Source organism: Micropterus salmoides, unplaced genomic scaffold (genome assembly GCF_014851395.1).
Source record: "Micropterus salmoides isolate LMB-PRFRI ecotype aquatic unplaced genomic scaffold, ASM1485139v1 Ms_hic_scaffold_6, whole genome shotgun sequence".
NCBI classification, from domain to species: Eukaryota; Metazoa; Chordata; class Actinopteri; order Centrarchiformes; family Centrarchidae; genus Micropterus; species Micropterus salmoides.
Window position 1 is genome coordinate 37,937,126 of NW_024044348.1, and position 70,986 is coordinate 38,008,111.

At 41.5% G+C, this 70,986-nt stretch overlaps 6 protein-coding genes across 9 annotated transcripts; 3 read left to right on the plus strand and 3 right to left on the minus strand.

Moving 5' to 3' along the window:
- Positions 1-438: 438 nt before the first annotated feature.
- spg21 (SPG21 abhydrolase domain containing, maspardin) lies at positions 439-12,381 on the minus strand. Its single transcript, XM_038702076.1, has 9 exons — positions 12,056-12,381; positions 11,760-11,822; positions 5,246-5,407; positions 4,940-5,020; positions 3,745-3,890; positions 3,546-3,654; positions 1,991-2,098; positions 1,764-1,904; positions 439-1,334 (listed from the first exon to the last, which is right to left on the minus strand). The coding sequence occupies exons 2-9, from the start codon at positions 11,820-11,822 to the stop codon at positions 1,215-1,217; spliced, it is 930 nt and encodes a 309-aa protein (XP_038558004.1). The 5' UTR covers positions 12,056-12,381; the 3' UTR covers positions 439-1,214.
- A 4,052-nt stretch (positions 12,382-16,433) lies between these two features.
- On the plus strand, positions 16,434-22,078 carry pdcd7 (programmed cell death 7). The gene is made up of 5 exons (XM_038702066.1): positions 16,434-17,602; positions 20,408-20,546; positions 21,073-21,303; positions 21,395-21,482; positions 21,600-22,078. Exons 1-5 carry the CDS (start codon positions 16,568-16,570, stop codon positions 21,742-21,744), a joined length of 1,638 nt encoding a protein of 545 aa, XP_038557994.1. The 5' UTR covers positions 16,434-16,567; the 3' UTR covers positions 21,745-22,078.
- Positions 22,079-28,182: 6,104 nt separating this feature from the next.
- ubap1lb (ubiquitin associated protein 1-like b) lies at positions 28,183-35,031 on the plus strand. Its single transcript, XM_038702070.1, has 4 exons — positions 28,183-28,964; positions 31,026-31,232; positions 34,287-34,388; positions 34,533-35,031. The coding sequence occupies exons 1-4, from the start codon at positions 28,368-28,370 to the stop codon at positions 34,665-34,667; spliced, it is 1,041 nt and encodes a 346-aa protein (XP_038557998.1). The 5' UTR covers positions 28,183-28,367; the 3' UTR covers positions 34,668-35,031.
- An 89-nt stretch (positions 35,032-35,120) lies between these two features.
- Positions 35,121-36,795, minus strand: kbtbd13 (kelch repeat and BTB (POZ) domain containing 13). Its single transcript, XM_038702081.1, has one exon. It carries the CDS (start codon positions 36,793-36,795, stop codon positions 35,332-35,334), a length of 1,464 nt encoding a protein of 487 aa, XP_038558009.1. The 3' UTR covers positions 35,121-35,331.
- A 684-nt stretch (positions 36,796-37,479) lies between these two features.
- Positions 37,480-44,227, plus strand: rasl12 (RAS-like, family 12). The gene is made up of 5 exons (XM_038702083.1): positions 37,480-38,062; positions 38,646-38,702; positions 39,294-39,367; positions 40,557-40,747; positions 42,320-44,227. The coding sequence occupies exons 1-5, from the start codon at positions 37,942-37,944 to the stop codon at positions 42,651-42,653; spliced, it is 777 nt and encodes a 258-aa protein (XP_038558011.1). The 5' UTR covers positions 37,480-37,941; the 3' UTR covers positions 42,654-44,227.
- An 8,206-nt stretch (positions 44,228-52,433) lies between these two features.
- si:cabz01068815.1 (solute carrier family 51 subunit beta) lies at positions 52,434-57,105 on the minus strand. 4 transcript variants are annotated; one of them, XM_038702071.1, is made up of 7 exons: positions 56,893-57,105; positions 55,553-55,691; positions 55,182-55,223; positions 54,717-55,100; positions 54,484-54,606; positions 53,181-53,271; positions 52,434-53,067 (listed from the first exon to the last, which is right to left on the minus strand). In XM_038702071.1, the coding sequence occupies exons 2-7, from the start codon at positions 55,581-55,583 to the stop codon at positions 52,746-52,748; spliced, it is 993 nt and encodes a 330-aa protein (XP_038557999.1). In that variant the 5' UTR covers positions 55,584-55,691; positions 56,893-57,105; the 3' UTR covers positions 52,434-52,745. The 4 variants fall into 4 exon arrangements, with proteins under 4 accessions (XP_038557999.1, XP_038558001.1, XP_038558003.1 ...); XM_038702073.1 differs by lacking the exon at positions 55,553-55,691 and having other exon boundaries at positions 56,893-57,099; XM_038702075.1 differs by lacking the exon at positions 56,893-57,105 and having other exon boundaries at positions 55,531-55,673.
- Between the last annotated feature and the right edge of the window lie 13,881 nt (positions 57,106-70,986).

Consider the following 70,986-nt stretch of genomic DNA (forward strand, 5'->3'; position numbering starts at 1 on the left):
ACAATACCTCAAACAAAACATGCTTAAATAAAAGTAAAATTACAGATTATAAAAACTACTCAATTTCAGTATTGTGAGTAATTGTAAGTTGTTACTTTCCACGTCTGCTAAACAGTGAGCTAAAAGATGCTAGAACAGCAGAGTCAGGTGATAATTCTGTCATTATGAACACCCTCTTTCACATTACATGGCGTTTCATCCATCGGCCATATGGAAATTTGATACTGATTGAGCAGCTGAACATGACTTTATAGTCCAGCGAGCGCTGAAACAGGAGCTCCGATGGGCTTGCAGATAGAACTGGTTATATGGTAATGAAAGAAATGAAGGACACAAACGTTTCAAAACAGCACATTCTGACATGACATAAGTAGATTTCAATTTTCAACTGGTTTTCTGCTTGAAAGGCATCAAAACATGAAGAGAAAATGTCTCTTATAAAAAGGCACAGCACATCATTATCATTTATTGTTCAACTTAAGCGTTGAGATGCACAGAAAGAAAAGTGGTCGGTTGTAAGTTCAAGAGCATTTGGAGCTATGGACGAACTCTGACGCTGCACTGCCATGTTAGCAGCTCCACACTACAAAACATCCAGTGCTACTTTTTTCTACTTTTGATCTTGTTTGTAAAAACACAATTTGTGATTTAGCAGGTGAAGCTTTGGCAGTTTAAAAGATGGAATCAAAAAGACTTAAAACACACCGCTCACAGTGAAACCATGGTGACTTCCTGCAGAGACACATTTCAAACAAGTGGAAATAACTGCACAACACGTGAAATTCTATATAATTAAGTGTATTCCAAAGCAAATGGAACAAAATGGAAATTCATTTCATTGGATTACACACACTTTCAGATATACGTCTGTCCATAACCAGTGTGTTAACAGTAAACCTGTTAACTACAGGCTGTGTTAACCACAAAATATTTTACACATTAACACATGAGGCCAAACAGTTCAGGAAGTTTATGAGTGCAACTACTGTCAAATTTATTTTACATAAGGCAAGTTTTGAAGTGAAGCAAGTATGCGAGTAGCATTTATGTGCGGCTCATTATCAAAATATTGCTTCATCTGTCGAATAAAAATATCCTTCGCTGACATGCTGATGGGCTGGCTGTTGAGCTCCATAGAAAATTGTCCCATGAAATGAAAGCGTTCAGGAGAAGAGTGAGAGAAACTGAAACATCCTTCAGGTAAACAGGTCGTCTCATTGGTCGTCATCAGAGTCTTGGTTCGGGTGATTCTCCTGCACCTCCAGCTCCTCAGCGCTCACCATGGCCGGACTGATGGCAGCGTATCTCGTCCCGTGGAACTGACGCAGGTGAATCTGTGCACAAACAACAAGCAGCAAGACAAATCAATTCAAACCACGCATCACATCAGATCCTAAACATTACGGACACTTCAGCCACAAGAGCGATTTCTGTTACCTTACTGTGCACTCAGAGTGAAGGAACATGTGACTCGACTGCAAACTAATTAAGGAACGAGTCACCTCCACTGACAGTGGAGCTTTATGGCACAGAGGAAGAAGAGATATCAAATTTCGATACACATACAGTACTCGTTATAAAGACTCTCTTGGTTTTGGTCTGCACATGAAGAAAAGCATCACTATTATTATTAAGTATCAATATCACCAACCAAACTGGCAGCCCTTGGATTCTAAAACTCATTGACTAAAATCCCCAAGCTGGAGCATCAGCCTGTCTCCCTCTGCAGGCTGCAGGACAAATTTGTCAGTAAATGAGCGTACCTGTATGTAGAGGTTGACTTCGGCACTCCTGCACAGGTACGGGAAGTTTCCTCCTGTTTTCAGATGAGCTCGTCTTGCGTTAGGATACAGCTTGTACATCTCCTCCTTCGCCTCCAGTGACAGAGCGCTCTGATCAAACACCTCCACACCATTCACAGAGAAAACATGCGAGTCAGTTCGCTGTAGCAGACTCATACATGAATGGGAAGAGATGGTTTAACACTTACATCTATAATGGTCACAGCAACATCTTTTATTTTGTGTGGCTCCACGTAGGAGTTCTGACAGTTGAGTGTTAGCCGCGATGCTAACTCACTTTGGTTAAGACTCTCCAACTGCAGCACACACACAACACATGGAGGGCAGGTATTCAAACACAAAAGGCATCAAGACATAACTTATTTGTACTTATAGAAACAATTGCTAAAAGGAATATTTTTTTGGAAACACTTATTTTCTTTATTTCCAAGAGTGAGATGAGGGGATGAATTTTAGCCTCATGTCTGCTGTTTCAGGGTGATTCTCATGTTTGTTGTGAGGAGAGAGGAAACCACACGTTTCTAGATAAAGTGTCAGTTTCCGATGACAGCGGCATGGCCAGGTAACAGAGCACAGTCCAAAGCGCAGCAGAGTGTTACAATAAAAACCTCACTGCTCACTCTGCACTGACAGAAGACTACAGAAAGACTGTAGAGGGACAGACTGCTGGTGAACAATTATGTGTGAATAACCAGGTCACTTATGTTGCCTACAAATGTCAGAATATAATCCACTCTGGGATCAGTGCAGTACATTCCCTCTGTTGTAGCGAGAACATCACACTCACATGCAACACTGATTCATATCTTTTAGCATTAGTAATGGTAATATTTTGCTTCAGGTCTTTACCACAAAAAGGTATGTCTTTACACTGTAGAGACCATAGACTCTATAAAAATGTGAACGTTGTCATCTTGATATCACCCATCGGTTCGTGGACTGCTGTTTCGAAGCTTTGAGTTTGGCAGTTTGGTCACTGCCATGTTGATTTTTTGCAACTGGGCACCGGATGCGACCATATTTGAATGAGACGATGGCGCTAGCGAGCTTGGTTAGCTAGGTGCATCTGTAATTCACATTAACTGTGATGTGGGCTAGCGAAAAATAAGGCTTAAAAAAAATTTACTTACCGGGAAAAAATTAACAGCCGACTACAAATAAGCTTTTTAAACAGTGCTGGTTAATTGTACACGGTGCAGAGGATACGAGCTTTATCGTCTATAGTTCATTAGAAACGGTGCATTTGAGATGTCCACGGCTGACTTTCGCTGACTTGACTTGTCAAACGTGCCGTCAAGTTGGACACAGTCTACCTTCCACAGAGTGGTAATTGCCTTTGCAAATGCCGCTACATCAGTCAAAACGTGGTTCCAACCTGGTGCAGCCAGAGAAAATCAACTGCGGTCCCCAAATGCAAAAAACTGCAGTTGCCTTGCTCCTGCGAGGTTTAAATGTCATGTGACATGGTGAAGTTTTGCCACACTTGCGAAAGTTGGACAAACTTTCTAACCAGTATGCATCACATTATGTCAGCGCTGCAAAGTGCTGCATAAAGTCAAACTTAACCTGACTTTTCCCCCAACCACTGGAGTCAAGTCACTGCTGGCCATTAGAAAGAATGCAGGTTTAAGTTACTTTGCTTCAGTCGTCAAGGTAGAGACGATAAAAATAAAAAGGTGGTGACGCATTACCGTAACATGAACCACCTCAGTAACACACATGAACACACACACATCCACTTACCCTATCGACCATGAAGTCGATCGCATCTGCCATTTTAGAGTCCACGGGTCCTTTAGCGAAGTTCCCTAGAACAATCTTCTTCAACATGAAAGCTGGCATCAACCAGAAACTGAGGAGCAACATGGAAACCAAACATTAGTAATGAAAGTCAAGAGGAAAGTCAGAAGAAAATCTATGTCCTGGAATCATTACAAAGCACCTGTTCGCTGTCCACGTCTGATTAAAGATGGAGGTATCACTGAATGAATTACACAGTATCAGTGAGTGCACTCTGGGAGACTTGTGTGTGCACTCTGCAAACTTCTGAGCCAAGAATCCACCTAGGGATGCCCCGAACAGATGGACCTGAAGGTTCAGGGGACAGAGGACCAGCATTAGATACAGTGAAACACGGCCACATTAATGACAGGCTTATTCCTGTACTCGCCATGGCCTCCTTTCTATAGGATTCAGTGGGAATGCAGCTGTCTGCTGTTTTTTTGCCTTTAGATGCAGAAACACTGATCTGATCTTCAACCAGCCATTAACATCTCGTGTAAGAGCATAGAGTTTCATTGCTATGCTGATGACACACTACTGTTCATCTCTTTATTGCCCAATGACATGAGCCCTATTGATAAACTTGTTCAGTGTATTGGTCACACATAATTTCTTGTAACTAGACAAAGATAAGACTGAGGTTTTAATTATTGCAGCAAAAGTCTAGAGAGAGATGCAAAACGCCAAGCCCCTAGCAAAAGCTTCTAGACCCTGATTTGAACTTTTCACTGTATTGTTGCAGTGTTTCTCACAGAATGACATAGAAGGAAAACAGTACCCCATTTCTAAGTTATTTCGTTTTTCACCATATTAAATTTGCTTAATCACCTCATTTTAGTGTTTACTCAAACTACTTTAATCTGCTCACCTTGCTTTCTCTATGGAAGCCAATAGGGGACAATATTCAAATGTTAATCGAAATTTGAAAATACAATATAAACAATGTAATGAATAAATGGAACTTCATTACATTGTTTATATTGTATTTCAAATTTCGATTAACATTTCAAGTAATCATCAGACAACATCAGACAATGTCTACATCGTGATGTCGGTCAGCCATCGCTGATGGATGATGGCATCGTCTAGCGGCCCAACCCTACTCTACAGTGGACAATATTCAAATGCAGTAAGCAAAACTGTACACCAGTCTACTGCATTAACATTTACATGTAACCATGCTCTTATTCTCAATCTACTGTAGTTTGGACTGAACCTGCCAAAGGTATAAATGCATCTGTACACACACACCTCAGAATTTTAAGTTACCGTACAACTCCAACTGGATCCTGAATAGATGACTCCTCAACCTATTTTACAAAGAGATGAGAAGCAGGACGACAACACACACTCACTTTATCCAACTGCAGGTGATCGAGAAGCTTCCTGAAGCCGTCACAGAACTCCATGAGATCCCAGTACACCGGATATTGCAGCTGAAAACAACAACAACAAACACACGAGAATCATTGTTCATCAGCTACAAGTCGGTGTTTCACAGTAGATGAGTAGTAAGCAGGATTTTTCACAGCGTTCAAACATTTGATAAAAAGAAATTAATTTGTGTAGTATAATAATAACATAGGTAGTCGGAGCCCTAGTAAATATGAAGCTGTAAACATAGAAGATGTGACATGGTGTGACTTCAGAGACAAGCTTACCGAGATGACTCTGTAGCCCCAGCCTGTCAGAGCCAGCACCTGCTGGAAGAACACCTCAGCTGTCCCACTGACTGGAGGGAGGAGGATGATGGGACACCTGATACTCTTTGGGCCGGCATCATACAGGGACCACACTTTACTGTCATCGTCATCAACGATAATCTGGTAGAGACAAAACACAACATGGCCCTAAAGTCTCTTTTCAAACAGGCAGTGGGAGTTAATTATGGAACCATTTGACTTTATGACAAAAAGACAGAGACCGTACACACACACACACACACACACACACACACACACACACACACACACACACACACACACACACACACACACACACACACTGAAAACTTTTATTATATTTATCAAGAAGGTGAACCAGGTTCACATGTGATGTAGAAGTTTCAGAGACTGATGAAGACTTACACATTAGAAATATTCTTTAACAGTTAAATTCACTCCAATCAAAACGTAAACTGAATAAAAACTGAATGTCAATCTATGGAATCTAACTATGATACTGACAGTATAATTCTGGTATTTAGAGGGCATAAATTGACTGAACCAAACCCAAACTAATTTAATCCAGTTTCACTCTGAATGGATGTGGATGGCTCTTCCTCTGTGTTGCCATTTTGTAGCACTATTGAATATTATGTGGGTCACGTTAGTTACAGCGACTGAGAGGTGGAGAAGCTATGTACAGAGTATCAGTAAAACAACAATAAATCTAAATTGAACGTTACGAAGCAAACAGCGGCAGGTCCGTGCTAATGTAGAGTTAGCTGGCTGCCCTGCCTTTCTTCAGTATAGGCTAGTAGACAAATCCTTTCCATCCTTTCCTACATCCTTTCTTGCAGGCTAAAATCAACACTTTGACATAATATCAGTGGTACACAGGATAGTAATGTGAGTTACGTTAGCAGGTGGAGTAATGTGGAAAGTGATACAAATTTGCACCAGATAACGGTAACAACTGCTCAGCGTTAGTCGTCGAGCTAACGTGACTCTCCCCGTGACTCCAGCCTTTCTGATGTTCACGGTTTTCACCCGACATCCTCTGAATGTCGTTTGGTCTGACAGGCTTCAGCACATAAACTTTTATTGTTGTTTTGGTCCGTACGTGCAGTTTGTGTTGGAATCTGTGTGGGGAGATTTTGTGGTGTTAGTGGACTGTAGTCAGAGAGAGGCTAGATCCCGACCCCATACCTTCACATTAAAAGCAAAATAGCGGTTGTTCCAAGCAACAGAGAAAACAGGCGTGTGCTTTATTTCTAATGTGAGGTTAGAGCCCATTGACAAAAAGACAGTCAAAACTACATATAGCCCCTTTAATAATTAAATTAATAAAATATTCTTACTCTTATTCACATTTGTATTATCTACGATATAGTGTGTTTGACTATCATGAAAGGAGATACAGTCACATGTAGGTAATGTAAACTTTTCAAACTAAATTTAGTAACTGCAAATAAGTTCCTAAGACAAAGAAACTGAGCCGGAGTGGGCGGAACATGACCCCCAACTATCCCGTTACACCCTCATGTCCAGAGCATAAATCTTGCTCCGTTTGAGGAGTTCAGCCGAAAAGTGAGCTCCTGTGATGCTTTGGCTTCAGATGTGATCCCTGCGGTCACAGTGCTTCAGAAACTTTTGACCAAAGAAACAGAAGAGGACCATGGCATCAAAGCAATGACGGGAACCTTATCTGCAGCCGTCAAGAGATGCTTCACTGACACGGAAAAAAACCCGCCCCTCACTTTTCCAGAAAAGGCTTAATCCTCACAGACAGCACTTACATATGATAACATACAGTGTCCTTTGATTTGTTCTTCGACAGTTTGTATGTTTAGTTGTACTGGCATCCACTGTGTTCCAAGTTAAATTTATGTGAAATGGTGTTTCTTCAGGAAAAGTTGGATGTTAAAATGACAGCAACAGCATCAAGATGTATTTGTTCCAGTCAGGTGAGAACAAAACATGCAAATAAAACTAACAAACTGTAAGAACTGTAATGGTATTATTAAGTACTCATATTGGTACTCGGTATCGGCAAGTGGTACCGGTGCATCCCTGGTCATGGACATAAAATTCAAACCTCCTTTCCACTTCAACCCTGTTTGTTTACCTCTGTTCAAACTGCCATTGTTGTATTTATTGCTGTTCATATAAGCCCTATTTCATTTTATTCTCTTGTATTCACCCTAGTTTCAGAAAAAAATATATATTCATCTTATCATTTGTTTGTTGCGTGTACTACTTTAAAAAGTCTGAATCTATGATTTGAAAACTTCCACCTTAGCTATTACGACTGATTAAATAATTGTATCAATTACACCTGCCACTAGTTGAAAATGGGTGCCCTTATTGAACAAGAGCTTATATTATTAAGATTTGCAAGAATTACTTATTTCAATCCATTTTAGACATGTAACAATTAGAAGACTGACAAAAAAAAATCTACCACCAAAAAAATTCTAAATGTGAATATTTGTTATTTTAGTCTTCTATGATAATAAGCTGAATTATTTGTGTTGGAACTTGGACAAAAAAGAAATTTAAATACATCAACTTGTCCTTTTCACCAGCTGATCAATTAATTGATTGAGTAAATAATCACATGATTAATCTCTAATGAAAATAATCATTACTTTGATTTACAAGTCTTTGAACTGAGGGTTTTTCTTTTTCAGTTCAGTAACTTTGCATAGGAACATTCACGTTTCATCAATTACCTGCACTGTTTTTAGATGTTCTCAGTATGACTGTGTGTTATTCACTGTGGCTACAGATCTCTTCCAAACAGTGTGACTCATGATGCTGACTCAACAGTCACACTGAAAAACTGGACAGGTGCATAATTTTCCAAGTCTGTTTACCAACAGCAGCCACTTATAATTCCTCCTGTTCAAACGGGCATTGAAACTGGGCATACATTAGGTTTGGGCAGTATCTGCTTTTTATACCTTCCTGACATTTCACTGGGGTTTATGTTATATGACGGTATGCGTGTGTAAAATCTGCTGGTGATGGAAGTCATTGTAGCATGCCGAAGTGTTTCTATTTTAACTGGCGCAGCTTTTCTAGCTAGAATCATCTCACGTGATGCTACTTAGCCAATCAAATGTGTGCATTGTGACTCCACTCTGTGAAAGAGACTCATAACGGGATGTTGGGAGTCACAAATTATAAATAAATCGTTCCTCCAGCAAGAGGAGCCTTTTGACGGTGCTTAAAATCATACCTTTGGGATTTCTTAATACTCAGCTATTCCGTAATGCCTTCATACTGCCCAAGCCTAGTGTAGGCCCTCCGTCACTACCACTGAAAAGCCTTTAGCCAGTGTGAACAGGAGGAATGATTGTTCACATCAACACGTGTTGCTTTAAGACAGACTTGAAAAAGTGTCGAGCTGTCCTTTAACAAAAGCTGCCTCCTTAAACATTTTGGCAGAGTAGACTATGGCTGCTCGAACTGATTATGTCTTTATTATCAATGAATCTGCATTTTCTTGATTACTTCATTATTTGTTTTGTCTACAAAATGTTTGACAACACTTTCTACAGAGTCCAACATTTCTTGTTTTAGTCGATTGACTTATCGTGTCAGCACTACAGCGGATCACTAAAGTCAACAGAAAATCACAGAAAACAACTTGTATTGCTACAGCGGAGCAGACTGTGCCGAGTTGCTGGTAGTTCAATGTCTAACACTTCAACTTGTCACATGATTATTCAGTGTAGTCAGTGCACGTGTTGTGGTCCTGACACACCTGACATCTGCTTTATAGTTCTGTTTCCACACAGACAGACAGCCCACACTCACACCTCGAAATATTCTTATTATTGACTATTTCTGTTTCGTCTCCAGAGGTCAGACCCTACAGATGGCTTACATATTCATGAGTACTGAGGAGCTGCAGCTTGTCATCGCCTAAAGTGGTGGCCGTCATCATATACATTTACTTAGCTGCTGATTTTATCCAAAGCAACTTACATGCATTTTAACCACGTTTGACGCATGAACTTCTTCAATAACATGTAGAAACAATAAGAGATATAGAAAGACTTTCTTTTTTGTTTTGTTTTTTATGGGCCAAGGTGCAGTCCTAACCCTAACAGGTGAGTTTTCAGTCCTAACAGGTGAGTTTTCAGCCAGTAACGGAAGATGTGTCGGGTTTCTGTCTTTCCTGTTGTGTGAGGTGTACAAGTTGGTTGTGGATAAAACTAGACTGAGTGAATAATTTAGGGCTGAAGGATTCTGAACAATAATTGCTCAATAAAAGACATTTAACATATGATGCAGTAAAACACAGTGGTGAGAAACCTACACATCAAACTCAGTGCAGTGGCTCCTAAACTGGGGAGGGGGGTTATTACTGTATTGTTGACCTCTTGGGGCTCGCAGCTTTTACAAATACAACTTCTGATGAATCCACAAGCCCAGTATATACAGCGCACACTGTGTCATAGTTAGCACGTGGTGAATGACTGTTATGAAATGTGCCTCCTGATGAACATGTGCTGTGAGACAAATCCCTTCACAGAGAACACTGACTCTACGGTTTAGAAAGTCACACAGAGACCGGATCTACTGAGAAAGGCCAATGATTTTAATGTTAGTAAACTAACTCTGCAGTACACGCTATGCTCTACAAAATTTCTGCTGTAAAGTTGTTGATTTAGTAGTAGTATTTCTTAAGTTGGGGACAACCCTACTAGTCAGTAGTGAGACCACATTTTGTACTAAACCCACAAAGGCACAAAGGTCTGTGTGCTACAAACAAAGCTGGTGTGGATAATGTGAATGTAGTCTTAGCAGTAAAATACATAAACAAGAGAACACTGGTGGAGAGTAACTCAGAAGCTGAGCAGCCTAGATGTTACAGCATTATATTTATATAAACACACACACACACACACACAATATATTATATTTCATCTATTGTGTTTTATTTCCTATTTATGCAAAAGCATAGCAGCTGTTGTGGCTTTATTTGGAGAAGCTCCATTTTCCTTTGAAGCTTTGTGTGTTTTCGGTCATGAGGTAACACTCATGAGAAAGCTTTCTGCTAAAGAAAAGATTTTAATTATTAATATTATTATTATTATTATTATTATTAGAAGAATGTGGTCAGCAAGCCGATGGTGTACTTTCAAGAGCAATTGTTTGTCTAAAACACAGTAGGACGACAGCGACATAAGAAAAAAAGAAATAATGTAAGTTTGTTTAGCTCTCCTCAGAACAAAAATTTAGGGAAATGTTTTGGAGACAAGGGAAACTAGCGACGCAGATGGTTAGACACCCAATATACCCGCACCATCCCGGTACTAATGTCAGTAGACTATAACCACTCTGGGTCCACCTGCTGGAATAAGCCGACAGGAGTGTGACTGATAGGATGAACTTATAGAATTTATGGTTGAATGTGGGGGGAGATGAGGCTGATCAATGCACATATTTCCAGTTGGACTGTGTAAAAAAGGGAAAGTTGCCTGCAGGTGTGTGTAGGCAGTTCTGTAAATCAGGCTTTTTCTTTGGTAGACATATCCTTAGTATGGAACCTATGTACTGTTTATAAATGGAGGCCCCAGGAATTGACCTTGGCTGCTTCACAGGTGGTAGTCTTGAAAAAAGCTTGTCAAAATAAGTCATATTTGTTATTCTTGAGTAAAATGCAGTAGTTCTACTCATGCATGACATTGAAACCCACTTTCAATCTTTTAGAGGAAGTCCGGTGGTACTAAAAATGTCTTAGTGTTTAAAAAACAGTCAGTACTGAAGCAGATTAGCTGTAGCATCCAGCCGGGCTAAAATAGTTTTACACCAGCAGTGAATCAGTCTCTTCTGTCCTCCAGTGGTTATGACTGAGACTTACAAGGCACGGAGTTCCATTACGCGCAGTGACAGATAACTGATGACCCACAAAACCACCTGTCATTTCAGTTTATTAGCCTGCAACTACTCTGACACTTGTTCAGCTTATTAATTGTTTACACAGTCATCGCTCAGTGACATCTCTTATTGTAAGTGACGACTTCTTAATATGACATCATCCCAAAGTTTTTGTTGGGAGATTTTCATTATGATGGACAGAACTTTTGGGCTATTTGGTGTCATTGTGGACTCAAACCTCCTGTACAATAAACACACGGACAGACTTCCTTATCAGGTACATAGAAAAATCCAATCATGCTGCATGACAATAATCAACCAGTGATGTGTTCAACAACAATCTCACATGCCTGACTAACAACACAGTGACCACTGAAATAAGTACAGAAAAGAGGCCACAAAATTATAATAATAATGCTCTTTATGCTTCTTATCTACCAACCTGAAATGTTATTCTTTGTAAATGCCCATTTCTTTCCATATTTCTACACGTTTGGCACATAATTATTTACAGGCTTTGTGTCCATGTGTACTTGTTGTAATCCAGCTGTGTTGTACAGAGCCCTGGGCCCAGTGATTACAGACCTCCATCACAGGTTAGAAGTCATGAGGTACTTACTCTCTTCAGGGGCACTGTGCTTCTGAACCAGTTATAGTCAGGAGACACTTTAATCTCCTCCATCTGAGGACACATTCAGAGACAGACATTCAGCAAGTACAGTGACTTCAGCAGCTAAGTTACATCACGCACTTGGTTATTAATGCATTACTTAACGCAGAGTAAAAACCAACACCTGCCTCCTTTTACATTAGCTTCTCTGCTAACTGTTAAACATGAGCGTGTGGCTGCAGTTACCACTCGTTAGCGAGCAAATATATTTAGTGTATCTAAAGAGGATTTATGGGAACTGTTACCGTGTTCGCCGTGGATGTTAAAGTCACCGTGTCCGAGGAATTTTATCCATATCTTGGTAACATTTCTCCTCCGGCTGCCTGCCTGGTCATATGACTCCGGATTCACACACACTTCCGCAAAGCTTCTGCCACCGCCTACCGAAAACCCACAGCCCCTGTCTGTCTGTCTGTCTGTCTGTCTTCCTGTCTCACACCATAGACTGTATATAGTCTCACACAGACTAGCTTTAGCCCTCTACCATCATGTAGCTACAGCTACGTTGCCAGAGACTCGAGCTAGCCTAGCAATATCCTTCTGCAGCCGTTAGTCTGTTTCAGCCTGGTCTGTATGTGCTACGTCTACGCATGCGCACACAAATATCCACCGCAGGGACGCTGACACAATTCAACAATTCATAGCTTTCACGTCACAGTGCAAGGAAAACGCTCCGGCAAAAAGAGGTTATATTCCGCTGCCTGCCAACCGATAAGCAAGTGATACACTGTTAGTTTGAGTTGCTGGAAATGCTGGCTGGTTTTTGTGCTTTCGGATTTACTAATTGAGGAGGTGACAAGGTGAGGGATTCCCCACCTGGCGGTTTTTAATGGCAGAAATGCCCAAATGCCCAAAACTTGCAGTTTGTTTTCATATCTTTCTTTTTGTTGAAAGGTGATCCAAATAAAATGTGACTGCTTTTGCGTCTCTACGGAATGCTGAGTTCACTTAACAACTGCCTTTGTGAAGTTAAAAAATGGATGTCAAATAATTTCCTCCAGCTGAACTCAGACAAAACAGAAATCCTGGTCATTGGGTCTCAGCAGATGGCAAAACAAATACTGCCATCTGCTGGTTCCCTAGTAAATCACATTAAGCCTGTGGCAAAGAACCTTGGTATTTGGTTTGATGGTAATTTAAATTTCGAGCAGCACACCACAAAGCTTGTTCAATCATGTTTTTATCAACTTAGAAATATAGCAAAAATTCAATCTATGTTAATTTTTAAGGACACCGAGACCATTTTACACACCTTCATCTCATCACGCCTGGATTATTGCAACAGCCTTTTCACCTGTTTAACCCAAAAATCTACTGATCAACTCCAGACTGTCCAGAACTCAGCTGCCAGGCTTTGACAATGAAATATGACCACATTACTCCTATTTTAGCTTCATTACCCTGGCTCCCAGTGTGTTTTAGAATTGACTTTAAAGTTCTGTTGATCACTTTTAAAGCTCTTCATGGCCTCTCACCTTGTTATATTTCTGACCTTTTAGTCCCCATACGCACCAGCACGTACCTTGAGATCCTCGGGCAGAGGTCTGTTGTCTGTTCCAGAGTCTCGACTGAAAACTAAAGGGGACAGCCTGCCCGAGGAAATCAGGTCGGCTGAGTCAGTGAACTCTTTTAAGCCCCTTCTTAAAACATACCTTTATAGGAGAGCCTTTCCCGATCTTATTTGACTTTATTTTATCCCTTTTATTTTATTGTATTTTACTAATTTTATATTAATCTGTATTTTAGTCTTTTCAATGTTTTCATCCTCTTATCTTGTTTTTTTGTATTATTCTTTACACTTGTTAAAGCACTTTGTAACTTGTTTTTGAAAAGTGCTCTACAAATAAGGATTATTATTATTATTATTATTACGGGGGAGTCCTGGTGTGAGCCGCATCCCCTCTGTTGTTTTGCCCTCCAGGTGACTGAAAACTAGGAATTGCTGGCACATTGCTGGAGGATATGATGTCAGGGCTGTATGATGTGGATTTATTTTGGACATTATTATGGCATATTATTATTGTGCTTCCGTATGACATTAACAACTAACATCTGTGCTGTAGTATAGCTAGTTCTACAAAAAGAAGCATCCGACCTACTATGCTTGTTATTGCTTAAAATAAGGCTTAATGTTCACACACTTTACCTTCCTCATTATTACAACATTATTACAACATCACCTGCTAGCAATATTAGTCATGCAATATGCTTTCACAAAGTTCGCTAACCTACAAAATAAACAGAAATAAGCAATAATAGTTAATGTTAAAGAAAATAACAATTGCATAGCCAGCCAGCCACTTTCGTCCATCACTGAGTCACACTCTGACTTCCCAAAACTCATGTTCAAGATAAGTGATGTAAGTGATCTGTTGTTGAAGAAAGCTTTTACTCTCTTCAACTTAAGTAATTGATAGGGTTAGGGGGTTAGGCTAGTTTTATGTTGTGGTAAACTTCTCTTAGCAGGTTGGCCACTTCAATTTCAAAACTGTTTCAGAAAAACCTTAACACACTGATGATCTTATGTTGTGATTGTGAAGCTCGTGAGTTTTTGTTTAACTGCGTGGTGGTGGGGTGGCAGAATAGTTCCATGCTTCGCCATGTAACTTGACTGTACATGCTCATATGAGTACCAAACGTTACATGTTTGATAACACATCCCTGAACACATCTACATGCTAATATTCACTCAAAGTCAGAGAGCCACCTTCTGGCAAAAGGAAGTGACCTTCAAAGAAGCAGCCTCTGCAGCACATTTTACCTCCATGTACAAAATTTCTGTGGCACATATATCATGTCCAGATGTATAGAAAAGCCTCTTGGAGCCATTCCCTAAATCCAACAGGGAGGCAGCCATTTTGGATTTAATGGTAATTTATGCCGATTTATAGGCTCTGTAATTTAAAAAACTTCTTCTAGAGAATTAATCCGATTGACTTCAATTTTTTGTTGTGCAATCTAAAAACATTGGTGATAAAAAGTTGTACAAACTATGATTTCTTGTTTCACGGTGTGTCCGTGGCTGCGAAGTTCCATCCTTCCCCATGAAACATGTACGGCAAATATGTCTGACATTGGGCCAAATCTTTTTCAAGCCATTACATGGTGGGCCAGAACATTATTTCAGTCAAATTATTTCAAACCCTTGGACAGCCCTATTGATGTACACGTTTAGCTTAATCGGTAGAGTGCGGGACTTCCAGTCGATCCCAAAGTCCTACAGACTTTTTTTTCTCCCTTGTTAAACAAATTGATTAGCCTATAAAGACACTTTTTCACATGCTCGCAATAAAGCATGTGCTGCAGTGTGTGTGCGTCCCGGTGTTTGATCCGCATTCATAACCTATGGCCACTAATTTTCATTTCCCTGAGGAAATTCACGGGAATCCAATCACACCATTACTGACAGCTTTGACAGAGGTGTGTCAAGTAAGCCAGTGACTCTTTCGAATGTCCTTCAGAACTTTTCACAGTAAAAGCTCTCAACAAACTCAGTATGAAGCATTGCTGCATTGCTGCGTTCTCACACTTTTATTTTGGAGGTACAATCCCTTAAGAGGAAGTGATTATGTGAGTAACTGTTGCTGTCATGACTGAGATCTATTTCAGCATCAGCCACTATCAATTGTTTTATTTTTCTGCTATTAAAGCAATCTGGCCGGGGGCCAGATATTATTGCTGGTGGGCCAGTTCTGGCCCGCGGGCCACCTGTTGCCGACCACTGCTGTACATGCTCAAATCTGTACCAAACATGCGTGACAACACTCTGAACACATCTACATGCCATTCAGTTATAGTCATAGTGCCATCTACTGGCAACAGCAAGTAAGTGTCTGTGTGACAATCATCATGCAATTCACATGAAATGAAAAAAAATCGGCTTTTAACTAGAACCCAAAGGTACGATCACATCACTCCTGTTTTATCCTCTATACATTGGCTCCCTGTTTGTTTTAGGACTGATTTTAAGAATTTATTGATTACTTTTAAGGCTCTCCATGGGTTGGCACCAGCTTATATCTTTGACCTTACTCCTCATACTTATGAACCTCTGCGTAATTTGAGATCTTCCAACAGGGCTCTTCTGTCTCTTCAGGTGTCTAGGCTGAGAATAGAACTAAACGGGACAGAGCCTTTGCTGTCAGGCCCCCCAAGGCTCTGGAACGACCTGCCTGATGAAGTAAGGCTCTCAGAGTCAGTGTCTTCTTTTAAATCTCTTTTAAAAATACACTTTTATCGGAAGGCATATCTGAGTTGCTTGTTTTATCTTACGGTTTTTATTTTAGTCATATAAAGTTGCTATTTATTCTAGTCTTATGTTTATAGTCACTCTTACTTGTGATTTGTAGTAGTGTGATTTATGTGGGGTGGCGGTCTATCTATCTGTGGAAATCAGTATTGATACTGAGTAAATTAACCTGGTAAAATAAAGTCAACTCAATTTAATTAAGGAAAGCTTAGCTGTATTTCTGTACAGTATGTGTTTTTTTACTAATAAAACCACGGAGAACAACATAAAAACACATGGTCCTCAGTCACATTGAGTCGTGGGCTGCGGTACCAACTTTAGCCACTGCAAGTTGCTGGCGATGTAACCTACGGAAGGCCTAAACGCTGCCGCAAACAGGAAAGTGAAGAAGACAAACGGACACCAACAAAACATGGCGTCTGTGAAGAATTGGTGGGACGAATGAATGCAAACTATTTGGCATTTTACAGAAATATTGTCATAGGTTCAGTGTATTATCGAAGAAGAGATGGACAACACATATCACCACGCTCCGCCAGATAAACAGCAGTCTTCCGTCTATAATGGCGGCTATCCGGAGACACCGTACGCCGCTAACAGAGCACCGCCGAGCGGCGCGGCTCATGGACCGACACAGCCGGACCACACCGCTTCACGGTGGACACCTTCACTGGGATATGACGGTAACCAGTACGGATTAAGGTGCGATTTCCCCGCACCGTCTCCAGGAGCAGGAGGGTTCGGGGGGCCCTGCTTGCCCCCTCCGTATGGATTTGATCCCTCCGTCCCCCCGCCTCCTTTCGGCTGTCCACCACCCGGACACTTCTCTATCGTGGCGCCAGCCGCTCCGCTCAACGCATACAGCAGCAGGGAAGCCTCGACCTTCCAAACATTTACCCAGCAGTTCAGACCCGGGCCTCAGACTGTGCCGTACAACTTGGACTCCAACCAGAAACAACAGCATGGATACGAGGATTTCTCAGAGAGTGGAGCCCCGTTCGGCTGCCCGCTATTTCCCGTTAAAGACCACGACAGGGGTCCGGGAACAACAACAACAACACGAGCTGAGGATGAAACCTCACTTCAGAGGAGACGGGATCAACAGTGGCTCAGGCGTTTCTTACAAAGCAAGGACAGAACCTCCAAGGTCCCACCACAGACCCAGCGTCAGCAACACGGCGCTGTCCCGGACCTGAGACGGGCTCTGTACCGGGCAGCTCAGCTCGTCGCCCAGCTGGCTGAGTCCTGTGAAGCTCTGAGGACCAACGTGGACAACCACTGTGTTTGGACAGACTCTTACTTAATGGCTTTAAACGTGAAGACAGAGCTACAGGACAAACTCGGAGTTCTCAGTGACAGGGAGACTTTAGACAGCTGGAAAGCTAAATTGGCCCGTGTTGCTAAGAGGAGGGCCCGGCGCCTGAGAGCCAGGAGGGTGCAGCTGATGGAGGAAGCGCAGAGAGAGGAGCGCATCTCCGAGAAAGAGGCTGCCATAGACAAGTGGAGGACGCAGCAGATCCAGCGAGTGGAGGAGAAGAAGAAGGTAAGTTCAGAGGATTTAAAGATGTAATCACTTCTTTTGTCCACTTGGGGGCAGCAGAAGTATGAACCTTGTTAACACCTTACAGTCAACGGAGGTGAATGGAAGTTAATTTGTAGTATGTGTAGCAGAAACTGTCCCTTTTAATAACTTTTGACATGATGTCTGGGGGTTTGTATTCTATCTCTCCATCACTCCACGCTAGGGCAAATTATATTAGCATTTATAGAACATTTACAGGCTTCGGGTCCAATGTTTCCAAAAGCAAGATGTATAGTTCTTAGAAACATCAACTATGGACACAATGATCATATTCTTAGACCCTATCAGTCTGCACATGAATCTATACATAAAATTTCTTGAGTGGGCACATTGTTGGACACAAACATTTCTCTGGCACTACTCCACCTAGGGATTTGAAGCACAATTCTCAGTGCATCATTATAAGCCACTCAAAGTTATTTTCATTTTAAACTCACTAAAATTACACCATAGGTAGGCAGTGTACATTGGAGTGCAATAGGATTTAAAAAGTGAGATTTTAACATCGGGAGTGCACATGTGGAATTTGCGTGCCAGCATGTTTGCCTGCCCGTACAGTTTACCACATCATCATCATCATCACAGAGGTCATCTCTTATCACATGCCCCAGATATTTAACTTTCTTTACAACCTCTAGTGGTTCACCTGCCAATAAGAAAGAAGGATAGACACACTTCATATCCTCCTTGGTTCTGGCGCTCAGTACCACACTCTTCACTGAGCTAAATTTTATATCAAACTTCAGTCCATATTGGGAACATATTCTAAGAAGTTGCTGAAGGCCAGGACTAGAGGGAGACAGTACCACCAAATCATCAGCATAAAGCAGATGATTAATGAGACTATCCCCCACCAAGCAGCCAGTTATACAGCCCTTTAACAGTTTCCCATGATTGATACGATCAAAAGCCTTTGACGCATCCAGGAAACACAAAGACTGTGCTATTGCGTGATCTGTACCTATGGACAATTTCTTTAAGTGCATAAATACACAGATCAGTTCCATGCTTGTTCTTAAAACCAAACTGATGATCTGTTGACGCTGTGTGTTCCGCAAGCCTATCCATAAGGATCCCGTCTATTACCTTAGATGTTGTACTTGCAAGTGCAATCGGTCTATAGTTATTCATACTAGTTATCTTACCAGCCTTATTTTTAACTACAGGTACCAGTAGGATAGATAACATGGATCCAGGAAGCCTGCCATGCTTCATAAACCCAGAAAAGCATAGAGCAAGTAAAACTGAAATACTTTGACTAGAGTATTTCAGATGTTCTGCTGTTATTCTATCCCGCCCACAGGCTTTGTTCATTTTAAGTTTGTCAATAGTATAACATACTTCCTCCGGCCTGATGACTACACCATCACTGTGAGGTATCTCTCCTATATTAAACCCATCGCTCTTCACACAGTTAAAAATGTTCTCATAGTGTCTCCTCCACAGCTCTGCAATGTTTTCAGGTTCCGTAATGCCATCAGTACTATAGGGCAATGGCATTTTGCTGTTATTAACCACTTTCACCTCCTTCCAGAACTCATAAACATTATTAGTTTGCAACTTTCTCGCCATAGAGTTCGCCCTCATAGTCTGCTCATTTCTTTTTATAAAACGCACAGCATATTTGAACCTAGCAATAGACCGTACCTTACGCTCACAGACTGGGCCATGCCTAGGCCTGCCTGCTAAGACCCAACTTCTAAATGCATCTCTTGCCTCCATATGAACAACATGGACATAGTCATTCCACCCTGGTCTTACAATATGTTGTTTCACCACCTTATTGGTTCACTTCCATCAACTAAACAGTTCACACTTCTATCATACATTACACATGGGTCATTATTGTGACCTACATTCTTACAGCTGCTCAATACTTCTCAAGTAACTTGTAATATTGCAAGTCGTCTTCTGTGAGCCTCGTCCAGTCGAGTATCTCACCTGATTTATGGCTGTCACTATAGACAAGCTCCGGTAGACCCTTAATATTTATGAGCATAGAGACAGGAATATGGTCTGCTGTGGCCAAACCATATAGAATCTCAGTCATGTGCATCAGCTGTAGATATACAATGGTCCAACCAAGATGTAGTATGCCAAGCTTCACTCACATGTGTATAGCTATCAGCTGGCAGACTACAACATAAAGTGCAACAATGAGAATATAGGCACAGAGTATATTTCATAGAAAGGATTATGATCGCTGACATTTATTCAGCTAAAGGCCAGATAACGATTAGGTCCACAAAGACCACTCCCCAGACTCACTAACAAGTCCAGACCACTACCTTCAGCATCCCTAGTGGTAGTGACCAGTGGTCTGTGGTAGTGGTGGGGGGAAAAATCGATACAGCATAATAACGCAATAGTTTCTGTGGCAATATTGTATTTATACATAAATTGTACATGAGAAGTTTGCGTTTTGGTACTATAATGATAAAATCAGTTGCTTTTTCAGTCCACTAGAAAAATAGTTTTCCTTTGGGGACACAGTGTAAAGTCGGAATAATATCGTATCGTCGGGCCTCTGGTCATTGAACCCCTCTCCATATTATTGTCAAAGCGTTAAAATGAGCTGATTTCCACATTTATTACTCGATCAGAGTCCTCTAATTCAAAACCAATGTCTGTATTCAGATCCCCTCATGCTGTGACATGTTATCCCCCACTTAGACGTATTAACTGTGAAGCACAATAGCTTTGTTTTGTCACGGAGAGACGATGAGGAGAGCATAGTAGAAAACAATGAATCTGTCCCTGTACCAGGAGCAGGAGCTGAAACTGGCTGCAGACGCTGTTCTCTGTGAGGTGAGGAAGAAGCAGGCCGACGTGAAGAGGATGCAGGACATCCTCAGATCTCTGGAGAAATTGCGCAGACTGAGGAAAGAGGCGGCATCGAGGAAAGGTGACTGTTGTATTCAGCCCTCTACCTTCTTCCCAGTCCCATGATAGATTGTGTGATGGCCATACTTAGGGTAACATAATATAGTAAAATAAATACCTACTCTTGAAAAATTAATTAAAATTTAATCAAATGTAAATTTTAGGAGAAATGCATTTTTCCCAGCTAGTGGGTTAAGATGCCCCCCCTGAGACACATTAAAGAACATTTTATTGATTACGTTTTTTGGTATCTTTAAGAAGGCTATGCTTTGGGTATATTATCTATTATAAAATAATAAAATGGGTGAGTCTTACCCCATGTTACCTTACTAATGCATGTTATCCAAGGACACTTGTTCAGGTTGTCCTCCAACCCCCAGCTAGTAGAAGCCAGAGGTGATAATATTGTCCTGGAACAGGCTGGTCCCACATCATTTATTCTCCCAAAAATCTATGAAATAAAAGTGAAGACACCTGTCAAGGAAGGGAATGACCAGCAGTCACCTACACATACCTGCAGTATGTAACTGTGTGTGTGTGTGTGGCAGGTATTGTCACTGAGCGGGACTGTGACGAGGACTTCAGCAGCCGGCTGGAGCAGCTGCGGCGGGTGATGAAGAAGAGGACAGCGGTTTACTCGGCAGAGGAGAAAGCGCTGATGGTGATGCTGGAAGGAGAGCAGGAGGAGGAGAGGAGGAGGGAGCGGGAGAAGCGGGTGAAGAAGGAGAGGGAGAGACAGCTGCAGAGGAAACTGCGAGTGGACGCCATGCTGTTTGGAGGTAACGCCGTAGTTAATAATTGTCCGTTGTTGAACAACAGTCTGATTAAATCACGCCGATGGTAATCGGCTTTCCCCTGTTTGTCCCACAGATGAGCCTCCTGCTGATTCTGCTCTGCAGCCCTTCAGAGAATATTACACTCAGGCCGAGCGCTCGCTGCACGCTTTACTTCAAATCAGGTTTGTCTTCACACAATTAAAAACCACATCAGCATCTCCCTGCAACCATGCTGCTATTGAATTGACCTTGAGGAAGATGTAATAACGTGTTGGGACTGTAAATTGTTTCTCCTTCAGGAGAGGGTGGGATGTGTTTGTGGTTGCAGCGGATCATCCTGACGGTTCTCCAGTTCCTCAGAGCTGGATCCTGCCAGAGGCCCCGTCGGACCAGGCCTGGGCCTCTGCCCTGCAAACTGCTGACACTGAGCCAGATGTCAGCTAGAGCCTGACGTCCAACACTCTCTGACTGAAAAGTGAAGCAACACCAAGTTAATGGTGTTGGTAAAAGTTTAAAACCACTCATCTTTTTCATCTGAACAGTCAGAGCTGTCGGACTGTAGAACTGTTTGTCAGATAATATATGATACAGTGATGAAGGAGAAGAAGAAAGCTTCTGTTCTGCTGTATTTACTTTTGAAAATGTTCTTATTTCTGGTCTCTGTTAATGGATTTGATGTGTTTTGTACCTCAGGAATAATAAATGCTTTGGGCAGGATTTCTTTTTGCTATTTTAATTTCTGAAAAAAATAAAACACAAAAACAAATTGTATTACCAATGAATTGTTATTCCCACTGAGTTTGTAATGACACCTTTCACATCACCCACAGTCATTTGGTCCATTTTTAAATTGATAACTGCTGCTTCAAGTTCAGTCAAAGAGGACATTTTGCCGTGAAGGAAAAGCCAGGATCCAAAAGTAGGATTCATCCTGTGAGAACTCTGATTCTACAGAGCAGTGCAGCCATTCGTTAATGAGATACCTTTACATGTGTGGGTTAACCCTTTCAGTGCCAGGCAGAAAGAACTGATAGATGAAAGGTCAGGAAGTCACCAGAATCATCAGAAGTCTATTATATGTTTTGGATTAAAGTGGTGATGAGTTTATGCCCTGCTGACAATCACACACAGTTTTGATCCAGGTGGACGTCATATTTTATATGTAAAGTGTTTCTGAGCAAACCTGAGTTTATTATACAATAATACTATAATCAAAGGACAAGTTTAACCCCAGCCAACATTGTTCGTGACAGGATCACACTGTAATCATCTGTTTGACTGTCTGAGGTGACTTTGTGTACTGACAGTAAGTCAGCTGACGGGGTTTACTGTGAGTCGCTAGATTAGTGTTCCAGGTGGTTCTCCTCTAATTTAACCTGTAGTCTCAGTCACAGCTTCACACGCACCTGAGAGTCTGACTGCAGCTGCGACACAACACAGGTAGGCTGGCGTTTGTTTTTTTGTAACATTCAGTTTAAATAGTCAAATGAATTCTACTGTAACACACATGTTGTTTAAAGATTAGGCTATGCTGTGCATTTAATTTGAAAGGTCACACATGCATAAAGTGCAGGAAATAAATACAAAATGCCACCCATTACTCCAGCCTTTTTAAAATGTAACTTTGTTGATTCAAGCTGGAGACTCATGGTAAATTCCAATTACAAAATGTCAAATGTTTGCCGGCATCTGAATGTGGTCGCACACTGTCTATTTTTTCTGTTTTAATAATTATGATGAATGAATGTTCGGAATAGCTTCACTAAGGACAAAGATATAGAAGAAGAAATAAAAGAAGTCAATAAAATTCAGTAAATAAAAGTACAGTGAATGAAAAACTATGATAAAAACAGATGAAACATAATGAATAAAAGCTTGAATGAAAAGAAGTGATTCCCTGATTCTGAAGCCAAGTTTTCTTTTTTGTTCAGAAAACCCTAAAATATGTGTTGGTTTTGTTGTGTATTTGCAGTGTATTTCTTTTGTGTTTATCATAAAACTGGAGCTAGAAAAGATGGACATCCAGTAGAGCTTCACCAGGACCCACATGTTTTACATTTTTGCTTTTCTTAAGTGAAGTCTGGTACTGGCCTTAAGCCAGGCTGCTTGGAACTCCACATACAGTGCATGTTGTTTATCCAGTAGCATCAGTTTGTGTTTTGCACGTCAGAGACAACACAATGAGCTTACGGAGCATGTGTCCTCTCTGCTGTCGTAAGTCCCGGACCATCTGGCTCGTTGGTGTTTTGGTGTTACTGGAGCAAAGATGTGATTAGCTTCCAAAGGACGGCAGGGAATGCACAGATGTACCTTGTAATCGCACGTCTGCATCTGCCTTATGGTTTACTCAGTCATACATGGTCAGGTTTTATGTGTGTGTGTGTGTGTGGGGGGCCCTCTTAGGGTGCACAGTCATATGCACCTGGATTTTTGATTGGACAATTTCTGTGTTCATCCATGTAGTCAGCTGTGCTCTTCTTCAGTGGTGTGCTGAGGCTGTAGGAGGACAGTTTGTAGCTGACGTTAATGCATAGAGGATGTCATGGAGAGGGGAGCATGCTGATTGGCTGTTAGAGTGGCATTAGTAAGTAGTAAGTAAAAGTTATTTAACATAGCACCTCTCACAGAACAAGTCACAAGGTGCTTTGCAATGATAAAAAAAATTGCAACAATAAAACAGTGGAGCAATCAGATTATCATACATAAGCATCACACATTATGAAACAATAAAAGGCATCAATCAATGTAATCAGTGTATTTGTGTATATTAAAAGGCGCATGAACAATCGAAATTATAGTATTTTTGAATTTTAAAGAGCACATGATTATTCACATTTAAAAGCTCACGGTGAGACAAAGGCCTGCTTAAATAAAAGAGTCTGATTTTTGAACACTTCAACTGAGCCAAACATTGCCGTTGATAGTGACTCCCACCGCCAGAGCATTTCATCACTATATTCAGAACTGGAGCATCACTCCCAGACACAGGTTACAGTCTGTGCTCTGATCAATATTTATTAGATCACAAGCCTCTTTTTGCAGAGAACGCTGCAGAGTGCAGAGAAATGTCCTAGGACAGAATGTAATGTGAACTTTAAGCTCTGCTTCTCCAAACATACTAACATCTGCCAGTCTACCCAGAGAAGGGTCTTATGGGTAACTGCAGGTTGAAGAGGTGCACAGCGACCTCTCAAATCTCAACAACATAGCGACCTGCAGGTCAAGCAAGCTGATTGGTTGACTCAAGTCCTGTCAGGAGGCGAATACATAAAAAACGCCATGCAAACATCTTCGAGGGACCACCGTGCAGGTTGGCCTACATGCAGCCTGGAGAAGTATTGCTCCAGCTTTTGTTGCTTCCACTTCATAGTACAGAGTGTTCAGAAACAAGCCCAGGGGAATGGTTCCACCACTTCCTGTGCAGCAGGCAGAATGAATGGACAACATCTTCCTCACATGTTGTTCCTGCTTAAAGACAGAATAGATAAGAGCAACAGTACTTTTCCTCCTGCGTCATACCTCGCCCCTTTCTGGGTGAAAGCAGCCCCTGTAATTTGACCGGTAGTAAATGCAAATTCTTGTCTTTGCCGATTTAATAGCATAAAATAAGAAAACCATATCCCCTGGTCAGTCAGACAAACAGTTATGTTATGTCATTGCAGATCAATGATCAGCAAGATTTAAAGAAATAGGGTTTGATGAGTGACCTTTGAGTCTGCCTTCACCAAAGCAGACAAATCTGACACAAGTACCTTATTGAATCTGCAGGTAGGCTCTTTCTAACATGTGTCACTTCTTCTGTTGTTAATATCCTGTATTTTGCTGTCTTGGTAGTCCATCCAATGTGACGCTACTGTAAACTAATTTCATCGCTGTGGCAAAGTGAAACCACATCTCTATTGTGATAGCCGTTTGTGCTCACGCAACTTTTTACTTCGAGCCGAGAAGTAGAAAACAGGTCGGTTTTAAAACCCACTTCCTAAATTACTTTGTTGTTTAGAAGGTAGGTCAGTTCAATTTATGTGAATTATTAACGTTAAAATATCCACTGCTCACAGCTGTGTTTGGTGTGGACAGTCTGTTAAACCAAACTCCATTTTAAAAGCAGGAGTTTTACGGTAGGGCCATGTTTTTTCACAGTAAAAACTTTAGTTAAACCATCACTAAGACTCGTTTCTGATTCACACACATCGGCACACGTCACTTACTCAGTAAGATTAATTAACTAACCTCTGATGAAGGGTTTGCCACAGAAGATTTTGAGTGAATGCAGTTGAAGCACTGTATCCTGTCTGTCTGTGTAGCTCAGTCAGACAGACCTGCAGCTCTTTATACAACCACCAGCAGAGGAGAGGGACTGCGATGAAAGCAACATAAGAACATACAGGCAGGGGGCAGTGTCTCTGCACATACAGACCGCCACACACAGCAGGGTCATGAGGGATGATTGAGAGGGATTCTTTTTGTGTGAGTCTATATATCAATACTGGTCTCTAATCCGGAAAAGATATTTAAATCTGGTGTCTTATCTGATTGTTTTAGTGATCACTCTGTCATTTATTGTGTTTGGAAAATCAAAATGCCACATTTCTTGTTACTGATGCTGTACTAAACAGTATTGCTTGTAATTGTATTTTGCTTCATGTAATTGTCTAATTGATTCACCTCCTGTGGATTCAACCCCTGTCTTTCTTATGTGATACTTTTGTATTGAATCTCTTATGTATTATGGGTTCCAATTGCGTAATGAGGTAAATGAATTGTACTTATTGAGCTAGCTATAACATGTCTGAGCTATGATGTGTCTGTGGTGAGGGTGTAAGCTGCCTAGTAACTCAATTGTGCATTTGAGTGTTTGTTTGTTTATGTTTTTCCTGTATTATGTATATGTGTATTTTGGACCCTCTTGAAAATGAGATGCTGCATCTCAAGGGGCTATCCATCAATAAATTGAAATATATTGAAATATTGTTTATTCATATATATGATGACGATCCCACGACAACCAGATCCAATCAGTTGGGCTATCGTGTTAAATCCCGACCCATAGCAAATAAGTCCTCTTCTACATGTCCAGACCTTTAGAGCCCAGACAGAAGATTCATTGCAGACTCATCTCACTGGATGTGGAAAGTTGCTTAGTGGCTGGTCTTTTATCAGAGGAAGAGCAGCAGAAATGCTTCTGGGAAAAGGAGTTGACGACCTCAGCTTTAACATCTTAGCATTACTAAATTTACCATGACACAGAGATTTACAGCAGGCCAGATTTAGAAACAATCGAAATAAGAGACACCGTCTGTTTTGATTCGCCTGCATGGCTGTTCAGTCTTCCTGTGGAAGGATTGTTTGTGTAAATGCACTCTGCTGCAGTGGGATATTGTGGCCATCTTCAACTGATATATTTAACTAGTAAAGAGTCAGAGGATAAATGTGAAATAAAGATTGATGATGATAATGATGCCATGGCCATTCAGAATCTAGGGTGTTGCACTACCACAGTTAACTATTACAACTACCTACTGCATTATTGTTTTGGGTTTTTCTGCCAAAACAGGATGAGAACGTTGGTAATTTGAAGATAGCTTTTTATAATTCTTGCAGCAGTTTTTTCCCTTTCCCTTCAAAAGCTTTTCCTCATGTACATTATTTTCTTTTCTTTGTGATCTGTCACTACGGTTGAGAACACCCTGTAGACCGGGGTTTGAATCTGGTTGGATGACTGATTTCCCACAGCCTCCTAAAATGATTCAATTTAAAATATTTTGGCAGGAAAGTTGGTAATAGGTACATTGAGACAATATTGATCAAATGTATTTCTTTGTTGAAAACATGACTCTTGTACAGTGTTGATTCAATGTTGATTACCACTGCTGTAACATTAATGTTTTTCAAAATCAGGTTGAAAAATAATGAAAAGTGATGAGCAGTTAGAAAAACTGTACAGTGACATGTGTGTGTATCTCAGTTTATGGGGTTCATGTGCCTGCACTGTTGGTGAATGGTATCAAGAATGACTCAAATCTGAAGTAAAACTCTGTGTGCGTGTTTTTGTCTCCCAGTGAGCTGAGCAGTATGGACGATGTCCCCCTAAAGATGCCACAGGGTGTCTCACAGGAAGTCATAGAAGATGTCAACATTACTGTCCCTGATTATCTAACCATACTGCAGGAGACAGAGGTGAGTGGTTAATAGTGAGTTTCAGCTCATTGTTTGGGCAGGGAAAAAGGTTGTACACTTCCTGATGATGTGTCAATGTTATGTTTACAGCTTGTTTCTGCTGCAAACAAGTAAAATAAAAGAATTGATGCAGGTTAAAGTTGCATAAATTGCGACTCGACTAGTCATTAGCCTGTCACTGATCTTAACGACCCCTTGACCTTTCCTCCAGCATTGCCCATAGTGCAAACTTTAGCTTCTCGCATGCCAGTGTGACTTTCTTTGCATTCACTACTTTAGTGGAGTTTATTAGCCTTGAATGTTTGCTAATGTGGCTTTAGAATGTTAGCCTCATGTCTGGGGTTTTTAGGGTTACCACTAGTGGGGCAAAAATTTAAGTTAAAGTTTGGCGACCAAAGGAAAGGCTATGACAAACTGGCCATACAACTACTTTATGGATATGTAATGAAATGAAATGTGGTTCAGAGATTCATGTTCTGAGCTTTTGTAACTTTGGTGATCCTCACTTTTCATCTAGTGCCATGATCAGGTCAAAATGTGTCCAATACTTTGATTTATGACCAAATACCTGTAGAACTGATTACATTCCCATCAGCCTCAGCTGTACTTTGTCTTTAGCGCTAAATAGCTGATGCTAACATGCTAAACTAAGACTAGCCTAAGAAAGCGCTAGCTGCTAGCATATATCACTGTTTAGACATGTCATCATAAGCTAGAGTTGGACATTTGATATTGGTGGTGAGCCAAAAAGAAAAATTAAGGGATCATCAGAGTGGATTGGTTTCAAGGTAATCCATGCAACAGGTGAGATATTTCACTTGAGACCAGTACTTGACCAACAGACTAGAGAAAAGAGAGAGTACAGAGTAGTTGTCACATGTCTTTTGTCCATGTCACAGTATGAGTTCAGTCTGGAGAACTGGGTGCTAACTGGGCTGCAGAGTGGCTTCACCAGCCAGCATCGGCCTCCACTTTCCTCTTCATCAGGACTGCAGCCATCTTGTCCGCCATACTGGATGATGTTCAGCAGCCCGCAGGAGAGCCGCCTGGCCAGCCGCCATTGCTCTGACTTCTGGGAGCCCAATCCTCGACAGCGCTCCCACAGCCTCAACCCCACCGTCCTGCGCACCAAGTTTGTCATCTCAGACTCTGAGGATGAGGGTCCGAGTGCTGCAGAGAAAGCCAAGACAGTGAAAGCCTGCCCGGATGGACAGCGTTCTGCTGCTTCCTGCCAGCGTGGTCAGAGGAAAGCACAGAGAGCCTTCGTCCCAGACCTCCTGAACCCTCCGGCCTGCCTCAGCAGCCTGCCACACCAGCGTAGGAAGAACCTACGACAGTGCTCCCTCTCAGTGCTGGAGACATCCAAACAACATGATCCCAATGCAGACATCCAATCCAAGAGCCTGTCCTCAAACAGGACCCCCAACACCAGAGCCCCCAACACCAGAGCCAATACAGTGGACAGGCTCCCCAGCACAACACATACGGTAAGAATTAAACATTTTAAATTAAGGGAACACATTATAGTGTGACCAGTGGAGCCTAATCAATTTAAATAGCAGTCTCACTCGAATCTAGAAGGGTGCTAAGGTGAAACCTAATGAAAAGAAAAAGCGTGTGCTCCTGATGTTTCCAATTGTAAAACATCTGATTTTCTGACATCTGGTTTTCAAGCTGTATTCTCCCACACAGACATTGCATTGTAACTGTTGGCAACAAGCTGTAAACACATCTCTGGTGTATTATTTTAATTAGGCACTGAGCTGATTATTTAAAAATGCTAATTAAAGTTGATGTGTTGAACTTGTTAGCAAACAGTTGCTTATTTCCACAACCAGCATTTACAGAGCAACTTGATCATTAATATGGAGAGCTCTGTTTTTGGTCTCCACCAGCTCCTGAGGGAACTCTCTGACTCTTTAGCTGCTAACTGTTCCACTATGTTCTCTGGTCTCTAACTGTGTCTGTCTGCTGTTTGCTGCTGAGTAGTGTACAGTGGCTATTCACAGCCTTTTCTCTGAAAATAATTTAATTAAATTCAGCTTTATTGGCATGAATGTCAAACAACAATATTGCCAAAACTTTAAATGCAAAAGAACAATTAATTTCAAACTGTTCACTAAATAAAGTTAATAAAACAGGAAAAATGTGTGTTAAAAATAAATAAATAATTAAAATACATAAATAAAAACATAAAACAGTAAGTGTATGTGTGTTGTGAAATTACTTCAAATGGTTCGTCAAATAAATCAAATAAAATAAATAAAACATAAAAAGTTTGTGTGTGTATTAAAAAATTAAATAAATACAAATAAAATAATATATTAAAAATAAAATAAATAAAATAGTAAACATGTGTGTGTTTGTTTGTGTGTGTGGAAAACAGCTGCTGCTGAAAACGATGCCATGAAAGTGGAATGAATGAACCTAAACAGTAAAGTTGATGGTTGATAATTCTCTCCATGTGTTTGTCACTACGAACGATGCCGTTCACATTACACTTAGCAGTTCCATCCATTTTTAATATTAAAATATTAAAAACAGGAGCTTTAATACTGGCAGACAGGCACTTATACTCACAGATTGTTTCATTTCATATCACATGAAGCACACAATGTTCATTTATAGATACCACATCGTAATATGTTGTAAGATGTCATCCCTATAAACAGTGCTGTTTGTATCTTGTAGTCTGAGCAGTATTGACCAATTACGTTTGAGCGGGCTTTGGTTGCGTCATGCAGATAAACAGTCTGTGTGGGGAGTAAAAGAGGCTGAACACTGATGATGGCTTTTTATTAGCTTTTTTAAATTGCTTTTTATAGAGAATAGCCAAAATGCATCTTTCACTTTGTGCTTTAAATTTTTTTTTATTCACAACATGTCACTTTACCTTAACTATGAAAGCCTTATTACGCTACGTTGTCCATGTGTACTGAGTGAGAGTTTACAGCGTGGCTGAGGGAAAGCTAATGCTCTGCAGTACAGATAGCCCTCACTGTGGTCGGCAGGATGATGAATACAGCCTAAAGCTCAGGGCATTACCTTTTCCTGACATGAGCCCTACTATAAATCTCCACACATTTATAGACAAGCCAGAAACAGACAGGGTTCACAATAGTATCACACATACCCTCAATGCCCAAAACAGCAGAATTCATTTTAGACTGTTTATACAAGTTGGCAATAAGTCAGTCGTTAAGTGTCCTTTAATTCTGTGTAGGAATGTCAACACTGTTAGCTGGAAGAGGAAATTAATCCTAACCATCTGTTTTTTTTCAAGTTCACATTCCCAAAACGTTTTCAGGGATCTGCACTCTAAACATAGACTGTGTAAAGTCTGCTTCCTGAATCCAGCCAGGTTATAAAAGGTTCGTCAGGATTAGCAAGTGGAAGTCCTGTGAACATGTCTTTCTCTGCATCTCAGGTCAAACCTTCTGTCAGCAGAAAGAACCTTAAAATCAGATTCAGTCAGGCAGACTGAGTAGTGCTGCACTCTCGGTCTGTGTAAACACACACACTAATTACATTCTCTTGTTTCTTAATAGTCTCTCAGCCCAGACCCCTGTAGAACCCCCTCTGCGACCTCACCCTGCCTGGGTCTCCTGTCTTCAAGTTTGGACTCGTCAGCAGAGCTCCTGTCAGCTCTGAGCGCAGAGGAGAGAGAGCTGCTGGGGGCCATCACTGCCCGGGGTTACCCCCTCCGAACTGCCATCATTGCCCTGCAGAAGGCAGGCCAGCAGACCCCAGATCAGGTAAATTAGTGTCACATAAAATACATAAGACCTCTGACTTTTCTATACTGTCTGCCCCTCATACTGACTCTGGATCAGCTCATGATTATTACAGGTCTGACAGCAGATGTTGGCTGGCTCTGAGCCTGGACTGTAGCTGTGCACTACACACTGAACACTGACTTTTGAGGCCGATATTGATATCAGCATGTGGGAGTTTAAATAATCCATCCAATAACTATATATCGTGGTTTGGTATTTTTATGTCTAAACTGTCTTAAATGTGCAGCTCTTACTGTGTCAGTGTTTGCACAATGTTCCTATGTTTATTATACTGGACTGATATAATGACAACAAATTGAAGTGAACTGAATAAATTGGGACCCGGATACACAGTGAGCAGGACATTTTACAGTTTAAAAATCTACTTGTCAATGCTATCTATAATGGAGACTCTGTTTCTAAATGACAACATATTTGTTCTGATATTTACTATTCCTGAACAGCGGACATATACACTGATACTGATTAATGCTGTATATTATATTGGCCAATATATGAGCCTGGCTGATTTGTTGATCTAGCCTTAATTAAAATTGGACCTATTTCATTCAGAAAGAGCTGTATATCATTTTTACCATTCCAGAGTTTGAACCTTAAATCAAAGTATATGAGCTTATAATTGTAATACTACCAAAAACGTTGTACACTTTAGAAGGTCAAACTGTGTGCCATGTGCAAATTTGACGCAGTCAGAACGCCCACTCAGCCAAGCGGAGCTCAAAGACTGGAAGCAGCTGGAAACAGCTGTGAGCTTAACTCCACACACTCAGTAAGAAGCCAATAGTAACAAACAAGCTGAAACAGGTGTAGCTAGTGTTAGCTGTCTCTCTTCCAGATGTCCAGATTTGGCGATGGCAAATGACCAGACTATAAAAACTGACACACTCAACATGAAGTCAAGATTCAAATCACAGAGTAACAAATGGAGCCTTGACAGAACAGTGAGGCTGATGTTTCTGCATTGAAACACGTAACATCTTCATTAATTCTTTTTGTAATTACAATTTGAAAAAAAAAAAAATATATATATATATATATATCTTCTTTATATTGTCTCCACACAAGCAGAAAATATGTACCAACTAGCCAGCTGGAGGAGGCAATGAACTCTAAATACAGTATACTACCCCACTCTAAGCCAGTGTAAAAATAGGCCTCAGAGTTTCCACGGCGTGCTCTGTGTTACGTGTTTTCCCACTACATGGCCTGCTGCGTCACAAGCCACAGTACAGGGTTGATGGGAAAAAAGGCATGTGCAGGAAGCACCATTTTTGACATGAGAAAGATAGGAGAAAGTGGACTTTAGGAGACATGGAAGGGTACACTGGCTGATACATATTCATATTTGCTTGTTACAATTCAGACAAATTTCAAGCTCTTGATAAATTAGCTTATTTTTTTAAGCTTTAGCATTTGTGTAGCTTTAAAGTTACACAAGCATTTCCTCCACACACAGTAAATGACATGTGATCACCATAACAAATGATAATGACATACATGTTACATGCATGTGACATAAAGAGAAATGTTCATGCAACGTGTACATGAATAATCCTGCAGCGCTGATATGTGGAGCGTTTATAGTCTGATTCCAGACCAGCCCCTGTTAGCCTGTCTGTCTCTCTGTGCCTTTCCCTCCTATCAGTCAACAAGAGCTGATCTGGGAGCTGATAAATCACTTTAATAAGAAGTCATCAGCTGGGGAGAGCTAACGTCTTAATGAGCGTATTCTTGTGTCTCATTCTGGTGAGGTCGCGCTGCTCTCACACAGATTGCATTTCACTGCACGGATGTCTGAGAGACACCCTCGGCCTCTGCTCAGCCCCTGAGCTGAAATCAATTGTCTGGCTGTGTGCTGTCCTGTGATGCCTTCACTGCCTTTTTCCGTGCAACAGTATGCCTGTGGTGTCCTGCTTATATCATCATGAGTCTGTAGTTGGTTTCTCCACGCTTTGTGATTAAGGCTCATCGCTGATTGGAGTCACATGCAGACGGTGGATTAGTGTGAAAAGATAAAGATAGTAAGGCTCTAATCCTACAGAGATACACATCAACAGGTTTAGACTTTTAGAATAGACCCACGATGTGACATAAAAGATAATCATGAGCTTTAACCAGATGACGATGGTGGTATGTAACTAAGCACATTTAGCTGAGTACTGTACTTAAAGACAAATTTCAGGTATTTACGGTCTTTTAATTGTACTTTCTACTTCTGCTCCACTACATGTCATCCTTTTACTGCACTACATTTATCTGACAGCTAGAGTTACTTTCCAAAATGAAGACATTAGGAGCTTAAAAAATATGCTTTGTTAAAATTTAAAGTACCTAACAGTATATGCAATAAGAGCTTAGACTATTAGTCAATTAAACAATGAGACAATTGATAGAAAATTAACTGGGCAATTATTTTGATGATGGATTAAGTCATTTTTCATGCAAAAATGCCAAATATTTCATGATTACACTTTCTCAAATTTGAAAGATTTCCTTGCTTTCCCTCATGTGTAGTCATTTTAAGGTTTGGACTATTGGTTGGACTAAACAAACAATCTGAAGGTGTCACCTCAGGGGGCTCTGGGGAGTTGTGATGATGGACATTTCTCATTATTTTTACTGTGTGGTTTAACTAAAGTAAAGGATTCTCTACCACTGCTTGATGGGTAGCAGTCCAAACCAAAGATATTATTAGCCTTAAAGCTGGGGTAGGCAGTTTATTTTTTATTTATTTCAATATAGTTTGTTAAATTTGTTGAAATTCTCTTTACATTTCGACCGCAACAAATTAAAAAAAAGGTCCGGTATCTGTGGCTGTCGAAGGACTGTTAGAAGCACGGCCATTCATTTGATTGAGTCTGAATGCATGCCGCAGCTTTAACAAGTCGGATTATTACCTTTTATGTCGACAAACTGATTGGTAACAGAAGTCCAACTTTTTTTGAATGCTCTTTTCCATTTGGTCTTTGACCCAATATTTCCTACAATGAATATTTGTATATGTGTTTGCAGATCTTGAGTTACCTGGTTGCGTGTGACCATCTGTGTCAGCTGGGTTATGATATGGCCCAGGTAGAAGAGGCTCTGGAGATGTTTCAAAACTGTGAAACAAAGGTAAGACATGCAGAGAGATTACAACATCACATAGTCTTTAATCTTCTTAGAGACAACAAGGCCACAATTTCCTTTAAAATGGAGTCAGTTTTATTTCAACAATTGTGTAAAAAAACAACAACATAACAATGTCTTCGTCTTGAGGCGGAGGAGTTCCTTCACCTGCTGAGTCAGTTCAATGAGATGGGCTTCCAGCAGAGCGCCATCAAAGAAGTGCTGCTGGTCCATGAAAACCACCGAGAACGGGCGCTGGAGGAGCTCATGATGCGCGTGGCGTGACGGCAGATCAACACACACATACTTTACATAACTCAACTGCAACCTAAAATCTGTTATTTACTCCAGAAAACCATGAAATTCCTGTTGATAAAGGCGCAGAGAGAACGACTCGACACACATTATTCTAGTTAAAGATGGACGGTGGCCTTCAAAAGTATATTGTTGAAATATTGCAATTATAAAGAATGATGATGATGATGATGATGCTTCACTCATGACTTGGCTGACAGGGTTTATTACATTCATGCTTTCTTTGGTTATGAAAACTGCACTGACTAAACTCGTGTTATCTGAGTAACAGTTTGAAGTAATCTGACTAGTTGTAATTGTGACCGATTTATTAAAGATGTGGTATGAAACTACACTGTGGCAGTGTCTTCTATTTTTTTAACAGAACGGTGATTATCAAATGATAATTCCGGTTTATCATGTTATTTTCAGAGGTGATGCAGGAAGTGGATCTGTAAATTGTGGAGGATGTTTACAACAGACAGTTTGGGTTATCATTGTATTCTTCATCTTTTTTCCCTTCTTCCAAACACATCTGTCCGTTTCAAATCTGTCAGATGTTTCTTGCCATTTTGGACTTTTTACGAACCACATATCCAAAATAATGAATATAAGACGCACGTGGTGATAAAGCAGAATGATCTTTCCGCAGCACTTACAGGTTATCAGAGCATTGTGGGGAGAATCTGGGACCGTCACCGAGGTCTCTGAGGTTTGGGTCCTGAGTCCGACCCAGAGAGTTTTCCATGAGGGAGACAGTGGCTTTAGGCAGCCTCATCAGAAATGTATATATGGATCCAATCCTGCCAAAACCTTTCATCTCACGCTTACGTCTCCATTTGTAATCCTCTATGGTGTACTCTGTGGTCACCTGTCGGCTGAGTGTGAACACAGAGTCTCCTCTGACCACAGCAGTGAACAGAGAGCCTTTACTGTTCCCGTACTGGCCCGTCATGGCCGTCCACTGGCCTGAGCTCAGGTTGTAGCAGTCCATCACACACAGTAAGAAGTCATCACAGGGTCCGTTGCGCATCACATACAGATTATCCTTATGGGCCACCATATAAAGACCATAACTGTGTTGGCGGACGAGCGTGGTGACCAGAACCCACTGGTCCTGTTCAGGTACGTACTCGTGTATATCTGTGGCCCCCTTACCTTTCCAGAGACAGATAAAGATCCTGTTTGTGGCTACAGATGACACCACTGAGGCTGCAGGGCAAGGGAGGGGGGAGACAAAACTCCAGCTCCCATTAGACACCCTGTATCTCTCCACAGATGACAGGGCCTTCATGTTGTACTCCCCTCCCAGGGCGTAGAGGCAGCCCTCATGACCTATCAGAGTAAAGTTATAGCGTAGCTGCTGGGGGCCACAGATGGTGGACCATGTGTTAGCTGCAGGGTTGTAACAGAAACCAGTCTCCACTACCTTCTTGCTTACATCGTGCACTCCTCCGATGATGAAAAGTTTGTTGTCCAGGACGGCCACGCCTGCCATGGTGGTGCTCGTGCTCACAGGCAGATGTGTCAGGACCTTCCACTCTCCGGTGTCTTCGTCCAGGTAGCAGACGGTCCTCTGGAGATCCTGCAGCCGCTCATTGGAGGGCGAGTGGCTGCACACTGCCATGTAGCTACTCGGGAGAAGAGACTCAACGTACTCTACCAGTTTGTTGGGCAAGGTGTGAAGATCCTCCTTCAGGTCAGAGTACACATCTCTGATGAATAAGGCGGAGCTGTGGGACAGCTCCCAGACACCGTAGGTGGCAGCGGTGTGGTACATGAGCAGGCAGTTTTCAGAATTGATGATATTGATCAAGTGCTTGGTGAGAGCCTGCACCTGCAGAAAAGCAGTACACTCGATGGCTTCCACAATCTGGTCGCTGTTCAGCAAGGGTCGCGCCCCAGCCAGGACCCGCAGCATGACCACAAACCCCAGAACCCCCACACATCGCAGGTGGATCTCTTCCTGTTCACACTCTCTCATTCCTGACTGGAACAATGCTCTGAAGTACTCACAGTTCTCAGCCAGAAGGGTTTTGTCCACAACAAAAGAGCTGTGGTGAATGCTGACCCTCAGGCTGTCCGCTGGCTTGGCGCGTGGACAGCTGCTGGACTCCATCACCTCCCTTTCATGACATCCCGGCTGAACTGCACACTCACAACAACAAGTGTTTGATCCACATCAAAACACTACATCCGTGGTGTTTTCCCGCGTACTGCCAGTGAGACTGAAAGCCTCCTGTCTGGATCAGATGCTAGCTTACAGGCTACCCTCTGAGATCAGACTATACATAGCAGGCGGACGTGTGACACAGTTCAAGTACATTATGATGACATGCAGCCAGAGGAGAAAGAGGATCCGGATAATGGCAGGGTGCTGTGAAGGGCTGATAATTTGTGTTGCTCTTTGTTTGTGGCTGACAGTTGTGGAACAGCTGAAGATTTGCCCTTGAGCAGCAGGAACAGTCGGACCAAAACAATAGGTTGTTCCCCTGGGTCACATATTGTGCATGCCACTATCTGAGCAGGACATGCAGTACTCTTGTTAGTAAGTTTAATACTTTTGCAGGAGTAAAATATTTCACAAAAGCTTTCCACTAGTGCTCGGAACACAAAGTGTTGAACATACATGGTTCTTTCTGGAGCTGATGATGGGAGTGAGCCATAAGATACTATTGTGATCACTAGTATAGGCTAAAGAAACAGGGCACAAGTTGTCAGTTGTCAGTTGTCTTGATTTTGTCTTGGGTGGGGCTTACAGTGTCAGACTTTTAAAACTTTTATGGGATAGAATGTGAAAGATAAACAGAGGGAAACAAGCATTATGAATATATCAAAACAAGGGGAGCTCCTGAGGCCTTTGGTGAATGAAATAAGAGCTGTATGAATGCCTTGTGTGTACATAGTTTCAGTTCAGCGGATTAGCTGGTGTTTCCCTACAGTTCAGGTTTTACAAGCTTGGTTTGAAGTCCTTTTCCTAAAATGGAGAGGTCAGTGCATCAGTTGCACACGAGACTGTTTTCCCCTCTCATGGGAGCAGAAGAATCACAGCACAGCACAGTTTCTGGACTATAATGTTTTGAGTCCACTCGGATCTGAGGAGGAAATGTTCTTTTACTTTTTCTGACGCTCATCTGCAGGAATAAAAGACATGCACTTTTCAACTACAGCCTGCCTGTACGGACATGTATTTTTATCTACTTCGGCATTATCAAACAAGACCGCAGACAGACTTTGTCAGCAATAAGTTTGTTGAAAGATAATCATGTCGTCGATGTTCGGGAAAGTGAAGCAGGGTAACTCAGCAGCAGCAGTAGCAGCTCCTGACAGAAGTCCAGCCGACTGTAACCTGGTGCTGCTCGGTGTGATGGGCTCCGGGAAATCAGGTCCCACTTTAACTTGGATATTTAAATTCAAATCTTTGTCAAGAAACTAAAACACAACTTTCTTAGCTGTCTGTCTTGGTTGCTTTTTAATGTAGTTTACTAGTTCACTGAACCAGTCAGCTAAATCACTAGCTCCTAACAAGTAGCAGCTAAATTACTGTAATTCTGCCCTGTTAACGATGTTGTGCTAATTTCCTGCAGCTGACTGCATTAACATAGGCCTACCAGGAAAATGATAATATGACTTATTCCTGTTTCATTAAAAAAATGTTCAGCCCAGTTTCCTAAGCATATGTAGCTTCTTGGTTTAACTGTATGCTGTTTCTTGATTCATTTGAGTTTTAAAGCTAATAACAGTCTAAACTGACAAATGAACAGTTGAATATTCACTTTATTCAGATGTTGTTGTTCCATAACTCCCTCTGACCTTCCTGATATATGTGTCCATTATGAGTTTCATGCTAATGTTAACTGTTAATGTTTATGTAGCTGTTGCTTTCTCAGGGCCGCCGCTGACCCCTGAGGGTCCCCCGAGGCTCACCAGTCACCCACTCTGTGTTCTCTGTTTCTCCCTGTTTTACAGCACTGACTGTCAAATTCCTCACAAAGCGCTTCATCAGTGAATATGACCCCTATCTAGGTGAGATCGCTCTTCTTTCAATTTGATACCAATAATACAGAGACATTCAGTGGTGGAAAGTGCATTTACTCAAGTATTTTCATTTCATGCTACTTTACATTTCTACTCCACTATATTTGAGAAAAACTATTGTACTTTTTACTTCACTACATTCATCTGATACATGTAGTTACTGGGGTTACAGCGTAAGACTACATAAAAACACAAATGATAAGTTCAGGAAACCAACATCATTAAAGACGAAATAGTTCAGACCTTTTTGGCTTGTCTTATTCTTAGTCTAGTTTGAGCCCGTTGCTGTGTTTCAGATTAGTTAGAGTTATTGTCAGTTCCACCTCTCACATGGTGTCATTTTAATAAGCATTTGTAAAGTTTAACTGCTGGACACAAGATGTGTACTGTCTGTTACAGCTCCCGGTGATCAGTTAGGAGTTCAGGGCCTTGCACAGGGGCACCTTCAGTAGGGGTCCGTGCTGGATTCAAACCCAGCCGTGACCCTCCCGTGCCCCCCTCCCAACTTCTGCCACCACTGTAGAAAACACTGAGATGTATTTGTGAGAATGTCTCTCTGTGTCTTTGGCTGCCATACAGAGGACATCTATTCAACAGAAGAGATTGTGGACCAGCAGCCAGTCACAGTGAGAGTGATGGACACCTGTGACCAGGTATGAACACACTGCTGTGTTGGCTGTCAGTGTATACTCACATTATGTTCAGCTGCTGACTTGCCTTCCATGTCTAGTCTCTCTGTGTCGCGTTATCATTTTAATATGTAATATTGTATGTATGTATGTTGTAATATGTAGACTTAAATATACTTTATCGTCGAAAACAAACACAATACTACTACTACTATTACTAATAATATCATTATAAAACATTGGTGTGCTAATAATACTCCACTCATTAAACTACCTCCCCCCCATTAAAAAAGTTCCTGACCCAAACTGAACTCAAGGTCAATACAAGAGTATTAGGCTGTGACTGAGAGTACAGGAGAAGATAAAACAGTCGCTACTTTGGACGTGGAAAGTTTCATAATGAAGGCTGAAGGGCCTCTGCTGCGTATTTAGCCTCATAATTACTTTCATATTGAATTATCTGCCCATGATTTTACCACATGAAATTTTATTTATAAAACATCAGAAAATAGTGAAAATACTCCAATTTAATTTCCAGGAGTCCAACGTGACATCAACAGTCCAAAGATACTCAGTTTAATATTATATAAGACAAAGGAAAGTTGTGATAATCAGCCTGAAGAGACTTGTCAAACACCTCAGGTTACAGTTATATTATTAAGTATTAATATAAGTCTGCATCGCATTACAATACTGCCTGTCACAGGAAAAGTGTCCCTATAAAATAAAATTCATTATTTTCTTTTACATCAAAGTAAAAGTACAAACCCACCTCAGACCCATTTCTGAGTCAGGCCTGACACCTGCTGGTGGAACACAGAAACTGTTCACCACAATACAATCCAATCCAAAATGATACATGCACATAAATAAACACATTCAGCTTTTCAGAAATGAAATAATTGGCACATTGCCACACAACTGCCACTCTGGATAGGACAATAACACAAAAATAATATATAATAACACAAAAATATATTCCAATAATATATTCATATTCAAATAACTTGGCCTTAGTGCACAGTGATTTGCAGAATGAACAGTGGTATAGTTCTTTATGACACAGTGGAAAACATTTTTTATTTACTTTTTATCTGAAAGTACTGGATACCACCAAAAATCCCCTTTCAAACCCCTGTAAATAAATGACAGAGCAGCTCAGTAAGCTATTGATGAAAACATGAATGTGCAGTGTGTGTGTGTGCTATTGAAGGAGGGTCCAGTGAACAGCGAGCGCTATCTGACATGGGCCAGTGCCTTCCTTGTGGTCTACAGCATCGACAACATGGAGAGCTTTAAAGGCTGCCAGCTATACCTGCAGACGCTCGCCCTGCACAACAAAACCTTCAAGCCACAAACGCCCATCATCCTGCTGGGGAGCAAGCTGGACATGGACAGATACAGGCTGGTATCCGTGTGTGTGCGTGTGGGTGGATGGGGGAAATAAAACTAAAAACATTATAAACTCCAAACCCCTCAGACCGTTTGGACCTCCTCCTCTAACTTTCATCCAGTCCATCAGTATGTGTGCTGTGCCTCAGGATACAGATACAGACTGAAAAAGTCTTCTGTATTTCTGAACTCAGCGGGCTACAGAAAGGTTTAGTGAAAGTGACCGCTTCTTCCTGTTGTAGTGGTTTGTGGTAGAATTTAAACAGTCACACTAGATGCTCTGTGAGGCTGGACCTATCACGGCAAAGCTTTGAGATCATTCTGACAGCTGGTCCAATTTGGATCTGGTTCTGAGTTGGTAAAATACTCAGACTGCATTAAGCTCCTTTGTCCAACAAATCCTTTGTAAAATCTTTCATTTACAGGACGTCATAGAGCTGTGGCAGAGTGACATTTTGGCCCAACATGCTAACATGTGCACAGTAACAAAGCAGCCCAGTAGGATAAAGGCCTTCCTCCATATCAGTCAATTCTGCACTTCCTCCATTAGGTCCAATGCAGAAAGTTATGTGTGTTTTATGCAGTGAGATGGAAAGTCAGGGTGTGGAGATCACATTTTATTGCCCATCACAAAGCTGCAATTTATTAACCGCAGTCCATCCCACACCATAACCTGTTGTTTTAATGGCCTTACTCTAACCATCCCTTTAACATAGCTCATTTGTCATCATCACAATCTCCCCACAACCTCAACCTTACTGTAGGTGCAATGCACAGATATTACAGAAAGCAAGGATTGGAAAATTGTTGCCATTGGACATGAAAAAAGATATCATAGAAAGTGACAATGCTAACATGCTAATGTTTAGCAGTGACATAGGCCTCACAGTATTCACCATGGCAGTTTAGCATGTTAGCATTATAAAAATATAAATATATAGGCTAATAATGTAACCTTAGTTACTGTATACATTATAGATTTGGGTTACTTAAGTTCATTATAATAATATATGTTGCTTATAAAATTGCGCCGTAGGCTACACGGCGGATTTGTGTTACAGTAGGTGTAATATAATATTAGTTGGACTTGCAGAATTAGGTTTAGTAGTTGTTATAAGTTGTTGGTTCATAGTATTTTGGTTCCAACATGCCAAGGTTATGGGAGTCTGAAGACAGTGACTTGCTACAGAGCTGTAGCCTATGTAGCCAGCTGGTGTGCATCTTGGTGTCGATTAAAGAAGATTATTGAAGAAGAAATTGTAGCAGCTTATTACCCACAGGTCTGAAGGACAGGAGAACACTGCCAATCCCGTTAGTACAGTTACAATAATATAATATAAAAACACTGTCTAAACCAACAGGTGTTCTTCTTTGCGTGCTGTGTAGCGGCTGTCTTATAATCTTCAAACAAAAAGCAAATGAAAACATAGCCTAATGAATGTAGGCTAACTGTTTAAGCAAATTGTATCAAATGTATGCACAAGTATAAAGAGAAAGCTTTATCAGTGTGACACTCACCTGTATGACAGAGGAATACACAGTACAGCATGACAGTAGTTTTTGTAACAGCTGGTTTCCTCTCAGGCAGGTGAGTCAGTGTGACGCCGAGGCTCTGGCGTCTCGTTTTGGCTGTTTGTTCTTCGAGGTGTCGGCCTGTCTGGACTTCCGCTCCGTGCAGCATGTCTTCTACGAGGCGGTGAGGAGGGCGAGGCGGGGTGGAGAGCGCAGCCGTCTGGTACCGGCCGTCTACATCAGCGAGGACAAAGCGCTGCTCGGCGTCCCGTCGTTCACCACCCCCTGCTACAAGGAGCTGCCGGCCCCCGCCACCGCCAAGCTGGTCACCGTGAAGACGTCCAGAGCTCAGAGCAAACGGAGGGCCGCCACGCTCACCCTGCTCAAAGGCTTTAAGATCTTCTGATACCTTCTGACCCCTCCACCATGTCCACTGATAATGTCATATTTATTAGATACTCTGAGCTAGAAAGTGGGTGGACACAATAACATGAACAGCTACACAGTAGGCCAATAGCCCACAGACTGCTGGCAATTTCAGCGAGGCAACAACCTGAGGAAGAGGAACAAACAGAGAAACAAAAATACAGATGTTGTTTTCCCCATTTCAATTTGTTCTGAATACAGAAAAACTGGACTCTGCTCCACAACTGAACCATCCTACAGAAACTGTTCAGAACACCAGTTTGAATTATTCACACTTTGTTTCTGAAAAATAACCTTTCCTTCATCATTTGGATGGACGGCATGAAACACGACAAAAAAAAAAAGCAGAGAAAATGAATATGAAACCCACCACCTGACACCTGACAGGCAGGTGAAACCATCCACAGAGCAAACGTGGGTCACTCCCATGTCCAGGTTGACAAACACACAGTTAGGGTGTGGGGACTCAGTGGGGGAGTTGAAGGGGGTGTAGATGGAGAGAAGAGAGTCAAAGATACTGTTTAAGCTGAGAGGGACAGGTGCATGCAGGAAGTTAGGTATTGTAGTTTGGCTGCTGATCTGAGCACTCAGGGCTGCAGCAGCGACTAACAGCTCCTCAGAGTCAAAGATGAACACGCAGACATCATACACATCATTTTAGATTCAGTGTGATTCAAGTACACTTTCCGATTTCATTATCTCTGATGTCCATAACAAATAAGCACCCATACATCAGAGTAAAAGGACACTCCTTATAACTGCAGAACTTGTAATCCAGTGCTAGCTGTCTGTACATCCTGTTGTGACAAAAAGTCACAGCTTCTGACTGTCTTTAGCTCAATCTGATTCTCAGTCAGCTTGTTTTGTTGCTGGTCTAAATGGTTTCATTCAGTGCAGTACCAACATTTTCCAGTCTGTAAGATTTCAGCTCGGGTGGTAAAGCCTGCCTAAGCTGATATGTAGGCCTCCACACCGTGTTTAAGATAAGACCCAAGTCACGTGACAGATAACATTGGGTCTTTATATGGACTACACAGTTACACTAACATTGTAATATTACTATGATATAGTTCAGTGTGTTTGTGTGTGGAATATATACAGCCTCCTCTGAGTCACCACGCTGCCTCCTGTGTTTGCTTTCCTGCTGCTTACATTACCATGTTTTTCCTGATCATGTAAATGTTTGACAGTTTATCTTTGGTACTGAAACCTTTGTAGAAAATTAATCGTGGGCTCACAGCCTCAGTCTGCTTCAAACAAAGTGCTGGTCGGGTCGTCTTTCTGGGTCTGAAACTCTTATCAGCTTTTGTAACTATTCATAACAACAATACAATCTGACATCATACTGATTCTCCGCAGTGACTGGTCAGCTGTGTGGCACTGTGAAAGAGGGCGGGGTCTTTACCTCTCTCTCTTATTCATTCTCGATTCAACTCTGTCCCAGTGTAGAGCTGGTCCAAAACACTCTAAACATCTTTTTCTCACTGTTTCAAGACTTTCTCTCAACAAAACAGAGCTTCTCTAAAAGCAAATAAATGTTTTGGAAAACTGAGACTTCATAAGATCTAAGTTGCTCAGTGAGGGTCGACTGTGAGACAGTAGAAGACAACATGTAGTCACCTCTCATACATCGGTTTAAATGTCGATCTATATGATCACAAAGCAGAGCTGCTGTCATTAACAGTGTTGGGCAAGTTACTCAGAAATTGTAATAAATTTGTTACTTATTACTCCTCAAAGAAGTAATAATATTACTTTAGTTATTACTGAGTGATAAAAGTAGTTATGTTACTCCGTTAATTTACTAGACTAGATAAATCACAATCTGCAACTGGATATTGGACGTCCTCACAAACAGATCCCATTCAGTTGGCATTGGTGGTCACACCTCCTCCACTCTAGTGCTCCACACCAGAGCCCCCCAGGCCCAAGCACAAAGTTGTTTTTCATGTGCAGGTGTTTGTTAAACCAAAACACATTCTGACTCCCAACTTCACATATGGAAACTTTTAAAGGCCCTGGGTACCCCTTTAGTGCTGTTTTGGTTTTGTCTCCGCAGTGAAGTTAGCAATATAATGTCAAGTTAGAGTAGTGAGTGTTGTGAAATGGTTGCAGTTTGGCTAGGCAACATAACTACTTTGTTTGGTTTAGGAAAATTATGGTTTGGGATAAAATAAGCATATTAGTTACAGAAGTTACGTTAAGTAACATAACCTACGTAAGTTACGTAGCTTAAATGAAAAAGAAAGTATTAAACCCTGTTTCCTGCTCACAGGCACAGGGTCTTGTCTACTGGCAGAATGCCTTAATATGATATATTCATTATTTGCATCTATATTTATTGATATTTCGATTGTGAACTCATTAGGCCTATTGAATATGATCATGGTGTCTTTTGATCACTGGAATGATTTATTAGGCTAAATGTTTCAGGGTAAATTGAAATAATGTAGATCTAACTCATATCAAAACCGATACTCACGCCTCACACGACTGAATGAAAATAATGATAAATGATGTGTTTCTTGCTGACAGACTCTTCGACTTTCTCCAACTTTAATTGCATCCATTAAAATAAAAGTTAATGGGGGATATAACAGATCATAAAAAGAAAAATCTTTCTAGTTGTTTGTGCTCCTTGTTTTGCTCAGATCCACAATGAACACGTATTTTTTTTACTAGATGGTGAATGGGAAAACAAATCAAACATGAAACATGGGAGAGATACACTTGATCTCTCTCCACTCCGGTATGAAACTCCAGTGAGGTTGTGATGTATCAGATCTGACTCGGGAAGGGTTGGGCAGAGTGTCAGGTCAGCTGATTGAGAAGCAGCCTGTTTTTTTTTAGCAATTGTTGCTAATATTAGCTATCGAAATACCAAGCAAAACAAATAATTAAGTTATTGCTCCTGCTTGCAGGATGAGGAAGAAGGTGGGGGGAGAGCAGGGAAAGGAGAAATTAAACTATTGCTTATCCAGAGTTAGAAGGAGGTAGAGCTCAACAGGGAGAGACAAATGTAATAAGAATGGACAACAGCCAGCCAGAAGAATATAAATTGATCTTTAAGTTGAAGGAAGGGCAATTCGGGTTTAGTTATTTCAACCCAATTCAGCTTGCTGGGGCACTGAGGAAGGAAGCTGAGTGAAATCCTGAATGCTCGGAATTTGGCCGATGGGAAGCTGATTGTATTTTGTAAGTCTGCATTTCAGTTGGCCAAAGCTTGTATAAAAGGGATGATTTATGGGGTCTGACTTGAGATTTCCATGGCTGAGCTGGTAAGGGGCAGTGGGTGGGCAAAGGGTGATGAGGCTACTCAAATTAAAGTTTTTTGAGATGGAGCTAAGAGAGAAGGGGAAGCAGCAACCCAGTGCAGTGTCTATAAGAAAGGCAATCAAGTACAGGAGAGTAAATGTAGAGATGGACAGAAACAACTGTTAAGAGTGTTTGGGGCATTATTCATTGAATGGTTGGGATTAACAGTCAGAATATTCCTCTTGAGATAAAGAGGCTGTAAGCAACAGGGAGACAGCTGACCTGTTGGTCAAGACTTTTCAGGGAGACCAATTGCCTTTACAGCAGTTATTTTAAGGTAGTGGAAAGAATGGTTACAGATAGACTTGTGTATGTCAAGTCATTAGATGGCGGGCCAGAACATAGTCAATTTATCATTTATAATCTGTGATTCAATATGTGCTTCTTTAGCTCAGTCAGTAGTGCTCAGGAATCCTGTTCAAATGGTTGTGTGTTCAATCCTCACTTGCTGCTAGTATTATTTTTCTCCCTTTTCTACCAATAGATTGTGAAGAGAACGTTTTACATGTTCACAATTAAGCATGTGCATTGTTCCACATCATCCTATGGATGCTTATTTTCGTGTCCCCAATCCAATCTCCCGTTTTCTGATGGCTTTTTCAGAGGTGTGTCAAAACTTTAGTAAAAGCTCTCAATTAAACACAACATAAAGTACTGCTGCAAAGACATTCCCACGCTTTTATTTTGTAGACACAATCACTTAAGAGGAAGTGATTATGTGACTAACTTTTGCTGTCATGACTGAGATCTGTTTCAGCAGTCCCTATAAAGTTTGTTTTTTGCCAGGTCATTCAGGCACTGTAAGCATAAATAATGGGACCCTGCAGGGTCAGTCTTATCCCGTTTAATATAATGATGAACGATATAGATAAAGTGGAAGATGGCTTTGGTGGATCTGTTTTTGCAGATTCCATTCTGCTGACTGTTAGCAGAATGGCAGAGAGGCCATAACTTGGGGTATTTGATGAAGCAGAGTGCCTTGGATAAGATGCAGGGTTGGGCTGACTGTATCAAAGACAAAATATGCGCTTTTTGAAAAGAAAACAAACAATCAGGGGCTTTCAGTATATGGACAACCTCTAAAAAGAGTTATGGTCCTAAGTTTTTAGGAGTATCGTTGGATGAAAAATTGACATACAGAGCACACATAGGAAAAGTGTAAAGTATAACTAAGTGTGAGAAGGTCATAAATATTATGAGATGGTTGTCTGGGTGTTCTTGTTGATGATGAGTTATAAGACCATGATAAGAGCAATTATTGGATTATGGGTGTTTGGTATATGGCTCAGCAGCCAAGTCTGTGCTGGCTAAGTTGGATGATGTTCAGGTCAGGGCTCTGAAGCTATGTACTGGGGTTATTCTGCTATTGGGGGCAGGGGAGGCTCCACTGAGACTGCAGCATACAAAATTAGCAATAAATAATTGGGCAACGTTAAAAGGATTAGCTACAGCTCCTCCATCATTTTCTCAGCTAGAGCAGTGCTGGGAGTTTGAAAAGGGTGGTAATAGGATTAATAGGCACAGTTATATATTCAAATAGTAGTTCTTCAGTTAGAGGAGATGGGATTAAGTGGGGTAGAGGTAGTATGCTGGCCACCTATCCCTCAATGGCTAGGGACAGTAGTGGATGTAGACTTGTCTATTAAATAATGAACGCAGGGTTTTCTTTGGGTACCAGCACATGTCAGGGTTGAGGGTAATGAGGTGGCAGATAGGGAAGCTAGGGCAGGTGTGAGCAGGGACGGTGTAGTGGTCCACTTAGGTAGTATGGAGTGCTGCAGCATCATCAGTGAGAGACTGAGTCAGAGTATATGGAATATGGGATGCAGACAAAAGAGGGAGAAAGATGTACAACATTCAACCTGCAGTTCAGCTTGGCAATAGATTGAGCATGCCTTGGAGGGATGACGTTAACTGACGTTAAACTGGGATGTTGCGGTTTAGCAACTTGTCTGACGCTAGTGGGGAGGCACAGAGATGGCAATTGTGAACACTGTGGAGTCCTGGAATCTGTCATACACGTCATAATGAATTCCCCGCTCTATGCCAAGCAAAGGACGGATTTATTCAAAGAATTAGGCAAACTGGGAATGGAAATATGTTTCAGCAGAACACTGCTGGGCGATGGGGAGGAGAAATAAGAGCTTTAGAACAGTCTGCAAGATGGACCTGACTGACTTCCAAATCGAGTGAGGAGCAAGGAAATATGAAAGAAGAGACATGGGATGTACCCCTCTATAAATCTGGTAAAGGGGAGGTACATTTGATCAGGGACCACTGTTCATCACTACATCATAATTTATTATCTTCCTGTATAATACAAACAGTCAAACACATGCTCATCTGCTGAAAATCATGTTTTAATTTGAAGGAAAGCAAAAAGAACCATGTTCTTACAGTATGTGACCAGAGGGATAAAAGGAAGTGTTTAAAGAGGTAATTTTATGCTTTTTGGCCTTTTCCCTCTTTATTATGTTATAATTTTTTTAAGAGGTTTGCAAAGTGAAAAAGGCCAAAGTTCACCCCAAAGGGAGTTATCATCTCACACAGAAAACACTGCTCTGACGTGCCTCGATTGTAGCCCAGCCTTTACTTCCGTAACTTATCTGCGTCACTTTGTAACACGCGTCATAATGCTCGCCTAGTGGCTAATGTGGCACGCCCTCTAATACACTTGTGGAGAAACACACTGAGCTGCAGCACACACACTGACAAGACATCCACCCCCCCCCCCCCCTCACCCTCCCTACCAAACATTAAATACCCTCCATGCAGGCTGAACCGAAGCCACGGTTACCAGCGTTGCTTTGGATCACACTACCTTACCTGTCAGGTAGGTTACCCACCCTACCCTTCTAAATTGTCTACTAGTCCTTACCTAGGTATTGTGCATGTGCAGCTCCCAACAAAGATCGAATAGAAGTCAGATGCCTCACTCTGTAGCTAAAAGAGTTCCAACACACAGGGTGAAAAGAGGTGCTGCAGTAATGTGCAGTATGACAAAATATGGTGTTTTTAAATCTGTTCTGGTTCAACTCGTAAATAAAACTACAAATCTGAAAATGAGCATTATATGACCACTTGTGAAACAGGCTTATTTGCTTTCTTTCTGAGAGTTAGCTAAGACAGTTAGCGCATCTTAGCATAGACTCAAAGCAAGGGGAAACAGCGAGCCTGTCTCTGTAAAAGTAAAAAAAAAATAGTATAGTATATAGTAGAGTATCAACACCTCTAAAGCTGCCTATGAACACATAGTATCTCCGTAGTTCAATCTGTATACAAAGAGAAATGGAAAAACAACTATTTGAAGACTCCCTGAATCTACTGTTTAAATATAGTTATTGATTATGATGTTTAAGATGTTTATTAATGTAAGGTGACCATACGTCCTTATTTTCACCAGAAATGTCCGGGATTCGGCTTTTGCTTTTTACAGTCGTCATTCATTGTGTGCGTTTTTGCATTGCTTTGTAGCAGCCCGTTCTCATCTCAGGGCGTCATATACCGACGATTTGAGAAAGAGTGACAAAGCGTAGGTATTTGATGCAAAAGGTAACCCTCTCTTCTGCCCTCTCCGCCGGCAGAGACAGAGTAGGGAGGCGTTTGGGAACTTTTTTTGTCCAAGCGTGTGCATTAAATTGCTCCTCAATGTCACTTTTCGTGCACCGACCAATCACGGCCTGGATGGAGCGGGACATTAAACAAATGTTGATGTAGTGCTACAGCAAACTTTCAAAATGTTGAACTCGTTCTGCATGAATGGTTATGATTATTGACAAGTTATCCCTTAGCATTAACAAATTAGAGACTAACCACCACGTAGACCATTTTCTTGCTCAAGGATTTAATGAATGAGAACAATGTACAATAATGAAACTAACTGGAATTAATATTACACTAGCGGTAAGATATTTACAGTATGATACTTTCATCTGTAATTATAATTAATACAGTAATATTGGCCCTAATCAAATCTTAATAAGACAAAAAACGGTTTTATTGCCCCGCCTCTTTCTGTCTCTCCCTGTCTATGTCTGCTCTGTTGACTTTCTCCATCAGTAGTAGGCTATGTATTATAAAGGAGATGCGTTTGTATGGGAATAATCTGGAAAATAAAGACCTGTATATTCACTCACTCCACTCAGGTGGACTATAGTTACTCAAAGCAACCAGAGCTTCATGATGATAAATATAAATCCAGTCAGAGATCTGAGGAAATGCAAATGCAAAACATACACACCAAAACTGCACAAAATTTATTTAGGCCTACATAAAATTTGAATCCTGGTGCCTTATTTGTGATTTTTTTCTTGTGATCTTTTTCAAAAAAATAAATAAAGGAAAACCGCCACATTGGCTAGTGGGCAAAAAAGTTAATGTCAAGCCCTGATTGCAATACAGCGTTTGATGAGTCTGCTCCCTGGAACAAGCCCGGACACACATGTATTTGTATTATTACTTGAAATTATCACTAAAATTGAAAGAACAACCGTTCACATTGATTGGGTTACAAGTTACATAAAAGAATTAGTAAGTGTGAGAGTGGGGACCCAAAGGCCCCTGACTGCGGTTTGAAACAGTTACAGCATGAACCCCCCCTTTCCAGCTGTCAGTGGGCCTGCGTTTGAATAGTACTTCCAGTCTTTATGTTAAGCCAAGCTAATCATCTACAGGCTCCAGCTTACATTCTGTAAGATTTGGCGACTTGTTAATAAGGCCAGCTGTACACGTGCGTTTGTTATGATCATGTTACTTCAAAAACTAACAAGTTGTCAACTTCTAATATAAGGGTTCTCCCTACTGCACAGTCCTGACTCGACCTTGGGTATGGGAGGCGGACACGCTAACAAGGAGGCTAAAACCCATGAGCTTTACTCACTGCACAGCCATCTGGCTTCCGTTACACCAACACAGCGACACATCAAGCAAGTGCAACAGCACAAAACATAGCAAAATTATTTACTAGTCTAACTGTGTACACTGAAAGAATGCCAGCTCGGCGTCTGTCTCTCACCCTTTAATTTCACAAAGCTCTCACCAACGCCAACTCTTGCTTGGTCACTCTTTTCTCTTCTTAGCTTCCTCTGTCAATGTCCTCTTCGGTCTCTTCACCTCTGCACTTAGCTAACGTTATACCTGCTGAGCCTGGTTACGTCGCCGGTCTCCAGCGCTACACCGGTTCTTTTCTCCAACAGCAGCAGCATAATGTTGCTTGAAACTCGGGTAGCCAACAAAGCTACACAGCAACTGGTGCAGGAGCACTTGCAGTAAAGTTACTGATATCTAAGTGTGTTATACAGGAAGTTTGCTAACATCAACTCGAGATTTATAGCCAGCAGCTAAACCTCTGTAAAACCTCTGGCAGATTTTGCTCGAGTCGACAACTTTTCTAACACAGGCAAACAGCAAGTAAGTGCAACAACACAAGACATTAGCAAGCAGCTAGTAGGTAAGTTATTGCTTATTAATTACATCAAATACATTTATTAAAACATCAAGAAGCCCAGCTGGGCATCTATCCTTTCAGCCCAGTCGGCCAGATATTTACTCTTGTCCTGTCTCTTGCTCGGTCACTCTCTCCTTTTCTCTTCCTCAAATGTCTTCTTCAGCCTCTTCGCAGCCTCTGCCATGATATCCATACTGAGAATACAGAGCTAGCTTTTCCCAAAGAATTACATTGTACATTATATACTTTTTGCTTCTTCCCTCTAGCTTGCTTGCTGCAGGGTTGTGATGGTGCAGTAAAACATTACGCCATTGTCCTGATACATATCCTGCCCAGGATTCCAGTGTTACATAGTGCAGTAGCTGCCTTACGTTACTATATTACTGTCACTCCCACTCATTTAACGATATGCCAAAAAGAAAATCAGTGTCAAATTTGTATTGTACTGAAAAAAACAATCATGTTTACCTCGCGTAAAACAAAACATGACTTGTGCTGAAGTATTAATCATTACTTGAATTAGGAACTGTAAACCGTAATATTATTACAGTAACGCGTTACTGCCCAACACATTCAGCCAGGTGACAGATTAGCTTACCACACAAACTGGAAACAGGTGGAAACCTAGTTCTATGTAAATATTTAAAAATATTACGTTATATATATATATATATATATATATAAAATCTCTATAGTTTTGAAGCCGAATTTTTTAACTTTTGGACAGAGCCAGATTAGCTGTTAAACCGGTTCTAGTCTTTATGGGAAGCTAAGCTAACTGCCTGTAGGCTCTAGCTTTATATTAACCACACAGACATACAAACAATATGCATTTTCTAATCTAATCTAACCCTTAAACAGAAATCAAATAAATTCATTTACCAAAACTATTTCTTTGACAAACATAAACTCTGGTCTCTTATAAGGTGAAAAACCATATATATCATGGATAGCAAGAATTTGAGGGTTTTTTTGAGTTTCATGTAAATACACAGTTTATCATGTAGAAGAAGAAGTATTTTATTTTCAGCCAAAGTAATAAACTACCCATCCTCATGTCATAAATCACTGTTACACATACATTATTCTGTTAACATTGTGCCCCAAACTAATGGATTGTTTTTAATTTTAGCGAATGGGCCGTTAAGTTCTCAATGATTGATCTGTTGGAACTTGGATGTAATGCTTTGTAACTTCATAGTATTAGCAGTCCATCAAAGTTGTACATCCTTTGGGTGAAGCACTGTGTCACAGGCCGAGATTATTCACACTTAATATAATTATATATATATAACATAATCTTGTAATTTGTCACTCCATCGTCTTCACTGCCTCATCAGCCTCCAGCTCAGCAGCTGACACCTCCTCCCGTTTCTCCTCCTCTGCTGCAGGATCTGAGTACAGGTTGGAGGTGTTGCCATCTTTCCATGTGAGCACGATGTTTCCTGCTTTGAGCTCGCTCACTTCCCCATTGGATGAGGAGGGTAAGTTTCCGTGCAGCAGCATGTCACGTAACAGTGATGATTTGCGGCTGCTGTCGTCTCTGTGTGGTGAAACGACCAACATCTCCTCACCTTCGCTCTTCTGAGCCCTAGCAGCTGCTGCTTTGTACTTAGCAATCTTTTTTCTGTTCCTGAATGAAAAAAGACAAGAAACTATGTCTCTCAGCAGCCTTTAAAAATATCAATGTTATACATTTTCCCCACAAGTGTTGCTATGAAAATGTCGTATAACTTTAGGTCATACTTGCTGGCCATGGCTCCCATTCCCAGCAGCAGAAAACCAATAAGAAGACAGACGAAGGCCAGTCCCAGCAGCACAAACTTCCATGTGGTCGCTGCAACCGGAAGAAGACGACACTCTGGTAAACGTGCAGCTCATATAATAATATTAATGTAGTGTTTCACAATAAATAACACAAAACAACAGCAAGAGGCTACAAGAGACAGGTAGCACATGTGTACGAGTATCCTGCTTATGATCAAGTTTTGGAGGATCCTGAGGAGAAAGAGGAGATGTAATTTTAAGAACTGTAATGAGGCAATCGAACTTTGTTCTGTAAAAAACGTACTGGGCACCAATTATAATTTAAAGCAGAGTATTTTTATGAATCTTCAGGGGATGTTTTACTTTGGCGGAAAAGGCTGTGGGTCTGTTCTTCAAACATGGCTTAAAGGGATAGTTTAGGATTTTTTAAGTAAGTATAAGGTAGTCAGTGTATTACCTGCAGTATAGATGGAAGTCAGAGAATCAGCATTTTGGAGAAGCAGAGACTTGTACTGGCATGGAAGCTAAGCAATGTACCACTGTGGACAGGGTCAGCAGAAAAACATATTTAAGCCACCTAAATGAAAAGGGACTGACAGCTGATCTCTGGCGGCATTATACAGTATGTGTCCAAGTTACGCTGATGCATTGGAATACGAAAGTTTTATAGTTGAGAAAATGTAGTTCCAAGGGAAATGGCTGTTTGACGGTAAGGTAAAGCGCTGAAAATATTCTAAATATAGCGTACACTGGAACTGATATAAAAAACATTTTTTTGGTGGGCGCCATTTGAAAAATCCCATACTATCCCTTTAACTAATCCAGTGTTGGTAGAAAAAAAAACAGTACAGCAATGAGGTGAAGAAGAAGCCGCACAAATCTTAGTTGGACAAGCGACACAAAGGTGAGATTTATGATTTATCAGAATTGTTTTAAACAGCTCCAGAACCTTAAAGAACTGAAACATCCAGACTTATCCATGTATTACCAACAAGATCCAGACTTCAGTGGTCTTTCTGAGGATCTGAGATGAGTGCTGAGCGCTCAGCCTCACTGGAAACTGACAGGTCAGAAATGTATCGTGAGTCTGAAACCACCAAGTGACGCTTCCTGTCTGGCAGGTTGCTACCAGGCATTCAGTGCTCTTTTTTATTAGCACCAGCTGAGATCCTGCAGAAGCTGCAGCATTTGGATTGGTCTGGAGTGATGAGAGGGATTTCTGACACACTACATTTTTATGTGGATGAAGCGCTTTAGGAGCAGCAGCAGCACCACCACCTACGGTCCTCTGTGCGATAGTACCAGCGGAGGTACTCTCTCTCTTCCTCCGTCATGGTCCTCAGCTCGCCAGTCTGCTCCTCTGCAGCCTCAAATTCTTCTGGGTCATCAGACGCCCTTCTGGATCCTGGAGTAAGAACAAGCACACAATATTAATGGAATATAGAAATCAAATTTAAATGCAGTGCCTGCCAGCCTGAGTCACCTGTTCTGTTCCTGTAATCCTCGTTGACTTACTGAGTTTTTCCTGGCAGATGTCCCCCTCATCCAGAGATCTCCACTTTGAGTGTTTGCTGTCATGTGTGAGAATGACACGCTGGCCATTTATTGACAGCAGCAGTGACGTGTTCCTGCTGATAAGTCTGTCCCTGTCACAGTCCCACACTAACGCTGCATCGTTCACTTCAGGCCCCTGGCAGGCCCGGGTCTGGACTGGCTCTCTCTGCAGGGCAGACAAACATCTGGATGATGTGACACACATCAGCATGCCATGATCGATCCAGATCCACTGCTGAGACTCTGAGTCCAGGTTGCACTTCTTCAGCAGGACTTCACCTGTAGCTGCCGAATCCTCCAGACAAAGGCTGCACTGGGTGTTGTGGATCATGAATGCCCTCGCCCCTGCAGGTGTTATGTCAGGTCAGGTTTAAATTAAATGCTGTTAATATAGAAATCAGTTAACTTACCTGGATAATAACTCACCTAACAGGAGGGGAAACAGTGAGATCCAGGCACCCAACATATCTAAAGAGGATGGAGTATTGTTGTTAGAAATCACAGCAATTTCAACCTTTTCATAAAAAGCAGTGATTTGAGGAAAGTGAGGTTATTTTTACTGTGAGTGACATGATGCCGTCTGTATTATACCAGTTGCTTCACACATGATTTTCTCTAAAATATATCCAGTTTCTTGAAGTCAGCAGAAAAAAAACAACAACAAAAAGGGTAGAGCAGTAGCCTCTATGTAGCCTAAGGCCAAAGTCAGGGCAAAATAAATGCGAGTCACAGTGTTCAGTCCTGCTCAGTCTGTGGTCACAGGGAAGCGGCTGACCTCAGTTCCGTTGCTCCCTCACCCCACTTAGGTTCTTGTGCCACCCCAGGCATGAAAATCTCCTCCTCCCAGTAGTCCAAAGCTCCAACAGTCCCAGTCTGGGGAGTGAACTTAGCTAAAGGAACGCCATCTGCACGGCAGAGCCTACTAGCTAATGGCAGCTGTAGAGGCAGAGCAGCCAAAGGACATCAGAGGGAAAAAACAGAAAATATTTTCTCCATAAAATATGATCCAGTTTCACCAAAATCAGTCCATGAAGTTATTAAGTTGTGTTTTTGTACAGTAATCAATGAGACCCAGTCCTCAGAAACAATGGTTTGAGGGGGCGAACACCTAAAGACGCACCACTGCTAACTAACTAACTAATGAATCTTATTTCTGTGCCGCTGAAAGTTTAAGAGTAATTGATGGGTGGCCGTCATGATGTTATTGGTTGATAGGTTCAAGCTTATTAAGCACAAGTCATATTTTGTTTTACTGGAGGAAAACACGATTGTTTTTTTGATATAACAATACAAATTTGACATTGATTTTCTTTTTGGCATATTGTTAAATAGGTGGGTAATAAAATCAGGGATACAAGGGTTAAAAAGGCAAATTTCATTTTATCTTGATTTTAAATGACTTCACGGCCTTGCTGCAGAGTACATCGCTGAGCTGAACAGATCACTGTGTTCTGCTCACTCTCACAGTGATGAGCTTTTAGTTCACAAACCCTCAGTATTGTAGCCTACTGTATTTTACCTTATCTGCAATTTTGACCTCTGATAAGCAGATTTAATATTTTAGAATATAAAATAAATAACACTATTATAACGCACATGAATGTGTTTAAACCGAAGACCACAAAGGAAACATAAATGTTTGAATTTTGTGGGGCCAGTATTGTAGTTTCTTCAAATGTGTGTTGGAATATTTGAAACTGTTTACTTAGATCTGGGAATGTGCACAAGAATGTGTATATCTGAATAAGATTTGTACGTGTGCAAATATGTATGCAAATGACCTTGTATTCATGAAATTCATAAAAGTGGAGGTATTTATTCAGAATTCTTCAGTTCCACATCAAGTACAGTATGCCTCTCTATGCCTCTCTCTTAAGTCTGCATTACTTGCTCTGGAACTGTTTGTGATATTCACTGGTGAGGACAGAAAGGATAAGCAAAATAATAAATCTTTCCCTTCAATTAAACCATTCTATTGCTATACCATATAACACACATCAATCCATTCTGTAACATATTGCACTCCACCATGCTAGCAGAATACTGTACAATGCTTTACTGTGTCGAATCATGTCGCAAGATACCACATGCCCTGAAATTAGGACCACTATTAATAGAGTTAGTGACTTATACTCACTTCTATGATGCTCCGTCTCTGGCTGAGATGAGAAGGAGGGAAAGTCTAAGAGTTCAGCAGTCAGAAAGATGAAAGAAAACCCAAAAGCTTTCCAAAGTTCACAGGGAGGAGCCTGCAGATCTTTTCATTACTCTGCACTTACACTGAATTGCCATCATAAGCAGAGAGATTATACTGGATATGACATTATGTGCTTATTTATCAAGGACAGTCTGAAAGGAAGTTGTTTAGTGTCCTCTGTGAGTTGTTCAGATGTTTCATATATTTGTACCATCTACATGTGATATTAAATATACAGGAACTGCAGAGCCATTGAAACAAAGTTCAGTCCTTTGACCTTGTTGCTTGGTTACTGTTTAGACAGCCTCGCAGTAACCTTGTCTTTTCTGTTTGGGAGATTACATGACTCACTGGTCAAACACCCACACAAACACACACTGAGAGTGCTGTTACTTTTGGTTGTTAAAGTTTTTATTTTTATAGCAGAGGTGTGGAGAGGTAAATAACCTCTGTGTCACTGCAAGAAAGAGGACATATTTCTATCTGTTGTTTGGAGCCAGTTATTCTAAATATGAGAACCTGTGACTGTTACAATTAACAAGTAAGACTGGTATGCTACGCAGATCACAATAAATGCATAAACATGTTCTGTATTTATACCCTTTTCTTTACACTTCAAACGTCCAGCTGTTAACCAACACAGTGATCATTGTTCCTACTCCCTCTGCTGGACACTTTGACTTACTGCATGATGAAGTCTGGCGATTTTACATTGACTGTCGCTGCATTTATTAACAGTAAAAAGATCAGATTAAAATGCTTCCCATCACAATGTTTACAAGAATCGTTCTAACACAACGGCCTTCATTTGTCTTGTAAAAGGATTCATTAACAAAGTAAAAATATAAAAAAAGTATAAATCAATGCGCACCGATACGATAATCGATGGGTACCGAATTTGGTTCAGAGTCAGCAAAGGCAAACTGTGTGACCTATAGAAAGGTTGTAGTGATTTCATTTTTATATCCTTTTAGCGTAATTATTTTACCCCAAGAAAATTCCATAGCTCTCACAAACAGTAATACCTAAAAAATGCAGGTACTCTGCACTCTGCCCTTGGATAATCTTCATGGAAGGGTAAAATGTAGTGTGTACCAATAAAATGTGTTCATCATCTATACAGATGTGGGACAAATGAAAGGAAAAAGCTGAATAAAAGAGTGAATAATTAGCACATTCAATGACATACACAACACTGCCTAATTACATGACAAATCTCTTTTAAAGGTGTGTCCTTGTCCAAGAACAATTTTGATCATTTAGCTTTTGGAATTAAATACATCTTTGTTTTACCAAATCATGTGACATTCACGTTAGTCAAAAGCTGACATGGCAACTACTGACAGCTTGTTATCTTTAGCAGAGGGTTATCGCCCCCCCGCCCTCGGCACGTAGTAGTAAAATGACCTTAGACATTAGCAGGAACAAGCAATGCTCTCTTCTTCCATAAAGAGAAGGCCATCCTACATTCTGCTGGAATGTACCACATAACGAAGCAATGCACCAACAGAGACAGAAGAAGACTGCTTGCAAGTAAACATGGAAGTAAACAATGCAGGATTTCAAATATTCAATAAATCAGCTCTGCAAATATTTAATGATGGTCTGTTCACCCCACTGCCATCTGGTTCGGCAGCATGGAAGTATATGTTGCACTGACCACAAAAGAGTTGAGCGAGTGCAATAGATATTCTGAGCGCTAGCCAGTCTGCAAGTCAACCTTTGATAGCTCAAAGAAAGGATTCATAAGCGCAGAATCAGATGTGTGTGAGGAGGACAGAATTGTGAATGTCAGATTATTTGAGAATGAAGATGTATTGAATAACTACATTTAAGCAGCAATAGAGATTATTATGCTTGTAATGATCAAAGCTGTTCGTCTGCAGGGTTGTGGGGTAACGGATTACATGTAACGGCGTTACGTAATCAAGATACAAAAAAAAGTAACTGTATTTCATTACAGTACAGAAAATAAAGACGTACTCAGATTACAGGTCCGTTTTGAAAAATCGGGAAGTACTCAGAGGGATTACTTTCAGCACAAAGTTTCCATGAAACAGAAAACACGGAGCTATCGGGCACCACACCCCGCCATCATTCCCTGCTGGGTCCCCCCTGTCCTGAAAATCTCCAGAGCTTGAGTAAAGGTAGACACCTTTATACGGTCTATGGTAAACACTAGGGTTTCCACTTTCAATGCAGAAAAATAAGAGACGACTACCGCAGCGGGCGCCACACCACTCAGGGGCCCGCCAACCACAGGCACATGCACTCAGTCTCTCTCTATCACAACTCTGCAGTCTAGTATATTGTCAGAATTGAATACACAGCTATGACAATAATAAACATAGGCCAACAATGTGTGACAGTAAGACCACAAAAAAAACAATTGCATGCTCCCTCAAAACTTGCGACATCTGTGGCATTGTGCTGTGTGATGGAACTGCATTTTTGAGTGGCCTTTTATTGTGGCCAGCCTAATGGTGCTGTCAGACCAAAAGCGAAGCGAGCGTTTGGGGCGGTCAGTTTACATACAAAGTAGAGCCGCGATTTCCTGTCGGGCGGCGCGAAGCGACGCGAAGGGGGCGGGGCCGGCTTACCTTCACTGGAGCTTGTCAGCAGCTAGCCTTCATGCACATCCGGTTCCACTGTTGTTGTTAACGAAACTGGACATTACTTGGAGAAAAGAAAGCGAGGAAGTTGAACTACCTGGTGAGTTCAGAAAACATGTCTGTAACTTTATTCCAGCTATCATTTACTTTACTTTACTTTACTTTACTTTACTTTACTGTGACCAAGTTAGCATAGATTAGCCCTGATTGATCCAAACTCCATTCAGAAAACAAACATTTTAGAAGTTGTTGTCCTGCTGTCTTGCTGACAGACCTGACAAAGCATGAATTCACATGTTTAACAAATCTGCATCATGTTTCAATTATTTCGGCATCAGTTTAATCCGTTTATTGCTATTTACTCACAGCAAAATGTTTACTTTGGGTTCATACAGCTGTAGTAATGGCAAGTTGTGTTTATTCATGTTATCGTGTTAAAATCGCCTTCTCGCGTTGTGTGTGAACACAAGTGAGGAAAGCATCACGATTGGAAAATTCACGGTTGGTCTGAATGCCGCATTAGGCACACCTGTGCAATCCCCATGTCTGATCAGCATCTTGATATGCCACACGTGTGAGGTGGATTGATTATTTCAGCAAAGGAGAAGTGCTCACTAACACAAATTTTGAAAGATTTGTGAACAGTATTTGAGAGAAATAGGCCTTTTGTGTAAATAGAGATCTTTGAGTTCAGCTCATGATGAATGGGGGCAAAAACAAGTGTTGCGTTTATAATTTTGTTCAGTGTATAAAAGTACTTTACGAGCACTGACCCTTATGTTTTTTAACTACTACTACTACTACTACTACAACAAACTCATAAAATTCTAAATATACCTACTCAAAACGCTTAAAAAGGTGAACACAGTGTGAAATCACTTTAATATGTACACATTACAGATATAATAAATTACAATTAGCTGGTTAAAAGCCTGGGGAACATGTGATAGGTTTATGTTACTAGATTGCCTATCATTTATTTCTCTGACTTTTTAACAGTGAGGTTGCTAAGAACTTCACAAGCAAAAAGCCAAAATAAACGCTATTTAGCTATATGCATATGTTAGCTTTTTACCTCAGACTTTCTGCTAGTGGAGTTGCTTGTTGGCAACAGCTTGATTACAGTCAGAAGCCCCATAGCCGGATTGGCTATGGGGCTTCTGACTGTAATCAAGCTGTCTGTATACTGTCTATGATCTGTTTCTGGGGGCTAATTTCTGCAGCCCTCCAATAATGCAGCCCAAAGCTTTGTATCACTCTGTTCTTTATGTATTATTTATTCTTCACAGAAACAGAAACAGAAACCCATATTTCTGTTTGCTATTAATCTACCTGCTACTTTAGATTATGTGTTTATTTCATTCTGTATACCTCTGTCAAAACAATACCTTTCTACCTGTTCTAGAAAATCGTCTTACTCCACATTTCCATATTTTCAATTTTCGCCCTAGTTTTTATTTGTTAAGAACAAAGTGTGTGCTTTTGTGTGTTTGAACAGTGGGATTGTGGCAGTAGTCATTCTAATCTACCACCTCAGTGTGAGCTGCAGAAAGGTGAGACATTTCTTAGGTCAGGGTGTTGGGAGAGGAGAAGAGTGACTGGGGACTGAATGTGAGGGTGTTGTTTAAACATGTTCATACACATTTTGAACTGTATATGTCTGCGTGTATGTTTTGTGTGATGAGATGTTTGCCTTTGTGACCTAAGGCTTAGGCGAACTCAGCAACGTGAAACCAGAAACTGCTGTGCCTTCATCTTTACTGAGACCTAACTGCACCACAACATGCCAGATCAAGCTATTGCACTTGATTGGCAGAGAGTGTTCCTCTCTGACAGATCACAAGACTCTATGTTAACATCAAGGATCCTTGGTGCTCAAACACAGTAAGAGTGGGTAGACAATCTTGACCACATTACATTCCTCTGGATGCAAATGTAAAAAATGCACTACAGACACTGTCATCAGCTATCACATGACAAAAACAATCGGATGGTATCCAAAGAGGGTAAAATCAAGAGTAACTGGACTTGATTGAAGTTACTAGAAGACGTTTTGTCCCTCATCTGAAAGAGACTGACTGGTAGGGAAACTCAACTATTTAACCTTTGTGGGGCTGTTTGCCTATATCATCAATACCGCTGGTTCGTTAGTGCTCCTGGCTGTTGTCACAACAGTTCTTATGGTCGTTAGAGCCACCCAACAACCATTGTTGGCGTCTTTACCTGAGGCCAAGTGATTGTTAAGTTTCCTGGGAGTCTGCGTAAAAGTAATCTCTATGTGTAATCCCTGATTTTACAAAATTAACCTGTACTGTAACAGAATACAGTTGCTATTTTGTGTATCCTGATTACATAACACTGTTACATGTAATCCGTTACTACACAGCCCACTAGGGAATGCAATACCTTGGCCCATGTTTATGTGAAGATTCGTGGCAGCTACAAAACCCTCCATTTTGGTCTATCACACCACATTTCTCTGCTTCTCCTGCCACACCCAGCTGATTAAAAGGGTCAAACCAACAAGTGTGGACAGATGGGGCTAGCTTGCACAGGACTGTGTTGAGTGCACAAACTGGCATATGTTCAGACAGACTGCCAACCAATAGAACTACATCAATCTTGAGGAATACACCGCATCAGTGACATTGTACATCGTCGAATGTGTTGATGATGTGGTGTTCACTAAGACAATAGAATCATTCCCCAACCAGAAAAGAAGAACCTGTAGTCGGCTGATGGGAATGGCCTGCCCGATCGGAACTTGAGTGGTGCTTTGTGATTTGACTTCTGTGCTGTTCATGGATCGGTCACAAACACCATGTTCAAGCATATAGTGGTTCATAAGTGTACTTGGTATCAGAACACCTTAAGTGCAATTTATACTTCTCCGTCAAATCGACAGCATAGCTTCTGCGTAGCCCCCTACCCTATGCCGTCACCTACGCCGTAGCCTGATGTGCACCTCCTCAAAAATGTAACTAAACATAGAGTCGACGCGGACTGTAAGCTCTGTGATTGGTCGGCTGGGTAGCCTCGCAATGCCTCTGAGCCGACAGGAAGTGCCCGTGCTTTGTAGTAACTTTTACTAGCTAACAGCGGCTGTAACACGGTGGATCAATATATTTGACCGTCACAACCCGAGCGAAATGACTCGTTTCACTCTCAGAATGTGATCAATTCGGTCGATAACATTTGAAAAGTCTACACCAGCCGCACGTTTACAATTTTACCCCAGAGGGCTAAACCGGAAGTTAGCCTGCTCGGCCAGCAAAAGTCAAGATAGTGGACGCTGTAGCGGACACATGGACGCACAAGTATAAATTCCTTGCTATGTGCGCAGCCTACGGCGTAGCTACGCACGTAGACCCTACGCAGGAGTATAAATCAAGCTTTAGGCCAAAGATAGATGATCCAATATGCGGTTGTAGCATCTGATCTGGAGCAGCTGTGGCTCAGAAGGTAAAGTGGGTTGCCTACTAATCGGAAGCTCTGAGGTTCAATCCCTCCAAGCTGCATGTTGAAGTGTGGGCAAGATACTGATCCCTGAATTGCCCCTGCTTGTGGATGTGTGTGAATAGTAGTTTCTGTTTGAGCACTTAGGCTCAGTGTGTAAATGTGATGTAGTGTCTGCAGCTGTATGTCTATCTGCGAGGTGCCACCTCATGTTTTTGCTTTGCATGACTGAAAAGACTTGGCTCAGGGTGTGCTTAGTAGGGGACAACTGCTGACTGGGATAGGTTCCCACTGTGGAGAGGGGGAAACTGAAGACATTGGGAAGTTGCTGAGGCAGAGAGTCAGGTGTGGATGAGATTCTGAAGGCTCTGGGGTCTCATTTACAAAACTGTACGTACAAAACACAGGAAGTGCGTACGCACCAAAATATTCTGATTTATAAAACAGCACACACGTTTTAGGCCAATTTCCCTTTATAAATAACAATCAATTTGAAATGTACGTACAGTGGGGGAAATAAGTATTTGACCCCTTGCTGATTTTGCAGGTTTGCCCACTTACAAAGAATGCAACAATCTACAATTTTAATCATATGTACATTCTAACAGTGAAAGACAGAATCCCAAAGAAAATTCCAGAAAATCACATCATATGAATTTATAAAAATTGATAACCATCTGATGAGGAAAAATGAGTATATGACCCCCTACCAAACAGCAAGTATTCTGGCTCCTACAAGCCAGTTAGTCTTTCTTTAAGACACAGCCCCAATCCCAACCAATTATCTACATCAAATACACCTGCCTCACCTCGTTACCTTTATAAAAGACACCTGTCAACACCCAAACAACCAGCATCCAACATCACCACCATGGGCAAGACCAAAGAGCTTTCTACGGACATCAGGGACAAGATTGTTGATCTGCACAAGGCTGGGATGGGCTACAAGAGAATCGGAAAGCAACTTGGAGAGAAAAGATCAACTGTCGGTGCAGTTATCAGGAAATGGAAGAAGCACCACACCACCGCCAACCTCCCTCGGTCTGGGCCTCCACACATATCTCGCCTCGTGGGGTGTCCCTGATCATGCGAACGGTGAGGAATCATCCCAAAACCACAAGGGGGGAACTGATGAATCAACTGAAGGCAGCTGGGACCACAGTTACAAAAGAAACGGTTGGTAACACACTACGCCGTCATGGATTGAAATCCTGCAGCGCACGCAAGGTCCCCCTGCTCAAGAAGAAACATGTACAGGCCCGCATGAAGTTCGCCATTCACCACCTGGACGACTCAGAAGAGGCCTGGAAGAAGGTGATGTGGTCAGATGAGACCAAAATAGAACTTTTTGGCCTCAACTCAACTCATCGTGTTTGGAGGGCAAAGAACACGGAGTACAACCCAAAGAACACCATCCCCACCGTCAAGCATGGTGGTGGCAACATCATGCTTTGGGGGTTCTTTTCAGCCAAGGGGACGGGACAACTCCATCGTATTGAGGGGAGGATGGACGGGGCCATGTATCGTGGAATTCTGGACCAACATCTCCTTCCCTCAGTGAGAGAGCTGAAGATGGGTCGAGGATGGGTGTTTCAGCACGACAACGACCCTAAGCACACCGCCAAAGCAACAAAAGAGTGGCTGAAGAAGAAGCACATCAAGGTTCTGGAGTGGCCTAGCCAGTCTCCAGACCTGAATCCAATTGAAAATCTTTGGAGGGAGCTTAAAATTGGAGTTGCCAGGCGACAACCTCGGAACCTGAATGATTTGGAGGCTGTCTGCAGGGAGGAGTGGGCCAACATCCCTGCCGAAATGTGCACAAACCTTGTCACCAACTATAAAAACCGTTTGACATCTGTGCTGGCCAATAATGGCTTTTCTACAAAATATTAACATGCTGTTTGTCCAGGGGGTCAAATACTTGTTTTTCCTCATCAGATGGTTATCAATTTTAATAAATTCATATGATGTGATTTTCTGGAATTTTCTTTGGGATTCTGTCTTTCACTGTTAGAATGTACATATGATTAAAATTATAGATTGTTGCATTCTTTGTAAGTGGGCAAACCTGCAAAATCAGCAAGGGGTCAAATACTTATTTCCCCCACTGTATGCAAAAGCGAGCTACTAGTGGGCTGCTAGCGAGCTACTAGCAGGCTACTAGCGAGCTACTAGCGGGCGGCTGGCTCCTCCAGGCTGCATGTCGAAGTATCCTCAGGCAAGATATTGAACCCCGAATTGCCTCTGGTGGCTGTTCCACCAGTGTATGAATGTTGAATGCAGATGTAGCGCAAAAAGCGCTTTGAGTGGTCAAAAGACTAGAAAGGACAAATACGGAGCATTTACATTTACTTGCCCGACCCTTTAAATTCCCACAGTTGCCTATAAATTGTCAGTGAAATGCACCTCATTAATTAATGAATTAATACATACTGACTGCATGAGGACATCAGGACAAGGACTGCTAATTTTGACTGAAAAGCTACAAAACAAAATTTAACACAAGTAAACTGAAAGATTTACTTAATAGAATAGAATATTCTTTATTGTCATTGCACTGTGAAGGTACTACGAAATTTAGGGTGCTCCCACGGAGCAGCCCTTGCACCATAAAAACAAGAAAAGAAAGAACAAAAAAGACAAAAACAGGTTAAAAATAGAGACACAATAATATATACTACCAGGATATATAAATATAAAATATGTATATGTTTACCTGTATTGTATATATTATATTATATTTATACACATAAAATCTAATAAAAAGGTAAAGTCTTGAAGTGTCTATAGTTATTACAAGAGTGCAAAATAGGGGGGAAGTGGGCTGATATTGGGTGAATCGGAGGCTTATGTGTGTGAGTGTCCATGGGTGTTGGCAGTTCGTATGGGCCAGGGGAAAAAGCTGTTCGTCAGCCTGCTGGTGTGAGATTTGGTTGACCTGTAATGTCTCCCCGAGGGCAACAGATCAAACAGGGGGTAGGCAGGGTGTGAGTGGTCTCTTGTGATGGCCTTGGTTCCCCCGAGGCAACAGGATATGGAGATGTTTTCCAGGCTGGGAAGAGGGCAGCCAATGATCTTTTGGGCAATGTTTATAACACTCTGTACCGCCTTCCTGTCCTCAGCTGTGGAGCCTGTGTACCACACACTTACACAGTGTGTTAGGACGCTCACCACAGAGGAGTGATAGAAAGCCAGCAGCAATTTTGTGTCCAGATTGTTCTTCCTGAGGACACGCAGAAAGTGTAGCCGCTGCTGAGCCTTCTTGACCAGGGCCCTGATGTTATGGGTCCAGGAGTAGTCAGCAGAGATGTAAGTGCCCAGAAACCTGAAGGTGGTGACCATTTCCACCCGATCTCCATTTATGAGGAGAGGGTGTAGTCCTGTCTGTTCTTCCTGAAATCCAAAATTAGTTCTTTTGTTTTAGGAATATTCAGGGTCAGGTTATTGTCTGAGCACCAGCGCGACAGATCCTTCACTTCTGCCCTGTACGCTGTCTCGTCCCCTTCGTGGATACATCCAACTACTGAGGTGTCATCCGCATATTTTATGATGTGGTTTGTTGGGTGGGTTGGAGAACAGTCATAGGTGTATAGGGCGTCCAGCAGAGGGCTCAGAACGCAGCCTTGAGGGAAACCAGTACTGAGTATGAGTGTGGAGGAGTAGTGGGGGCCTAGTCTCACATATTGTGGGCGGCTCGAAAGAAAGTTTTTAATCCGGATACAGGTGGGGAGAGGGATCTGTAGCTGTATCAGTTTACTGTAAAGAATGTCCGGAATGATTGTATTAAACGCTGAGCTGTAGTCCACGAAGAGCATCCTCACATAGCTCTTCTTGTTTTCCAGATGGCTAAGCGCTGTTTGGAGTGTGAGGGCGATGGCATTCTCCGTGGACCGGTTTGCTCTGTAGGCAAACTGGTGGGGGTCGAATGAGGGAGGGAGACAGTCTCTGATGTGCTGGGAGACTGATCGCTCCAGGCACTTCATAATTACAGCCGTCACAGCGATGGGTCTGTAATCGTTCAAGCTGTCTATGGCAGTTTTTTTTGGGAATGGGGATGATGGTAGAGGCCTTCAGACATGTGGGGACGGTAGCAAGTATCAGGGAGAGATTGAAGAGTTTAGTAAGGATCTCTGTCAGCTGGTCTGCACATGCTTTAACCACCACCCCCGGGATGCCGTCGGGACCAGCAGCTTTCCTGGGGTTCACTGCTCTCAGGTTCTTCCTCACCTCATGCTCCTGAACAGAAAGAGGTGGAGTCAGGGGGAGACAGTGACTGCAGGTATGTGGTGGTGATCTCAAACCGGCCAAAGAAGCTGTTTAGCTCCTCTGCCAGGGTGCTGCTGCTGGAAGATGTGAGAGGAGAGTAGCCTTTGTAGTTGGTTAGGGCCTGAATACCCTTCCACATCTGTTGCGGGTTGTTGTCGATCAGATGTCCCTCTACTTTCCTCTTACAGGAGTCCTTGGCCTGTTTAATGCCCCTCCTCAGGTCAGCTCTGGCGGTGCAGAAAAGAACTCTGTCTACCGTCCTGAAGGCAGAGTGAGACAGAGTTACTGCACCGCCAGAGCTGACCTGAGGAGAGGCATTAAATAATAAAACCGTGTTATATTTTCCATAATGCGTTTTTACAAGCAGCGCATCACATCCGCACGCTGCCACACGTTAAATATTATATTTTATTATTGATATTTCTCCAGTTTATGTGCATACGCATGCCTCAGAGTTCGCGTGGAGGACCTCTCATTCTCCCGTCAAGTCTGTTTTTTATAGATGAAAACCATTGCGTGGGAAGGGGCGTATGCACATTTCCAGCCGTGTTTTGTACATATGCACTGTTTATAAATGAGGCCCCTGGACATTGTGAGGTTACCTTAGCAGACACACCTCTTCAGTTCACCTACATTTTATTTATATAACGCAAATTTACAACAGAAGTTGTCTCATTCCAGGGGAGAGAGCAAGAGGGAAGAGAACACACAGTAGCACAATACATGCTCCATATAGAGATGTGAAATAATAGTAATGGCAATTTAAAAAAAACACAATGAGATTAATAATCATTGTAGCAGCAGGTTGACCTGGAGCATGGTGGCAGTTGGCTTTAGCTCCCATTCAAATGGAGACTTCAGAAACCACAGGTAACCGTGCATTCTGGGAGTGCAGTGTTCTAGTGGGGGTAATTAGGTACTATACGCTCTTTAAAATTAGATGGTGCTTGACCATTAAGGCTTTGTAGGTGAGGAGAAGGATTTTAAATTCTATTTAGCATTTAATTGGGAGACAGTGCAGAGAAACTCAGACAGGAGAAATGGGATCTCTTTTCCTATTTCTTGTCAGTACACGTGCCACAGCATTCTGGATTAGCTGGAGAATCTGAAGGGACTTATTATGGCAGCCTGATATTAAGGATTTGCAATAATCCGGTCTAGAAGTAACAAATGCATGGAAAGTTTTTCTACATCATTTTTGTGATACTATGTAGGTGAAAAAAGGCAGTCCTTGAAGTTTTTTTGTGTGGCATTAAAAGACGTATCATGACCAAAGATAACTCCAAGATTCCTTACGGTGGTGTTGGAAGCCAGGGCGATGCCATCTAAAGTAACTATATCTTTAGATGGAGTGTTTCCTAATAATATTGCCTAGAGGAAACAAAAGGTGAATAGAATTGGTCCAAGCACAGAACCTTGTGGAACTCCTTGACTAACTGACCAAGCATGCATGGAGGATTTGTCATTAACATGTACAAACTGAGATAGATCTGATAAACAGGACTTAAAATCTGCTTAAAGCGGTTCAATGAATGCAAATTAAACATTCAAGTCACTGTAATAGTATGATGGTCAATGGTGTATGGAATGCAGCACTATACAGAGACAAGTCTTTTGCCTGATGCAATTCATAGTTTTTATGTGATGTCACGTTCCAAGAGGAATGCTCCCTTGGAGGGCAAAAAAATTATTTTCAGCTGCCCGCCAACTAGGAAGCAAGTGATATACTGTTACTTTTGTGTTTCCAAAATGTGGGATATTTGTGCTATCGTATCAGATGTGTTGCACACTTGGACACAAAAGGGACTTCCAGGCGTGCATAAGTTTAAAATAATTCCTTTACTTTCGTATTCTGTAAATACAGAAACACAAGCACATCAGCAGAACGTTGTCTCTACGTACAGCAGGCTGTTTACGTCTACTGACTGACGTTACAAACATTCATATTCCCTCTTCAGTACGCATGAACATAAAATTTCCACATTCACAAACACACACTGGGAATGCTAAATTACTGTTGTCCTCATTAGCATACTTGGTGATGTAGGCTATTCGTTAACACAACATGCCGTCTCATTTAACTAGCAACACTACGATATACAGCTCATGTCCGCATTACTGACAATACGTTATCGTCTTACACATTCATTACGCGTCCGAGTAACCACATTTTACCTCTTTTCATCACTTTTGCTCACCTGTAAATACAGAAACACAAGCACATCAGCAGAACGTTGTCTCTACGTACAGCAGGCTGTTTACGTCTACTGACTGACGTGTGTGCCCTCCTGTCTAACCCGAAGGACCCCACATGCTGCCCAGAGTGCCTGTGTGAGTCTTACACATTATACCCATAAACTGACCTACTAAAATATTACAGTTGTTATTGTACCATAGCATATACATCAGATTACTAAAGCAAAATCAAAACAATTAAAATACTACATTAGAATGGGGGGTGCCCACTGTGCCCCCAACATGCCCAACAGAGTCCATTAACAAGGCCAACATTACTGTGGGTCCCACAGATGCACTAAACAACGAGGAGACAAGCCTGGGCTGTGTTGCACCAGAAAGAAAACCTTGGCAGCAGTGTAAGGTAAGGTATTCTCCACAAGGTAAAAGTAAACATCACAGAAGTCGAGCTCTGGCAGGGACCTGGCGGTTTTTAACTGCAGAAATATGGCAGTGGGTGCTGTATATTTTGTAATTTTTCATTTAGCTGACGCTTTTATCCAAAGCGACTTAGAATTGCTATACATGTCAGAGGCAAGTGCCCAAAACTTGCAGTTTGTGTCCATCTCTTTTTTTCTTGAGTTGAGGTGATTCAAATAATCATGGGAAGGGCAGCCGCCATCCGTGTCTGTTGTTCTGCCCTCCAGGTCACCGCGCATGTCACTTGACTGAAAACTAGATATCATTTGTGATTTTCACCAGTACTGTCTCTGTGCCATGATGCATTTCTGCAATCCTGACTGAAAATCCTCAAATACACTATTGCTGTGTAGAAAGTTACATAACTGATTGGTGACTGCTTTCTCAAGGATCTTAGATAGAGGTCTATAGTTGGCTAAAACCCACGGACCAAGAGTTGGCTTTTTAAGAAAAGGTTTAATTACATTTATTTTAAAAGGACTGTGGTAGATATCCTGTTAGTAAAGACAGATTGATCATACCTAGTAAAGTGCCAACTAAGCGTAAAACATCTTTAAGCAGCCTAGATGGGATGGGGTCCAAGAGACAGGTTCATGGCTTTGATGAAGAAATCATTGAAGTTAGTTGATGAAGAAAAAGTATATATATATCAGGTTTTACAGCTTTTTTCAGTTTGTAGATACATTGGTACTAGGGCAGAAGGGCAGTAGGTGATAAATTTTGTCTCTGATAATTAGAATTGTATCATTAAAGAAACTCATTTAGTCATTACTACTGCTGGCTATAGGAAAACATGACACAATAGAGCTGTAACTCCGTCACCCTGGGTACAGTACTAAAAAGAAAACTGGGGTTGTTCTTACTTTCCTCTATTAATGATTAGTAAACAGCTGCTCAGGTAGTGAGCCTACAGCACCATCAAGATGATCAGTTGGGGAGGGACATAAGTTAGCATAGGAGTCCTCTGTTATATTGAGATGTGGTTAAAAAAAAAAAAAAAGTCCTTAAATTTGAGGCACTGAGGCAGACTGGCAAAATCCTCCAC

Coding starts and splice junctions, on each gene's coding strand:
- spg21 (XM_038702076.1), bottom strand. CDS start 11,822: ATGGAGGAGATTAAAGTGTCTCCTGACTATAACTGGTTCAGAAGCACA. Junction 3,891..4,939: donor ATCACCTGCAGTTGGATAAA/GTGAGTGTGTGT, acceptor CTGAACCTTCAG/GTCCATCTGTTCGGGGCATC. Junction 2,099..3,545: donor TCGACTTCATGGTCGATAGG/GTAAGTGGATGT, acceptor TGTGTGCTGCAG/TTGGAGAGTCTTAACCAAAG.
- rasl12 (XM_038702083.1), top strand. CDS start 37,942: ATGTCGTCGATGTTCGGGAAAGTGAAGCAGGGTAACTCAGCAGCAGCA. Junction 38,703..39,293: donor TGAATATGACCCCTATCTAG/GTGAGATCGCTC, acceptor GCTGCCATACAG/AGGACATCTATTCAACAGAA. Junction 39,368..40,556: donor TGATGGACACCTGTGACCAG/GTATGAACACAC, acceptor GTGCTATTGAAG/GAGGGTCCAGTGAACAGCGA.
- ubap1lb (XM_038702070.1), top strand. CDS start 28,368: ATGTCACAGTATGAGTTCAGTCTGGAGAACTGGGTGCTAACTGGGCTG. Junction 28,965..31,025: donor TCCCCAGCACAACACATACG/GTAAGAATTAAA, acceptor GTTTCTTAATAG/TCTCTCAGCCCAGACCCCTG. Junction 31,233..34,286: donor GCCAGCAGACCCCAGATCAG/GTAAATTAGTGT, acceptor ATGTGTTTGCAG/ATCTTGAGTTACCTGGTTGC.
- si:cabz01068815.1 (XM_038702071.1), bottom strand. CDS start 55,583: ATGCCTGGGGTGGCACAAGAACCTAAGTGGG. Junction 55,101..55,181: donor ACTGTTTCCCCTCCTGTTAG/GTGAGTTATTAT, acceptor TAACACCTGCAG/GGGCGAGGGCATTCATGATC. Junction 53,068..53,180: donor ATGGGAGCCATGGCCAGCAA/GTATGACCTAAA, acceptor TTTTTCATTCAG/GAACAGAAAAAAGATTGCTA.
- pdcd7 (XM_038702066.1), top strand. CDS start 16,568: ATGGACAACACATATCACCACGCTCCGCCAGATAAACAGCAGTCTTCC. Junction 20,547..21,072: donor AGAGGCGGCATCGAGGAAAG/GTGACTGTTGTA, acceptor TGTGTGTGGCAG/GTATTGTCACTGAGCGGGAC. Junction 21,483..21,599: donor CACGCTTTACTTCAAATCAG/GTTTGTCTTCAC, acceptor TTTCTCCTTCAG/GAGAGGGTGGGATGTGTTTG.
- kbtbd13 (XM_038702081.1), bottom strand. CDS start 36,795: ATGGAGTCCAGCAGCTGTCCACGCGCCAAGCCAGCGGACAGCCTGAGG.